We start from the raw sequence: 71,381 nt of genomic DNA on the forward strand, positions 1-71,381 counted from the left end.
TAGTAAAAATTGTGGACAGCATTATTTCTTGATATATTAAATAAATAAATAAAAATAATAATAAATAAATAAAAAAAAATTGGGGGAATATTATTTGCCTTTCGGATAGCTACGCCCCTACTCCCAGGCAAGTATGGACAGAACTGTCAATAGATCTACCAATATAAAATGAAAAAAACTTAACAGATAGAAGAAGCTTAGAATTACTTTAAAGCTAATTTTAAAAAAGAAATAAAATGGAATCTCAGACCGTTTCTCAGCTGTTTTTGGTCAGAGATTCCAGAGATGGCTGAAAAGAGAGGCTGAAGAGAAGGTGAAAATATTCATTATACTTGTAGATTAAGCACAAAACCCGAAAAGACGATTTAGGTATTATTTACATTTCTCAAAAAAGGACACATTGTTGGAATCAATAACCACTTGCTTCGTATTCCACAAATAATAGTTTCAAAATGGTTAACATACTTTTTAGATATCCAATTTGATTTAGGGAAACAAAAAGAAACTCTAATACCGAAACATATCCATTTTAAGAGCATTTAAATGTTAATTTTACACCTTGTACCCGTTCGTCTCTCTGAATGCAGGCCTTGATTTCGGATTAGAAAGTCATCTAAAAACTAAGAATTCGAATATAGTATTAGTTTCACTCTTTTTAGTTATCTTTTGTGCTAAAAAACATCAGAAAAAAGCTTTTTTTTTAAATCATGCCAACTAAAGTGAGACATTCGTGAATATTGGCAAATTTTAAAAACTATATACATGCCTAACAGTTGTTGTCCTGCTTGTAAAGCAATGGTCGCAATTATTTGGTAACTGATTACAATTACACATATGTTATGTAGTATAATTATTGTAGTATAATTATAATGCACTTTGAAGTCAGTTAAATCAATGAATGGACTTAAATGTAATTAGACTTAGTCATTTTACTTCAACTCGCATTTCAAAAGTCGCGTTTATAAGCTGAAAAGGTGTTTTTTGTAATAATTTCATTGTAATTTTTTGCACGCACATACATCGTACATACAAATACATATAAAACGGTTTTTAAATTTTTAAATGCGTATCTATTCAAAATATTAGTACTTGTAGTTGAGCATCATTCCATAGCCCGTAAAAGTTTGTCTGGCTCTTTGATGCATTTCAGTGCTTTCGAAAGCTATGCCGGCTCAACTCTGCCACTCTTCCGACACACCAACACCAACACACACACACACACACACACACACACACACACACACACACACTGTTTATGTAAAATGTGTTCACATGCAGATCTGTGTGTGTAGGTGGTTGATAAGGTTTACAAGGCACACCATGCACCATTTTGTTTTTGCGGCTTCGTTAATTGGAATAAATTTGAGCTTTTTGTTGTGCTTTGTCTGTTTTGTTTTGTTTTGTTATATTTTATTTCGTTTTGTTTTATTGTGCTTTATTCTATTGCAAATTCGTACAGCAAATTGTTTAATTAAGTTTTTTTATGTTTTTCCTAAAATGTAGTTCCTACTCCAAGCACTGAAGCACTTGTTTTAGCAGCTGTTGGGCTTCTTCGAAGATATACATAACTCCCTTCACAAACTCCATGTTACTGGCCGCTGCCAAAACAATCGACTTCCTTGAGACTTTATTCATTTGCCTAAGCATTAAGCTGCCTGCGGATAAGCACAGTGTAGAGAGAGAAGTAGAAGAGTAACTGGCAAATGTTTTATTAGGTATTAGAAAATATTGGAAATGCTCAAATGGATCCGCAATATTATTGCACAGAGGCACACATTATTTTTGTAACTTAGCTTTTTATTCAAATACCAAAATGTATATGTAGGCTTTTTTTATTTGATGTCGCTGTAATTATACTCTTTAGATTCAATATATGAGACAGACGTAAGTTAAGTAATAAAATTAGCGTATATTGTTTGATATGAACAATTCTTTGATAGCAAAAGTACTTATCTAAAAAAAAGTGTTAGCTAAAACAAACTTTAACACAAATCTCAAATTAATTAATTTTGTTCACCGACAATGAATTAAGCAGAAACTCAGGAAAAACCTCATTAAAGTATGCGTTTTTTAAATAATTGCTTTAACTGAGTTTATCCTTTGAATTGAATTTAAAAATGCTTTAAATCTGGCCAAGCGCTACATCTTGTCTTGTCTCAACTTGAACATATGTCTTATTGCAATTTAAGGCTGACTATTTGCGATATATACGCTGGAAACTGAGAGATCAGTGTAGCACTCATATGGCCTTTAACTGATAAAGAGAACATTCAACTAAGAGAGACATAGGGGGAAGAGTAACTCCTTCATACTCCCTTGGTCAGAGGCATTAACACAAACGATTTTAGAGCAGAAGCCCACTTGAAAAAGCATGTGGTTTGCAGACATTTAATTTCTATGTCATGCAAAAATCATAAAATACACCTTATTCTAGACCCACAAGAAATATCCGGCCTCTACATCTTGAGCGCTGCACAAATTTTGCACTTCACCCTCCCTTTCGGGTTCTGTGTTCGAATTATAATGAACTCGTATAATCAATCCGCTAGTACTTTAAATACAGTACTTTAAAATACACCTTTGCTTGCTTATGATTTTCTAATAAATAAATTAGTTCTTGTGATGCGCGGGTGAATAAAATTTGTATTCGTAGGGTATAGAAACAAATAAGTATATTAAAGAATGGCAAAAAAAGAGAGATTAGAGACGAGGCAAGACGAGACGAGAGGAGAGTTCGCTTTCATTTTCAGTGCACTGCATTTGAGTTAAATTCAAATTGCTCCACTTTGACTCAGTCTAGTCTTTATTGTCTGCCCAAGCACTATTCTATAGTAGCAACAAGTAAGGAAGCTAAAGTCGGATGTCCCAACTATTCTGTACATATGTGTAGAATAATAAAATAGAATAATAAAAAAATAAAACAAACTTTTACAGCGTGCACACATAAGGCATCTTTGTGCAAAGTTTGGTGTCTCTAGCTCTTATAGTCTCTGAGATCCAGGTGTTCATACGGACGGACAGACGGACAGACAGACAGGGCTAGATCGACTCGTCTTATCATGCTGATCAAGAATATATACTTTGTGGGGTCTGCCACGCCTTTTTCAGCTAATATACTCTTGTACATTTCATTTACAGAGTATAATAATAACAACAACAGCAGCTGTAGGAAGAACCGGGACACACGAATTGCGTTGGCACGATTGTCGTTGGCCGGGGCTGGGAAGTTGAGGTTGCCTGGTTGAGCTGCTAAAACATTACGTTAAACCACTGTGAGAAGAAAGTTTTATTTGCATTTTTTTGGCATTTCGCTGCTACTTTTGTTTGTTTTGCAACAACAGCAAAAACAAAACAAAAAACAAAAACGAAAAACAACAAGCCGAGAGCAACAACAACAATGCGGAAAGTGAAGTCAAAGCTGCAGGTATATATGGCCAAATCCCTGGTGGCGTCTCACCCCGCGCGGACCCTGGCAACAACAGCAACAACAGCAACAACAACAACAACAGCACAAGCAGCGCCTTGTGAAACTTGTTTCATCTTAAAAAGCGCAATTTTACAAAACAGACGCACACACCCACACCCACACAAACACTACTAAGACACAGGCACATAAACAATTGAAATGAATTTGTATCCTGTAGATGTTCTGACAGCGACACACGAATACACGCACACACACACGCACACGCACACAGAGGCAACAAAAAAACTTTGCCGACAAACTTTGACTTTGGTTATTGTTACAGTTTAACTTTGTTGCCATACCATGTGCTCCGCTTTGCTTGGCGCCTATCGTTGCTTTGGCTTTTTAGCCTTTTTTCTAGACTCTTGTTTTTGTCGTTTTGTTGTTGTTGCTGCTGCTGCTGCTGCTGCTGCTACTTCTGCTGTTGACAGTGCAACACGGCTGCGGGCCAACCCATCACGGAGCAGAACCAAACAAAACAAGAAACCTAAACTTTTCAAATAAAATGATTTCTTATTTAAGCTGACGACAATTTGGGCCAATGTTTCACTTACCTATCGATGGCATTTCATTCTGTGGAACATCTGCTTTTGCATTAAATGGCCATTTGTACTCCACTACCCTCACCGAACTGGAAGCGCTCTGTCTACACACAAGGTAAGGTAGCCAGATTCCATTGATTGATTTTATCCATCGTTTTAATAGCTTTTCATTTTTATAATCGTGTTTGGAAAAAACAATCTCAAATTTTGTTAAATATATTAAATAAAGTGCTTAATATTTAACCACCTCCTCGCAGAGGCCAACTCTTTAAATATAAAATCAATTGTTAAGCTTATCTCCAATTTAAATTTAAGCATAAAGGGCCTTCTTGCTGTGGTTATAAAGTAATTTTGCGATTTGATATTAGCTCTAACTAATAATAATGTAAATAAATCAATTATATTAGGAAGGTTAATGAAAAAATCACTCAATAATAATAAACAAATAAATTACTTTCTTATAAACAAAACAAATCAAATCAAACCACCTCCTCGCAGAGGCCAACTCTTTAAATATAAAATCAATTGTTAAGCTTATCTCCAATTTAAATTTAAGCGTTTAAGCAAGAAGGCCCTTGCTGTGACTATAAAGTAACTTTGCGATTTGATATTAGCTCTAACTAATAATAATGTAAATAAATCAATTATATAAGGAAGGTTAATGAAAAAATCACTCAATAATAATAAACAAATAAATTACTTTCTTATAAACAAAACAAATCAAACCACCTCCTCGCAGAGGCCAACTCTTTAAATATAAAATCAATTGTTAAGCTTATCTCCAATTTAAATTTAAGCGTTTAAGCAAGAAGGCCCTTGCTGTGACTATAAAGTAACTTTGCGATTTGATATTAGCTCTAACTAATAATAATGTAAATAAATCAATTATATAAGGAAGGTTAATGAAAAAATCACTCAATAATAATAAACAAATAAATTACTTTCTTATAAACAAAACAAATCAAACCACCTCCTCGCAGAGGCCAACTCTTTAAATATAAAATCAATTGTTAAGCTTATCTCCAATTTAAATTTAAGCGTTAAGGGCCTTCTTGCTGTGACTATAAAGTAACTTTGCGATTTGATATTAGCTCTAACTAATAATAATGTAAATAAATCAATTATATTAGGAAGGTTCATGAAAAAATCACTCAATAATAATAAACAAATAAATTACTAAACAAATCAAATATTTCATATGTCAGTGTACAATCGAACTTCAAATAACATTGATCAACGATCCAAAAACATAACACCACCATAGACAGCTCAAAGAAGGAGGAGCTCAAGGAATCAATAAGTTGCCTTACTTTGTAGCATCCTCCAGGCGGAAGTATTCGCCATTAGCAAAGCAGTGGAAGAGGCTCTAAGGCTTCCAAATACGAACGGGTACATTAAGCCAGGCAGCTTTTCTATTGTCCATTAACTGACAAAAGAAGGTGCATCGTCGGTGGTTTGAAACGCTCACCAATTGAATAACCTTTGACTACAGACTACAATATTCTTTAATATTCTTTCTATACATGATGTTTCTTCTTCTGCTTACTAGCAGTAAGCAAAAAGGAGCAAAGCAACACAAAAATTGTCCTAAAAAGAAAGCTACACTGATAAAAAAGTCGCATAGTACAGATCAATTTAATGTTCTATTATTTCATATTCAAATCAAATATAAACATCGTAAGTTTTACTAAAAACATATTTAATTAGTGGTTTTAATATGAATAATATTCAAAAAAAAAAAAACAAAGTGTAAAACTGTATACAGAGTCTGCAATAGAGAGTGTTCTCTTTTTTTTCGAATTGTCTTCAGGGCTTTGGGGTAAGCCCCGTCTAATCAGCACCTGCCTTTATCTTGACCTAAATGGAATTGAGTGTGGAAGGTGCATTTGATTGAAAGTTTGCATTGGGTAGAAACATCATTTAGATACCTGGCCTGTCCAACCCATGTACTATATGTATGTATGTACAAGTACTCGTATGTATGAAAATAATTGAAAATTTAGCCGGTATGCAACATTTTACGCTTGCTTGTTTACTATTTAATTTTATTTGCTCAATTTCCGACAAACAACATGTTAAGTTGTTCGGGCTATGCATACGCACACCAGCCCGTCCCCTGCCACTCCCCTGCCACGTATACGGGCAAAAATGGGCGCCCATTGCTGTTGCGGCTAAATGAAACGCCAGCAACAGCAGCGGCAGCGGCAACGGCAATGGCAACAGCAACAGCAAGGACAACAACAGCAAAGGCTTAGAGGTATTAAAAGTTATAAAACAACAAGATTATGGTTTTAGCAATACAAACAAATATACAAACGCACACACACACAGCCAGACACAGAGGACAGATAAACGGACAAACACATGCACGTGTGTGTGGCTGTGTGTGTGTGTCTGTGTTGCCTGCTCATTTTGACCAAAGCTTGTGATGATATTGACCAAGACCAACAGCAGAAACTTGCAGCCGCAACGACGGGCGCTTGTTGCTGATTCGTCTGAACGAAATTGGAGAATGAGTGGCTGGGAAAGAGGATGGTGGGGATGGGGTGGGGTGGGGTGGACTGGGCTGGGCTGGGATGGGATAGGATAGGATGCTTAAAGGAGCACAGGAAGGATGCTGAGCCGGCGGCTGGTTAATTATTTTGTTCCTTGCTGTTGTCGTTCTCGTTGTTGTTGTTGTTGTTGTTGTTGGTGTTGTTGCAGCGAAAAGGCAAGATTAGCAAAATTAGGCACATTAAATCTATTATCAGACATGTTTATCTCCAGTTAAGTGTCAATTTGGCTGACTTTGGACTTTGGCCCCCACAAACTTTGACTTTCCGTGAACGGAACGGAACGGAAGGGAAGGGCACGGCACGGACGGTCGGCTTCCCGAGATCGACGGAAGCAAGAAACAAGTTTCGGAAGTATTGGGTTTGTTTTAATTTCCAGCACAACTAATTGTTCGAATCGATTAAATCAAGTGCGGTTTCTATTTAAAGCAAATTGAATTAGCACGTAAAACAAATATTTCCTAATACAACTTAATTAAATTTTACACTCAAACGCAAATCAACTTTAACAATTAATATTGATAATGTTTTTCTAGCGATCCAGATTTAGTTAAATAACTAATTGTTCGAATCGATTAAATCAAGTGCGGTTTCTATTTAAAGCAAATTGAATTAGCATGTCAAACAAATATTTCCTAATACAACTTAATAAAATTTTACACTCAAACGCAAATCAACTTTAACAATTAATATTGATAATGTTTTTCTAGCGATCCAAGCATAGAATTGAATAGAAGTAATATTAAAGCTGCAAGTCGCCGAATACAGAAACTCTAGCACCCTCCGTTTAGCCCGAGCTTTTTCTATCATTGGCATCAGATCAGATGTTTCCTTGATCGCTTCAATCACAGCAGCGCATTAGTCGACATTAGTAATGGTTTCAATACCTTTAAGGAGGCTATTACAAGTATCAAATTTTAAATGCATTTATATCAATTATTGCTTATGTCAAATAATCGCAAATCAAATGTGGATCAACGAAATAAACTCAAAAAAAAAAAAGGCTGGCCTATGCGCCTAACATAACCCAAAGAAATCTAACAAAATCTAATGTGACGTAACATAACTTTGTGGTAGCTTAACCTACTCTGACCTAATCTAATCCTTATGATCTTAATCTAGCTATCTAATATTATTTAACCTGAAATGAATTACATCAAATAACGTCTATCTGGATGACCGTCTGTCTTTCGGAAACGACTGGGCCCGCATTGGCGGATTATTTCATAATTCCAAATCTACAAGTACATACACAAAATCCAAATTCAAATAGGCAAGTCTTTTATTTCTTCGTCTTATTTTTGCATCTAATAACACAGCTTTGGATAATTTCACGTAGCACTTATTTCATTATGAGCTTTAATTTAATTTTAGTTTTTAAATGTGGCAACCAAAGAGGTAAAAATAAAACACCTTCTAATGTGCGTGCAGGGTATTCATAAGTCGGTCACGCTCTACTCTAGCATTTGGAATTTGTCGAAAGGGCGTTTTGAGAATGCATGTATTTCTACGTTTAAATTATTATGATTTATTTTGTATTGTACGATGCTGAAAACGCCAAACAATAAAAGTTGTAGAGCTTTGATTAACCTTTCAACAATGTTTCCCTTCGTGAATGCATTTCAATGCCCTTTTAATCTAGAACAAACGCAAACTTAATTTGCCACAATATCTTAACTGGAGCTGGCAACGACGACGTCACTTGGCACATAATTTAATTACAAAAACACGTTGGGTGCGAGCGGCAAACGACTTTGGGTGGCTGAGGGGAGGAGGGGAGGCTGTCGAGAGCTGTGGAAATTGTTGCTTTGATGTTCAGCGCCATTCGGCAAGTGGCAGGAGCGGCAGTGGCAGTGGCAGTAGCAGCAGCGGCAGTGGCAACACTCACTCAACTCGAGTGTTGAATGAGCAACAACTTTCGAGTGCAACACGTTCTGAATTGTAATTAGTGTCCGTGTCCGTATCCGTGCCCATGTCCGTGTCCGTGTCCGTATCCCAAGGCCAGACCCAGACCCAGACACAGGCCCAGTACCACTCGTAGACCCTCTGTGAGAGTTGCCAATAGTGTAGCTACATTGCTGAGTCAATTGCCTGCTCGGCCGCCAGTCGCGTTCGGCAACAACAGAAGCAGTAACTGAAGAAGGCGCAGCAGCCAAGAGGGTGAAGGCAGGACAGGAATCCGTTCCACTCCGGCTGGAGCTCGCTTGATTTATCGGTCGCGCATTTGTAATTGTTATTACGTGTAAATGCGATGGCGCCAGTTAGAATTATGATGTAGTTCCCTGCATAAATTCGTTATCGGCGCTAATTGTCTAAACGTCTTCCACGTGATTTAATACGGCCATCCCTTCGAATGGAAAAGAGAGGGCACTCTAATAGTACAAAATATTCGTTTAACCCCCCACATTGTTTGGCTTTCGATTTTACCCAATCATTGGGGGCTCTGATATGTTTATGTTTTAAATATGATTATATATATATATATATATATATATATATATATATATATATATATATATATACAATTATGATTTGATTAGAACTCCTTGAATACAAAAGCACAGATTTTCCGATTTGCTTAAACAGTACTTAGTTTAAACTACACATGAATTGAAAATTAAGCCACGTAAACCCATATTTTCTCGATTCATTCTACTTTTTGTGATCAAATTACTGAACATTTTTAAGGACACAACTTTTAAAAACTAACTGTTCACATATATTTAAATAATAAATAGGTTGAAAATATTTTATAATAATAACGGCCTGTTTTTTCATTCTATCAATTGGCTCTCGAAAGGTGTAAAGTATTCCTTAAGAAATATTTTCTGAAAATAAAAAATTCCTTATCGATAGATAAATACAATAATATTCTCGCGATACACAGATTAATATTTACTAGAAACAATAGACACATTTTGTATAAAATCTAAAATAACTGTTCTGAAAACTAGGCCACAATTTACTTTATATCAGAAACTTTTTCCAAAAATAAGAACATTTCGCTGTATGCAGTGAAATTATTTTCATACATTGCACTTTAACAAAGATTAAAAAGATTAAAATAATATAGTTTTTAATCAAATCTGACATCTCATATTAAGTATAAGACTACAAAATTCAAAAAATTCGGTAAAAAAAAAACACAATGCTGTCGAAAATGGCCAAACATTTTTATTAGGTCAGCAATATGAGAATATTTGAATAGAATAAAACATTTTATAAAGGATTGTTAAAACATAAATGTCTTTATATTTAGCATTAAAAACAATTACACAAGTCAGGTTTACAGCGATAAAATGTTTTTAAACATATGCGGGTTGAGGCAAGTGATCTATTTGCAAAAATTACTGATCCCAATAATAAACTTTTGACATACATATCAGACTTGTCCGTCTGTCCTTCTGTCTGTCTGTATGAACACTGAGTTCTTATGAACCAAAACATCTAATGACACCGAACTTAGTATGTAGACTAGTCTTATACATAAGCAGAGTAAGATTATTAAATACCATATACAGTTCTATGTTTAATATAGCCTGCATAGCTTTAGAATATAAAGCTTAGTACCAACAACTTTTTTGTTTATTATGATATATTCACAAATTGTTTTTATGAGTATTTCAAAGTGCCGCCCCATAATCTGATGTTTTAGCATACTCGATTAATGTGTATTATAAAGTAGTCGTGCGGGGGCTATTTGATTTATTTAGAGCAACATTTTAATAGTTACATCGACTTGACTTTACGATCACAAAAAGCTCTGCACAAGAAAGGCGGAATTGTTTTTAATCGGGCCTCGCACAGTTCCAAAGCTGCGAAAATTGCGAACAAAACAGAATACGCGAAAGTAACGGTAATGCGGCCATGACATTAAAACTGTTTTAAATGCAGCATCGAAAAAATTCCAGTCCGCGCAACTTTGCTAAAACATGCGCATAACAGATAAAAAGTTAAGCTTAAGATCCTGATAGTCATAGCTATTCAAACACTGTTGTTTTAACTTAGAGCTAGCATTAGTAAATAAATAAATCAGATAAAAAGTCATTTGATGGTTATGTAAATGTAATGATTTCTTAAAATTCTCACAAAAAATTAAGGAAGCCAAATGAAACAAGGGACCTCAGCATAAATTATAAGTGCTATATATACATATGTATAGTATTTTTATTTAAAATTTTTAAAGACGTCATATGTTCTGAAGTAAGTGTGAAGGTCATTGGCTGCCATTCCCCAAGTCGGCATTAAATCTGCAATTAACAAATTGTATGGCCATGCCTATGGAAAAATGTAAACGGCTCGGCTGTTTTTTATTGTCCGCAGCTAAAAAGCCGATTGTAAGCAAAATTGCATACTTAGTACACGAGTATGTATGGTAATGCGTATGTTATTGTTTTTGAAAAATAAAAGGAGAAGTGGGAGGCATGTGGCACCTACGGCAGTGAAGCTGGAAAAAAATTCTAAAAATATACGTTAAGGTAAGAACAAACAGGTCGCACTTTAGGAAAACTACCAAGTCGGCAACCAGTCCGGATGGGGTACAATAAAATTTAAAGAGGATCGTGTAAAAATGCAGAATCACGGCTGCCAGTCAACAGCTTTTAGAACCTATAAATGCTAGGGACTCGTGCCAAGACCGAGATAGTAGTGCGCAGGATCTGCATCTGGAAGCACACAAGAGCCCGGCTGCCAGTAGCAGAATTATACAAAATGCAACAAAAGATCTGCAAGTGCCTGCTGGTGGTGCTGCTTATAGGTGAGCGAATAAATAAAAATACAATAATAATTAATGCGTATGGGCTAGCTGCCAATCGTGAACGGAGCAGGCAAGCCATCTTACAGTTACATGCAAAGCAATTAGCTGAAAATTTCTCTTGCACCCGCACCACAGCACACATCAAGTATGCCAGTAGCAGCTATCGAAACCGGTTGGGAGACTGCGAACCGTTTACCATTGAGTTCATCGCAGGACTGATTCAAAAGAAGGCGCGTCAACTACTCGAGCCCTTCGCATCACTTCCGTACAAGCGAATGCTTCGCTTCGAGTTGTACACGCGAAAAAATCCACATGATCACCAGGTTTTGCGAACTGGCGACAGGTCACGGCTAACTGGCTCGAACTTCGATGCTGCCTGGCCGGTACGGTAAGTGGGTGAACTGGTCAGAGCTATTGAAGCGATGCAGGCTCAAATGTTCCAACTGCAGGTTTAGCATTCATGGCTGGAATGGACAGACAAGGACATGCTCCAATGCTGCTATAAAGGATGCCTATCTATACAAAGGAAACTTTAATGTGGTGCTGGTCGACTGGAGCGACTACTCCCTGGACATCAATTACTTTCGGGTCATAGCGGAGCTCTTCGAAATGGCCGACCAGATCAACGATTTCGCCCGCTTCCTGCACACCGAAACGGGTGTGCCGTACTCGAAAATGTACCTGATTGGCCACAGCTTGGGCTGCCACTTGGCTGGGATAGCTGGCAAGCGTCTTCGACCAGATAGATATGGCGCAATCTTCGCCCTAGACAGTGCCGGGCCCATACTCAACCATTTGAATGAGACCTGGCATTTGGCGCCCAGCGACGCCATGTATGTGGAATCCATTCAAACAGACCTGAGCTTCTTCGGCTATAGAGGAGCACATTTGGCACATGCCACATTTTTCCCCAACTGGGGACTAGGGCAGCCCCACTGCCCCAACGCAACCGCCATGGAACCGGACTTTGTGTGTGACCATTTCAGCTCCCTCTACTACTTTGTCGAATCACTGCACGACGATAAGGCTTTTGGCGGCTTCAGGTGCAAGAACTTTAAGAGCATAGTGGAACAGAAATGTAGCTGTGGCCATGAGGAATGCGAAGCGCAGGCCTATATGGGTGGGGAGCCAGCGGTTCCAAAACGTGGCATCTATTATTTGAGTACGCGGCCTAAGCGACCCTTTGGCTATGGAAAAACATTCCGAATGAGGCGAGCGCTCCAACCAACAACAACAAGAACACGCTAAGATCCTATTCATCAATGCAGATGCAACCTTATCAGCTACGGGTACATGCCCCTATAATCGACTATTTATTTAAGTTTATTTATGATCACGATTAGGACGAATAAAATATTTGAAATGAAGATTGATAATAATAAAATAAATAAATAATAAAAAAACTATTTAAAGAACTGATTAGAAGAATTTTTAACATATTTGTGAGGGGCTTTCTTTTAAAGTTTAAATGCACATATAGTCGATTATTTATTTATGTTTATTTATGATCACGATTAGGACAAAATAAAATATTTGAAATGAACATTGATAATAAAAAAAATAAATAAAAAATAAACTATATAAAAAACTGATTAAAAGAAATTTTAACATATTTGTGAGGGGCTTTCTTTTAAAGTTTAAATGCACATATAGTCGATTATTTATTTATGTTTATTTATGATCACGATTAGGACAAAATAAAATATTTGAAATGAACATTGATAATAATAAAATAAATAAATAATGAATAAGCTATTTAAAGAACTGGTTAAAAGAAATTTTAACATATTTCTTTTAAAGTTTAAATGCCCATATAATCGATTAAATATTTATGTATATTTATGATCACGATTAGGACAAAATAAAATATTTGAAATGAACATTGATAATAATAAAATAAATAAAAATAAATAAACTATATAAAGAACTGATTAAAAGAAATTTTAACATATTTGTGAGGGGCTTTCTTTTAAAGTTTAAATGTCCATATAGTCGATTATTTATTTATGTTTATTTATGATCACGATTAGGACAAAATAAAATATTTGAAATGAACATTGATAATAATAAAATAAATAAATAATGAATAAGCTATTTAAAGAACTGTTTAAAAGAAATTTTAACATATTTCTTTTAAAGTTTAAATGCCCATATAATCGATTAAATATTTATGTTTATTTATGATCGCGATTAGGACAAAATAAAATATTTGAAATGAACATTGATAATAATAAAATAAATAAATAATGAATAAGCTATTTAAAGAACTGTTTAAAAGAAATTTTAACATATTTGTGAGGGGCTTTCTTTTAAAGTTTAAATGCCCATATAATCGATTAAATATTTATGTTTATTTATGATCACGATTAGGATAAAATAAAATATTTGAAATGAACATTGATAATAATAAAATAAATAAATAAACATTTAAGGAACTGTTTAAAAGAGATTTGAACATATTTGAGAGGGGCTTTCTTTTAAAGTTTAACCAGGTTAGAAGTATAACCACTTTACGACCTTCCAAAATCTTCTCGAATAAGCGATATTTCTCAAATGACAATTCTAAGTGCTTGTTTTACCCGATTCCCAAATAGATTGTCGGTCTCTATACTTGTAGAACTACCGCACTAGCTACCAGTAGTTACTTGCCTCAGTAATCCATGGTCCCACTTGTTCCGAAAAATGTTCTCGTGTCATAATTACAGCACTCTGGACTCAGTGGCTTGTAACCAAATCAGTCAGCTTTTCTACTCCCATAAAGACATTAAGGTAGCAGTCGAAATTAAGTTGCTATTATATAAATTGCAATTTAAATCAAGAACACAACATGCCTTTATTAAGAAGGAAACCCAAATTAATTGGTGTCCATCTACTACTGTCTTCAAATAGTATTTATTCAAAAATATCTGCATAAAATAGTTTGGGTTTTGTTGACCAAATCCGACAGCATATTAAAGACAACAACAGATACATATATTTTAGGCGCTACTTGGCTGTACTTCCCCTGCGCTTAATCCAAATGAGAGAAGTGGAGCTGCGCGTTCACAAATGGGCAACCAAACGGGCTGCCAGCCGGGCGCAAATTTAATAACGAAAACAACATTTTTAGAACTCAGAATATAAATATACCGTGGTACAAAAAAAGGAAATTAACCATATTTGGTAGAAATTCAATTTCAAATTCCACGCACATCTTGCATTAAAGTCGTTGACGTAATTTTAATTTCAAGTACATCTCCAGGTCCGACTCCAAGGACTTCGAACATCCCTGTGCCGTGTTGGTGCCCCCTTTTGCGGCAGCTGTTGCTGTTGCTGCTGCTGCTGCTGCCTCCGGCGAGCTAACCGCCTGGCAATGGGCAAGACGGCGGCGCTTTAAGCCCAAAAAGTGTGCCAATCAAATTGAAATTTAATTTGCACAACAATGTGGGACCCAAAACTGACTTGACCCTTGCCCCACACAGTCGCCAGGGCTAAGCACACAGCAGAATTATTAACCTCATCATATTGTGAGGCCCACCTATTTGGTTATACTCTTTGTTTTGCAACGATTCGTGGCCTGCCTTTTGCACGAGCGCGGACGCCGTCGGCGCGCACGTGATTCGAGACAGGGCGGTGGGCGGAGGCAGGGCAAAGGACTTGAGTAGCGGCTCAGTAGCGGCAGTCCATAAAATTGTGATTTACTCCTGTTGAGATTTCAATTACTGCCGCTTTATTGGCGATAAATTTTCGAATAAATTAGGAAAACGAAAACTTTGTGTAAACGCTCTTCACAGCTCGTCCATCTGCCCATTGGTCCGTTTGTCCAAACTGCCCACCTGACTGACCGACCAACCGACCTTCGCATACCTTTTTCGGATACGGGCTGCCTTAAGTGGCGGACAAGGAAAGGTTAAACAAACCCATACTGACCGGCACGTAGTCGGAGTCGTTGATTGCGTCAAGTGGTTGGGGTTGTCCGTTTGGTGAGCATTAAAAACTGATTTCTATGCAAATAAACATAGAGCTATAGACACAATATAAAGACTGATTTCTAGATACATATGTACATATGTACATACTTGTACAAGGCTAGTCCCAGCAATATGCCGGGAAGAAGTGAAAACTCTTTTGGCCGGACACTCACGGTCGGCCAATTTTTGTCCGCCCAATGGGAGTGTCCGCTTAAAAGGATACTTAAATACTTTATACACCGTTCGAATGTTTTAGAAAAAGTATCCGCCGAAGAGAGTATGCGGATAAACGAGGTGTCCATTAAGGAGTTTTTACTGTATATACATATATGGCTATAACTTCCTGTTAAATCGGCCTATCATAATGACACTTGGCATACGGGCTCATAATCATTAACTGAAGGTATTTTCTGAAATTCCAAAATGCTCACGATCTGTGTATTCATATAAGGGACTAACATTTGGTGTCCCTAGATCTCATAGGCTCTGAGAGGCGATTATACGAATATATATGTATATTAAATAAATTTAATTAATTAAATTAAGTATAAAATATTCAATACATGCATACACACATTTACATACATCAGAATCGTGTCTATGCGTGTTTGTGTACTTGTACATATGTATGTAAGTGTGCATTACATAATTATGTCAAAGCAGCAACAAAAACAGGGGCGGGCAGAGCTTGGGCAGAGCGTCGGCAGAGAGAATATTTATGGGTATAACTTTCTTCATAACTACCCTATCGTAATGAAACTTGACATACGGACTCGGTATCACTGACTCGAGGTATTTGCCAAATCTAAGTACAAAATTTCAAAAAATGGAGGGAAAAAAACACAAACTCGTCCTTTCTCGGACTTAGGAGAATCTGGATACCAAGTTTGGCTATATATACGCACAAAACTAGTATACCCTTTTACTCTTTGGGTACAGGCTGTATAAAAATTTCTAAGCTGAACGAATACGATTTATAATCAGAACAGTAATAATGGCCAATGTTGCAGGCAAAAGAATATAATGCTTAGATGGGAAAGCTATCCTAGAGTTTTTAAATTAGGTTTTAGTTTCTGTACTTGTATTGATTATTTTACAAATGATTTACTACGCCTATTAGTCAACATTTCACAATGTCCTTGGTATCATTAAAATGTCATAAGTTCATCGCTACTATTTGCTTTATTTAGTTACATTCTTTAAATCACAAATGGCCGCCGTCCTTTGGACGTATAACGATCACAATTTTCATGTTCTGTTGTCCCTTAATTTACAAATACTGCGAATCTGAGTAGTTATCTCTAAATTCGAGAAGATGTTCCAACGCCGTCTCGTACTCCTCACGCTCCAGGCCCGCCTGCGAGTAGCTCTGCAGCTTGGCAAGTTGAACGCGATGTGTCTGCGCGTGAAGTGCGTCGATGTGCTCACCCAATCGGCTGGAACTCTGGAGGGCACCCAACGCGGGTGCACTGGCCACCCGGGTGCCAGCATCACGTTGCGCCTCACCTGGCAGCTTGTACCCATCGATGTTAACGTTTTTGTCAAAGAGTTCGTAGGGAAACGGCAACTGCGTTTTAATAGGTAGCACTGTTGATATGACATTGGACAGGCTGTTATGGTAGGCACACTGATAATAGAGCTGAAGCATCTGGGATATGCTGCCGCAGTTATAGGCGGCCATACGAAGCTGTTCACCTGCCTGTTCGGGAGGGCGCTTAAGACGCGAAACGGGAATTCCGCGCGCCACAACTGACTGAACGACATGTGCTGTACCTGGCTCACATTGGGGCGTTATTTGGGTAAGTAATGGCTTCCCACCACGTTGGTCGAGGCACTCAATGAGATCCTGCTTGTCCAGCATGTCCAAGGGCAAGGCAAACGCAGCTGCTGTCAGCTTGCGACCGGCCACACCTACGCGGTCACAAAAGCGGAGCAGCGTCTCGGGTGTCTGGCGCATGCGATAGCTTAGCGAAATGGTGTCAAGATAGGATCCCAGCACAGCCGACGTTTGATAGAGATTGTCCGCTTGCCAGTGCAGGCCGGGCATGTGACGCGACTTCAGCGTGTTGTTGCGCCAAATGCTCTCCAGTGTGGAAAGTGGAGTAAACATTGTGGCATAGTCGCTCAAATGATTGTAGCTTAGCACGGCGTTGACCACGCGAATGTTGTGGGAGGTGCGGGTATCTGTGGATAGCAGAAGCGTTAGCAGTCAGCTACATTTCAGATTAAACTTGTATTACTGCCATTTACCTGCTTGTGCATAGGATAAGTTGCGGGGATAATGCAATGGCACCACGAAGCTCGCACGGCTATATTCATCGTTCAAGTGCTCCAAGCATTTGGTGGCCAGCCCGCTGAAGCCGTCGTCAATGTCGAAAAGCAGCTGGAAGCCCTGCAGCCCATCACACTCCTCCACGTAAAGACGTATGCGATCACAAAAGTCTTCCTCAAAAGATGAAGACCACAGCTCAGCTCCGGCGGTATGCGTGCCAAGCGCCTGCAAATCCGGATTGCTTGTGTATTGATGCAGCACGTTAAGCGTACGCGGGTGATATCGTGCGTAAAGAAAATCCGCCCAGGTTCGACAGGTTTCGGCCAGTTTGTAATCCCTATCAAGCGTGTTAACCGCGCCCATTAAGAGGTCGCGCTGGTACTCGGACATGGGCGTTGGCGGTTCCTCACGCACTTCCACCTTTCCGCTAGTTGAGAGCTGATTGGCCTCCAGCGCCTTTTTGGTGCTCTCTACCCCATCACCGGACGCGTCCAGCTCGTCCCGCTTGCGCTGAATAAAATCACCATAAAGTTCACCGGCAAGTGGCAAATGAGCTAATGTGCCGGCCAAGTCAACAGACAGAAGGCGGGGTGTATATGTGGATTGGTTCTGATCATTTTGACCCTCTCTGTACAGAATGTCATTATTCGGTAAGCCTTGTTCGTCGACCTCGCCTTGGCCATCGTAAACAAAATTTGCCTCCTAGGGGAACAAACAAGATGAGAACAGATGCATTTCATTGACGGCTTTGAAGCTTACTTGTTGGTTCCAGAAATGGGCACCCACGTAATTCGCATAGGTACCGAATTGAAATGTCAGAATCTCACGTGTATGCGCCATGCCAAATAATTGTGGCAAGGATTACAAGAAAAATACGGCAATTTGCAAATCTCCCGCAGTTTGCAGTGTGTACACTACAAGCTTATACGAAATTGTAATGTGCACGCACTGGCGGTTAAATGCCATTCACTACGCACGAACCGCGCTGTACTTGAAATACAAACTTATTTATGTGTTTTAATAAATCATCAATTGCGAGTTTTTAAGGATGATAAAACTGGAAGTTTTTATTCACTTCAATATTTGGCTTTAACAAAATTTGCCTGTGTCACTGAGGCTAGTTCAGGGTTACTGAATGCCAACGCACACCTTCATGTACACACACCCACGTAAAATTATCAACTAGCAGCTGGTACATACATACAGTGACGAACAAAATTATTGGCACAGTTGGCATGTCTGACTTTCGCACAGTGTTTCTCCATGAAATATGGTAATATTTAAATAAAACAAATTTTATTCATATACATTGATCAATTTCCTACTAAAATTACTTTATTTCATTCATTTATAATTTTCCATTAATTTAAGAAAATTAAAAATATATAAAAACAGCCGTTTTCGCCTGAACAAAATTATTGGCACACTTGGGTAATATTGAACTATATTTTCAAAATTTCAACAATATGGCAAAATTTTTTTTCAAAACCCCGTTATGTTTATATTTGGAATGACATAGTTGTAAATGTTTGAGTTAAAAACCACGCAGTGCCTTTTTATAAGCAAAATCTCTAAGATTTTAACAAAATGAGCGGCAAACAAAAGGAAACCACTGAATCTCAGCGGAAAATAATTTTGTATTTGCATAATCAAGGCAAATCATATGCTGAGATTGGAGAAATTATGGATAGAAGCCGGTTTACCATTCAGAGCATTGTCCAGCGTTTTAAAGGAGCCTTAACATTGGAGAGTGCTAAGAACACTGGTCGACCCAAGGCTTTGACCGACCGGGAACGTACCGAGATCATCAGGAAGGTGAAGGTGAACCCAAAAATCTCTTCAACACAGATTGCAGCTGAGGTTAAAAATGAATTTGGAAAAGATATTCACCCGATTACGGTTCGGAAGACACTGCACAAAGCTAAATACAAGTGCCGTGTTGCTAGAAGAAAACCACTTATTTCAAAAGTCAACCAGAAGAAGCGCTTAGCCTATGCAAACGAATATTTGAGTAAGCCGATGGACTTTTGGAACAATGTCATCTTTTCCGATGAAAGTAAATTCAACATTTTTCAATCTGATGGCCGCCAAACTGTTTGGAGAAAGCCTAATACGGAACTGGAAAAAAAAAAAAACATCGCTTTGTCTGTAAAGCATGGTGGTGGAGGCGTCATTGTGTGGGGCTGCATGTCCGCTGGTGGTGTTGGCGAACTTGAATTTATAGAAGGAACTATGGACAAAAAGTATTATTTAGATATCCTTAAGAGAAATCTTTAAAAAATTGCCGAAAAGTTGAACATACCAGCCACATTCACGGTTCAACACGACAATGACCCAAAGCATACGGCTTATGATGTGCGCATGTGGCTTGCACATCATGTAAAACATACTTTGCCGCATCCGCCCCAATCTCCAGATCTAAACCCCATCGAACATTTGTGGGAAGAATTAGATAGACGTGTAAAAAAACGCGCTATATCTACAAAGGCCGAGCTGAAGGTGGCACTGGTGGAGGAGTGGCGCAATATTGGATCAGAAACCACTCAAAGTTTGGTTTCTTCGATGCCCAGACGCTTGGAAGCAGTCATTAAACATAAGGGCTTAGCCACAAAATATTAATTTATGTTTAAAAACGGTTATTTATGTTAATTTTAAGTATTTTTGGTTAAGTGTGCCAATAATTTTGTTCAGGCGAAAACGGCTGTTTTTTTATATTTTTAATTTTCTTAAATTAATGGAAAATTATAAATGAATGAAATAAAGTAATTTTAGTAGGAAATTGATCAATGTATATGAATAAAATTTGTTTTATTTAAATATCACCATATTTCATGGAGAAACACTGTGCGAAAGTCAGACATGCCAACTGTGCCAATAATTTTGTTCGTCACTGTATGTACACACATATGTATTTGTTCCACGTGCTAGTGCTGATCTGGCTGATGTACCTCTCTAATCCTTGTTGAGTATTAGAGCTAGATAACAATTCCATAGGAGTGCAATACACTGCACAAATATCACCTGGTAGTTCAGGGGCACGAATGTGAAATTGATGATCTGCGATGGCGGCCAGAGCATGTAATTCCGGCTTAAGATGAAGAAATATTTGTCCTTGATGCGTTCAATAATGACATCGGTGTTTTCACCGTTTACGAACGGGACCAAAAACGATAATGCCAGTGTAAAAGGCGGCGCAAAACAAACCTGGTCCCAAAGCATCTTCTTAATACCTCGCATTATAGGCGGCTGATCCTTTTTTACCAACGTCTCTAATGTACCATACCACTTGCGCATTACGGGACCCACCAGCAGCAGCCCCAAAGCACTGAAGCGAATTGTGCGTCCAGCGTCCCACTCACTAATCGATTTCTTCTGTATGCCCATCTGAGCAAGCATATCGCCTGCGCCCATAATGCAGGCCACATTGATTCCCTCGCGTATATAACCACGTAACGCGTTCATGGTTCCTTCTCCGGATTTGGTTTGCCGGATGTCAGCGTCTTGTTTTTTTTTTCTTAGGTCACGTTGTTTGCCAGTCGTCTATTTTGGTAGGCGCGTCCTCAAGTTCTCATATTCGTGGTAGGGTGCCTAAATTAAATGTAATGGCATATTAAACGGAACTAATGTAAGCGACCGAAGCGAATACCATAACATCTGAATTGAATTTTGGTCAAATCGAAACAGTGTTGCCTAACTTAATAAATTAGAGCAAATTCTCAAAACAACATTTATATACACACATTTCAAACTTGAATGTTTGTTATACTATGTACATTTATTTGCTTTGTCTATAAATTACCATTGCAATTTATGATTTGATCTACGATACAGTAATGTAAATAAATAATTTACCAACAAATTCCGATGAAAACCGACTCAATGCAAGCAACTTTAAGCCAATACAAGAACTACTTAAATATAAGGCCTTTTATTATAAAATAAGATTTACATTTCCAGAGTAAACCTTAATTATCTTTTATATCTAATTGCTGTCTATCTACTTCTCAACCCTTTATTGGAATTGATAGCAAACCGCTACTACACTTGCGGTTCCTTATGGGCTGTCAAACTATAACCGCTGATTTTTTTTCGGCCTTGTGTTTTTTAATTTTCTTACTGGGAGGCGAATCGGGCTCATTTTTTACCACAACATCGTCATCGCTGTCACCTATGAGGCTTAAGATATTATCCACGTCTTTCTCCGTCTCATACTCTCCCCCGTTGAAGCTATCATATGTTTGATTAAGATTTGGAGACACACCTGTGACTACCGTTTTTCGAATGGCGATTTCTTTTTGCTTCAGAGTCTTTGTGGTGGTCTGCAGTGCGTTGCGAGTTTTGTAGTAGTTAGCTGTGCGTCTTAATTGTGCCGTACACTTTGCACTTGTTTGGTCTGCTTCGCGTAGAACTTTAGCTATTTTTTTGGGCACCTCAATGCGCTTTTTGTAATCGCGGCCAAATAATGGATGGGAAACGATCACATTGAATGTCGGCGGTTCTCCAGCCTCTGGGAACGTATCTGGCTCCTGCTTTTGTGGTTCTTCCATATCCTGTTGATTACTCAGCACTATAGAACCGGACAAGGGCAATGCGCAGAGTTTGTATTTCTCTTTGGGATTCACATAACCAATTGCTGAGCGTAATGGCTGGGAGTAGATTGCAGAGCGCACCTGAATGTTGTCAAATGTGCGGCGTCCTGGAACTTTGATGCGCTTACCAGCAAGACTACTGGGATCCATTCCTCTTGGAATCTGCACTATCCACGCCTCATGTGTTTGTTCGTCGAAATCATTTAATATCTGGCCACAACATTCTGTAGCAAAGCTCTCTGCCTGCACCGCCATGTCTGAAGCATGCTCCTCCAAAAACCTGTCAATGCTCTCTGACAGAACTTGGCGAGCGCGTTTTTTCTCCTCTCTTTCCATTTAGATTTGAATTAAATACTGCCAAACTTAAACTTGAAAATGTAAATATTAATATCACGAAGCGCAACAACCGCACGTGTTGGATTGCCAGTGTTTGATAGGGCGCATGCGATGTTATACGATGCGTGCCCTTTTGGAAGTGACAGTGTTGGGTAAACACTCAAATTACATATTGGTCGTACAATTCATGATAGTAAACATCGATATGTCGAACATCGACGATGTTTTGACCACTATGCATTGATGTTTTCCGATGGTTTTTTTGCTAACGATGCATCGTCGATCCATCGATGTTTGTCCAAACATCGAACATTATTCATGTTTTGTTGGGCGGTCACATTTCTTTGTGTTATATTTTCCATCAAAAGTCATAAGAATATTGGTTTATTTCTTATTCTCTCAATGTTTCTATAAGGAAATAATTTTGTTCGATTAAAAAATAAAATAATCATTTTTTGCAGTCCCTGCTGTAAACACACTTATGGTCATATGTACATTGAATCACGCATCTTCTTACCTTCTTCATCACGACTCACATTTCGAGAAATTGTAGCTGCGTTTTGCAACACTAAACGACGGCCTTTTTGCTTTAGGGGCGAAAACGCGTGTGTGCGGTTCTTGGTGCCTTTGTAGCACGCAATTATAATTTCATCGCTGATCATGAGCGCAGAAGGCAAACTGTTGCAGTTCCATGAACTGGAATTGGACCCGCGTATTCTTAAGGTAAATAAAGCTCTGTGGGATAAGGAAGAACACAACTAACAGAAATTTATTTTATTTGTTAGGCCATTGCGGACCTCGGATGGAAGGAACCGACGCTTATACAGTCGACGGCAATACCGCTCCTGTTAGAGGGCAAGGATGTCGTAGTGCGTGCGCGCACTGGTTCTGGCAAGACAGGCACATATGCGTTGCCGCTTCTACAGAAAATTCTTAACTCTAAGCTTAATGCCAGCGAGCAATGCGTGAGTGCATTGGTGCTGGCGCCCACCAAGGAGTTGTGCCGACAGTCGCGTATCATCATCGAACAGCTAGCTGAATCTTGTGGCAATGTTATACGAGTTGCAGACATAGCTGGCAGCTCCACAGATGCCGTTACTCAGCGTCATGCACTCGCGGAGCGACCAGACATTGTGGTATCGACGCCAGCCAAAATACTTGCGCATGCAGAAGCCGGCGGCGTTGTTGATCTTAAAAAGATAGAAACGCTAGTGGTAGACGAGGCAGATCTAATATTTGCCTTCGGCTACGAGAAGGACTTCAAACGCCTGATCAAATACCTTCCGCCCATTTACCAGGCAGTACTTGTCTCGGCCACTATCACCGATGATGTTGCGCGCATGAAAGGGCTCTGTTTGCACAATGCCGTCACACTGAAGTTGGAGGAGCCAGAACTGGTGTCGCAAGAGCAATTGACGCATCAGCGCATCTTGGCCGAAGAGAACGACAAGCCAGCCATATTATTCGCGTTGCTGAAGCTGCGTCTCATTCGCGGCAAGAGCATTATATTTGTGAACAATGTGGATCGCTGCTACAAGTGAGTACGGTCCTATAACCCTAGCAAATTTTAAGTTAATAACCAAATTAAAATGCCACATGATGTCAAATGCTTGTTAACGGAGTGCGCAGCTGGCAACAGTTGGCGCACGCATGACCAGTCGACTAATCTTCTCGCTGATGGTTATAACAACAAGCGGCAGCTCTTAATACAATACTTCTTGCTGCTTTCACTAAAGCCTTTTAAATTTATGTTACAGGGTGAGGATTTTTCTGGAGCAGGTCGGCATACGCGCCTGCGTGCTCAACTCTGAACTGCCGGCCAATATACGCATTCATACCATCAGTCAGTTCAACAAGGGCACCTACGACATCATTATTGCCTCTGACGAACAAATGCTTGAGCAACCCGGTCTGAAGAACAAGAAGCACAAGCCCCGCAACGACTTCGAATCGAGCGCCTCGCGTGGCATTGACTTCCAGTGCGTCAATAATGTCATCAACTTTGATTTTCCACCCGATGTCACTTCCTATATACATCGAGCTGGTCGCACGGCGCGTGGCAACAACAAGGGATCCGTACTGTCGCTGGTCAGCATTAAAGAGGCGGCTGTCAACGATGCCGTAGAGGATAAGTTGCGCGAGACTTTCGCTTTGCAGAACGTGCAGGTGATCAAGTGAGTAATTCAACAAAAACTGCACCACTGTCATCAGACTAACCCTGTTATTGGTTTACCCTTTAGGAACTATAAATTTAAAATGGAGGAAGTTGAGGGATTTCGCTATCGTGCTCAAGACTGTTGGCGTGCGGCCTCACGCGTTGCCGTTCACGATACACGTATGCGAGAGATCAAGACCGAGATCCTCAACTGTGAAAAACTGAAGAGTTTCTTCGAGGAGAACAAGCGGGATCTGCAGGCGTTACGACACGATAAGCCCCTGCGCACCGTCAAGGTGCAATCTCATCTCACGCAGGTGCCCGAATACATCGTGCCCAAGGTACTGAAACACTGCGTCAACACAACCGTCACACACGATGCGGCGACGGTCAGCAAGCGGCCACGCATGTCCAGCGCCAAGGCTGCCTTCGAGCGGCAAACCAACGATCCCTTGTTGGTCAGTCAGGTGGACTATGGAAAAAAAGGAAAGCACAGGCGCAAGCAAGCCAAATAGACTTCTAGAGTGTACGATTAGTCTGTAGCGCCTAGATGTATGTACCTATGAGCAGTGATCCAAAGTCGCTTTGGTTCACGGCTTAAAATGCCTTTTAAACCTGTTTGTGTATAGAAAGTGTCACTATTAAAACCTTCTGCTTCATGTTATGAAATTAATGAATGATTGAAAGTATTTTGGAATTTTGGACAGATCTATCATATTATTGGATATAGCTTTACTCTGATTTTACACTATTGTGATCTGACCGACGAGCCCATTTGTTGAATGGACGTGTCTGTTCGTCAATTTCTATGCATCAAGAACAGTCCGATTAAAAGTATATATGGGAGATAATTAAAAATAAAATTTACATTAATTTTGATTTATTTTTTTGGAGGTGTGGTAGAGAGAGAAAGGTTAACAGAGAGCGCAACCACTGCGGATGTTCAGTTGAGACGATGCACGTCCACAGCAGATGTATAAATTACGAGATTATTAGGTCTAATCTTCAGAAACTTTTGACTGATGAGCCAAAGACCTGGAGGATAGCTTCATTCGAATCCAGAGACTTGTTTAAGACATTAAAAAAAATTTATTTTGCGTTTTTTCTTATTAATAAATACAATGATCTGTTCATTTCTCTTCGTGTATACATAGTATTCTCTATATGTATGTTTATGCATCTGCCATATATGTATGTATATATAACTATGTATGTATGTATATCTCATCATTATGCGTAGTGTATATTTAATTACTTATCCAAATATTTGTATTGTTGTGGTTTTGTGTATAACAAATATTATATATAAATATTTTATTGTTTTTCTGGGTTGTTTTCTTCCGTTTTCTCGTTTGCCTGGTTTCTTAAAATATATATTTTGCATCTCCTTTAAAGTTACTGTTTTTGTTTGTTGTGTTTTTGTTTTTTACAAATTCTTCTTTGATTTCTCGACAATGCGCTTTCTACTTTTTTTTGTACGTTTTGCTTCTCGTTTCTTTAAAGCTTACAGTATTAGAGGGGGCGGAAAGACAGAGTGGGAGGCTGGGAAGGTTCTTATGCATGTACAATCGGAGCGATACAGGCATAGGAAGCGAGAGAGAGAGAGAGATAGATGAAGGAGGAAAACAACATGCATAAAATGGCGCGACGAAACAAAACATCTTAATATTATTTGCACTACAAGCTACTGCAAGGAAAAGACGGGAGCACAAGCTCAGATACACACCGCCAGTGTGTGTGTTTGTGTGTGTGCGTATGCTCGCGCTTGTTTCTGGGAATGCTATGGCGTTGCACTGGGGATTCCATTACCCATTAATCAGCCCAGTTTGCGTCGTCGGCCGGTCGGTAATGTTGAAGCGGTGGGCGCCACCACTGGCAGAGCCAAAGCTACAGGCGCACCACGTCCTGGTCCAGCATACTGCAGGTGCTGCACCACCGAGAGCTGCGGCTGTTGTTGCTTTAGTAGCTTGGCAGCCGCATGCGCCTCAGCCGCAACCACTGGATGCACCAAGTCGGGAGCAGCGCTGCTGCTAGCATTGCCGTTCTCGCAATCATCATCGTCTGAGATCAGTGATATGCTTAAGTCGCTCGACAGCTTCAGCGATATGGGAACAGGCGGCGAGGGTACCACCAGAGGCGCCACCTTGGCGCGCATTGCTGGCGATAGTTTTTGCAGCTGCTCGGGCAGCAGGTCCTGCGCGTATTCGGGCACACCGCTGGAGGCGAGACCTTCACGCAGCTTGCTCAGCGACAGCTCATAGATGCGATTTGCAATAACTGTGTGTACGGTGGTCTCGTCCGGCAATGTGGCCGCTATGGCGCTGCCAACGTCCACATCTAAATAGCCATGTGTATGGCCATGACCATGGCCGTTTGCCGTGGACGTCGTGGTTGCTGAGGTCGAGGTTGGCGTGCTGCAGCTATTGGGCTCGCCGTGGAAGGGCGAGTAAAGCGCCTGCTGCCGCCGACGCTGCTGTCGCGCATAACAGTTGGCAGTGGTGGCATTGCGCGGCACCAGCGACACGGTTACCTCCTCTACAGTTTCGGAGAGCGTGAGTGGGGCCAGAGGCGGTGGTGAGCGTAGCAGCGGTCGTTGCAGTTGCGGTGGTCGCTGCCGCATGCCCATCTGAATATCGTTGCTCCCCTGGTCGTCGTCATCGCTGGTCAAGACTATGCTGTCGGCCACTGTGGGCATTGTAGTGGATGTGACATGCTCGTGGCGCTTGCGTGGCTTTGGCGCCTTGCGCTGTCGCTTGACATCAGCCATGCCAATGATGTTGTTGTTGTGGTTGCTACTGCTAGTCGCGGGCATCAGTAGCATTGTGGAGCTCTGCGCTGGCGCCACTTGCACAGGGACCAGCGTAATGTTGGGCACCATAGATAACTGTAAGCTGGCTGGGGCTTGTACATAGAAACTGCCACTGCTTGATGGTGCTGGTGCCTTTACCGGCGGCTGCACTGCTTTTGGATTCAGAGCGCTGGGGCTCTCATCATCCGATAGCAGATCTATAGTTATATCCGCGGGCAGGGCGGCAGCCACGCGTCGGCGGGGCAGCAACTTTTCAGTCTTGGAGGCTAACGCATTGGAGCGCAACTGCGCCATATAGAACTGTTTGCGCGCACGCAGGCGCTCCATCCAGCGGGAGTGCCGTCGCTTGAGACGTTTGTTGTCAAACAGTTTGGGCGAGATGTAGAATGGGTCGGAATGTTTGTGATTCATGGCTGCAAACCAAAAACAATGGAAATATTAAGTGGAACTGTGCATTTTATTGACCAGCTTGTGGTTACTTCGATGTCTACTCACTGTTTTTGTTGTTGCTTCTTTATCGACTTGCGGTTTCAACTGCTAGTCCGACACTTCAGCTTACGGGGCGTTGTTGTGGATGCGGATGTTGTGGTCGTTGTTTGGCAGCAGCTGTTGCAGTTTCTGTCGCAACAGTGCCACCGCCGCCTGCACCACCAACACAATTACAGTTAGTTCTGCTGGTGTTGCTTCTGCGGCGGTTACAACTTGCATAATTACGCCCCAGGCCCCTCGAACTACACTGCAGCACTCCGGCGTCGGCTGCACGGAAACGCGCTGCTCGGTTGGTGGTCGTCCTTGTCTTCAGGCGCACTGTCCGCTCCACTGAAACATTTTGCGCGTGCGTCTTTATCTCTATGCGAATCGCTGTTGCAATTTTGTTTCGTTTTTAGTTTTGCGCACGCCTTTTACTGGCTGGTGTTGCGTTTCTTGTTGTAAATTTTCGTGATTCTGTTTATTTTGGCGTAGGGCTGTATATCGGTAGCGCTGCTGTCGATTTTATGCAGCGACACCTATCGACCGCTATCGACATGCCAGACATGCAGCAATGTGCTTGGGTTGCTGTCTGGGCTAAGCGACAGTACGTTACTTTTTGAAAAAAAAAAAACAATCGTAACAGCCTATGCTGCATATAGTGAAAATATAAAAAATGAAGTACACACTCTATTTTCAAATCAGCAATTATAAAGTGCCATTTAAACCAAACCCGATTCCACTTACCTTATCGCTTGTACTTTTTTTGTTTTAATATATGTTGTACTTGTACGTCATACATGACATAAGGGATGGGAAAGAGTGATAAAAAAAATATGCTAGAAAATTAGCGCCACCCACAAACTGTCGGCTCGTCTTTTTATAGTCGAGCATGCGCCACACATTTGAGTGAAAACAGCGGAAAGCTTTTACTCGCCCAGTCGAGCTTTCACTCCAATTGTGAGCGCGATTGACACAAAATCTGGGGCAGGATCATACCGTTCATGACATTTAAGCCACCGCCACAATTACTTGTATATATTGTAGGCCATGTATTATTTATGTATTCTTCTTAGTAATAATTAGTAAGAATAAGCGAGAACCTGGAGTGTTTTTTAAGTAATAATTAGTAAAAATAAGCCAGAATCTCGAGTTTTTTTTACATTTTAAAAAATATTTTATTTAGTTACATATTTTCTGCACATGTTTATTTAGTTTTTGATTTTATTTATAAATTTTTATCTTTTATTGTTGTTGTTAATATTAAAGTAATTTCTTTGTTCCCATTTGTGATTTAAATTTCTTTTGTTTTAATTAGTAAGCTAAAATGTCAGCCTTTAGTTGATATTAATAGCTCGTTAGATTTATCGTCTATTCTCAGAGATGGTCCTTATTGGAAATTATTAAATTATAAATACGAGGAAGTACAAGATCACTAATCTAGACCCACGAAACAATCCAGTTAGAAGCGAAATCTGGATTAATCGTCAGTGAATGAAAATAATTATAATTCCTTTTTTTCAACAACTTCATAAGTTCGTAGTATTAGCATAGGTTTTCGAAAAACGAAATATAGATCACATAAATAACTTCTAGAGGACTATTCGAGTAATAACCAATATGTATATATTAACTAGAGTTTATTATAGTAGTAGCATAACTAAACAAGAATTAACCAAAAAAAATGAAAAGAATGAAATAAATTAGTACCAAAAACCATAAACCAAAAACCACCTTTACGAAATATAGTATCTATATCGGCTCTGCATGTGGAGACGTACAGTCACGTTGATCGGGGGTTCCCTTGGCCATATCATAAGAGTACCAGAAGAGGAATTTTTATATTAAATATCGACTTTCAAAGTTCTTGTGCATATGTTTTACAAACGAAATAGAATGAAACAAACCTACAAAACATTTTTATGAACAGCAACAACTCATAGAACTTTGAACAGATGGTACATTTTTTATATGGAGGCGGAATCAAATGTTAGCCTCGACTACAAATAATCTTTTTCAGCAACAAAACCCTTAAATTCAAAGCATGGCCAACCTGAATCCTGAATTCGAATACCTTTTAATTAACATATCGATCATCTCAGGTGGCCTAAAACATTGAATTACGAAACAATCAACGAAATCTTCACACATTATATGTGTAATATTGTATTGTGTATTGCATTCTTGTTGCTCGAATTGAAAGATGTTGAAGCTAAAAAAGAAACGAAGATGGTCTTTCAAATAGCTTCCAAAAGCTTCAAAATAATAAATTGTCTTTAAAATAAAGCATACAGTTAAGTTAAAGGTATTGTAGTGATTCCTTAGCTGTGCGATTTGTTTCGTATTTTCTAGATGGCAAAATACATTAAGAAGATGATGACAATTTTAAACCGACATAGCTATATGGCCTAAGGGAGATGAATAACTCTGTATGTTCCTTTATTTTGGCTTATACGAGTAAGCCCAAGTTTTGTCTAATGACCAAATGCTTTGCGCGATTGAAGCTAGTACAAGTAGAAAGGACCCTAATGATAAGTATTCAAGCGATGCGCAGAATGCCGAACCATTTGAATGAAACTTAAACGCGAAAAACTCTCAATAGACAGAGAAATGCCGCGAACGCGGCGCGGGGTGGACAGAGGGGGTCAAAGGTGAAAGCGCACCAGAGATCTGCTTTAAAAATGCATGCAAAATGCTCATTTTACTAACGGAAAGCAAAACTAAGTGGGCTGTCGAGGCTGAGGCAGTAGTTGCCGATGAGCGGGGCTAGGAACGGGGCTAGGGACGGTGGCACCAGTGGAAAATGTGAAGAAACGGCGTAAAGACAATAGACAGGAACCACAACAAAAATTATAGACTCAACTTGGCTTGACTTGACTTGGCGCGATGCGCTTGACTGCCATTACCGTCGTCATTGCACACTGGGATGAAAACTGCAGAACCCAAAGCCAATTCAATTCAAACAGTTTCGAATTATACACATACAGACTTATTTATAGTTTATATCCATAACAGCTATTATTAATTAATTAACACGATTTTAATGTAGCATTTGAAACTATTTATCGCACTCCAGTTAAATTAAACTAAATATTAGTTCATTGAAAATTTCGAACAAGTGGTTTTTAAAGATTTCTCTCACATTAATTGGGAAATGTTTTTTTTTTAACTCAGGACTGATCATTGCGGAGTTTCAGGGTGAATTGAGAATATTTTTATAAATTGCGTTACTAAAATGAAGGTAAGATTTTGAGAAAAATCAATTCTAAATAGTATATAGTATAAAATGATTTGTGTTTGTGATCTCTCTAAATTGACGAAAAATATTTCGTTTAAATAGAAAATCATTTTTATACCCTGTACCCAAAGGGTACAAGGGTATATTAGTTTTGTGCGAGTGCACATGGAACACACAGAAGGAGGCTTGGTAGACCCCACAAAGTATATATATTCTTGATCAGCATGACAAGCCGAGTCGATATAGCCATGTCCGTCTGTCCGTCTGTCTGTCCGTCTGTCCGTCTGACCGTCTGTCTGTCTGTCTGTATGAACGCAAGGATCTCCGAAAGTATAAGAGCTAGAATAACCAAACTTGGTATACAGATTCTCCTGAGACCGAGAAAGGACGAGTTTGTTAATTTTTTCTGATCCGCCCCCCCCACTCCCCCCCTATTACTGATTTTCTATAACTCCCGTAATTCTTGGAATTTTGAGCTAAAATTTGGTAGTCACATTAGGTTAGTAATTATATATCCGTATACCAAGTTTCATTATGATAAAATGATCGGAAAGAAAGTTATAGCCATATAACCAGGCCCAATGCACACATACATACATATGTACAAGTACACAAACACGCATAAGGCACGATTCTGATGTAAATGTAAATGTATGTATGCATGCATGGAATATTTTATATTTAATTAGTTAATATTTAGTTAATTAATTAAATTAATTTAGTTAATTAATTTAATTTAATTAATTAATTAATTAAATTACTTTTTTATGGGGTGGTACAGGGTATTTAAGAGTTGAGCCTGCTCGACTTTAGCATTCCTTTCTTGTTTTTTTCTTAAATATAGAACTTTTTTTTGTAAAGTCATTTGAGACATATTATAAGCTGTGTCTAATTCTAATTTCTTTGTGCTGTCTGACTTGCATTTGTTATTGCTGGTTGATCTTAATATTAAATTACTCGAAGTACTCCTAATGTTCATCTATAGGTACAGGATGAGCACTGAGTCGATTCGTAACTCTAGCGCGTTAATAAGCATACTCCACATTTGAGATCTTATCGAAGTACGGACAGATGATGTAGATGATTAAAATGCTTATTGTGAGGATTTAATAAAATGTTTGAGTATGAACGATAGGAAGCAAATTTTCTTTGCCATATTGGGTGTGCACAGTTGTGTGGGAAATAGGGCATCTGTTTGTAGTAAGAGTGCATCGGATAGCATTTCCAATTACCGTTGACCGCCTATCGAAATTGTTCAGGCCTTAATTGTATGCTTGGATTTAAAATTTGTTTAACATATTGTACTCGTACGACCCACAGTGCATTGTTTTCTTTGTCGACTACGTGGCCGCCCACGGTTTGGCAGACACTCTTTCCGTTGCCCTGTGCTGTTTGCCTGTTCGTCTGTTTGTCTGTTCGTCTGTTCGTCTGTTTGTCTGTTTGTCTGTTTGTGCATTGTGCCTCGGCCGCTTAAATCCACGGTGCATGCTGCACGGTGCTAGGTGCTAGTTGCACGAAGAAGCATTCTGGGTGGCGCATTTAGGCGCAACAGCAGCGCACACAGACGTAACCGTAATCGACTCAAGCTCGGCGAGACGGGGGCGAGACCGGCAAACGTTTCCTGCCTGCCTGCCTGCCTGCCTGCCTGCCTGACTCGCTGTCCCCTACCCTGACGACGACTTGGGCTGCCCTCTGCATTAAAATAAATTTCTTTTGTGTGCGTTTTGCTTCGAGACGTTCCAACTGAAGTCGGGAGGGAGCTGGGCACTGCTGCTAGTCTGGTAGTTGCAGTTGCAGCTCGGGATAAGGCTATAGAAGCAGTCGACTCGAGCCGAGCCGAGCCGAGTCGATTTGAATGAATGCACGTACCAGCAGTATTTGTAGCGGCTCTGCGGGCTCAGACTCAGACTCAGACTCTGACTCTGACTCAGGCACTGGCTCTCCTTAAGCGTCATCACCCTCATCATCATCATAATCATCATCAGCATCGCCAAAGGAGTTGTCTTCGTAGTCGGTGTCCTCGTCGTCGTCGTCGTCATCATCGGCGTGGGCGCCTCGCGTTTTAAGTGTTTGTATTTTTCAGGTGTTGAATTTTCATTGTGCTTGTCTTTGCTTACAACCATTGTTGCTGTTGTTTTTGTTGTTGTGTGGATTTTGGTTTGGCTGGTTGCTTTTTTTTTCTCCCTTTGTATTTGTTGGCATTACGCCAAATGTGCAAAGCCAACAAAATACCAAAAGATTGCACATTGCACCTGTCTTTTGGCTGGCATTTTGGTTTACTGCCTCAGTCTGCCCGGCAGGCATCCTTGGCCTGCTCTGAGGTAATTCCCTGCCTTGCCCTCGTTACTGTTGTTGCCGCCTCTCCACTATTCTTTTTTTCGTTTTTTTTTTTTTTTAGCTTTTTGTTAGCACCACTGCTTAAAGCTGCCATCAGACGGTTACTTAATCGCAGTGGTTTCCCTTGCCGAACCGAGACAGCTCTTTAGGCACAGCTAGTCTCGGTATTACCATCACTTTTCAATTACATTCTCATTTTTAACAACAATTCCGTCATACCAAAGAATTATATGTGTAAATACTGATTTCTGTGTTCCTCATTGTAAAATAATGGTAATTTGTGTATTTTCCAAGTGAAATATTCTTCCATTCAACTCATTTGTGGTTCCGTTATTACTGATAGACCATTATACAAGTATATTCTTGAATTTCATAGAAAATAATTATATGTGCAAAACGACTCAGTTGCCTTCGGTCTGCGTTTAAGTGAACAAATAAATTTAATTTAAATTCAAGTGCAACTATAGTAAAAAAAAGGGAGTAAGCGATTGTGTAAAGCTAAAGAAAACCAAGAGTTTTTTAATATTACTGAAATGCCAGGGGGAACGGAATTGTCCAATTGTCCAACAATGTTTGGTTTTAATGGTTAAACGCCATTTCATTGCACATATAATTATTTTTAGAGGAGTACTTAGATACAATTCTAAATATTTGTACCTTCGCTAAAGATTAATAATCCAATTGCAGAAAACTATGTCCTTGTTTCATAAATGAACGGTTTTATTTTCGAACATTATATTCGATGGCATATAATTTGCCATGACCTGGTAAGAAGGAAGGAAGCCAGCTCGTCAAATCGATAGTACCATAAAGTGTTTGTTAACACTCGTATATTGCTTGAGGAAGAAACAAAATTAAATTAAGAAACTATGCAAAAATTACAACTTACACAAGATTGAAGGGCTACGGTTTTGCGGCGAGAAAGTGATAATTTAATGGAAGAGGCACTTCCCAAAATATAAATTGTCTTAAATCAAGTTAACCAGATTCATTTAATTTAAAAGTATTCAAATTAATGCTACAAGTGCATTTATTAATTATATTAATATAATTAATATGTATATGAAGAAAATAAAAAGATAACATATCCTAAATGGCTGAGACATTCTTCCATACTTGTATTAGTAATATAAGAAACATCGACGCACTCAGAAGAAAATCGAATACGATTGGTGTCAATAGAGATATATTAGCTCTGACATGTCAGATCACTATAACATCTAATATTAGAATATCTACATATTTGTACCGATATGGCAATTAAAATGCATATTAGTGGAGCCCTATAACCATGGCTTGGATCACTCGTGGTTTTCAAAGAAAGTATGAAAACAATAGAAGGGTATACATGTTCGGCTATGCAACTGCAGCGCACAGCATTCATACAATAAAGAAAATCCTTTTGGGAATTCCAGTCCATTTTTGTCTGTATTTTAAATATGCTAAATTATTCAAATTAGATTCTAGTAAGATTAGTATTATAGTTGGAGCACTATTATAAGACTATAAGCATTGAATAATTCCTTTTTATCCCTTGAAAAGGATAAGATTTTAAATGTAAACTGGAAAACGAAAGCGGAACTTTAAAGGTTCAGTTAAGGTGAGGCTTCCAATGATAATGGTACTTTTGTTATTTCGTTTTGTTTAGTTGAAAAGATAATACATAGGTTTGTAGGTTTAATGGGAAAATAATGGTATAACATTTCTGTAGAGATTTGTCATGTCTGCAGCAATTGAAAATATCATAAGAATAATGGCGGATATTCAGGGTATTAAGTGTACTCTAATCAGTACAATACGGGACCATAATTATCAAAATTTGAATATTTTTTCAAAATTTTATTTTGTATTTTATGAATTGTATTTTATGAATTAACTGAATGCTAAATTATTTTTGATAGTTGTTGAAGCGGTTTATTATTTGTTTTGTAGCTGAAGTATTTCTTTTAAAAACTAACTGATTTTTTGAGAAAAGTTAAAATACATGTAGGAAATGTTCTCACACCCATTATTCTGTCCAGGTGTGTATACATACATATATGTAATTGTATTATTTATAACTCATAAATACCAAGATATCTTTCCTATTGTTCCTATCAAGCAACAATGACTATACAAAACTCATAGTTGCCAAATTTGCTTAAGATATCTTTATAAACAAAAAAGTTATCTCGCTACCAGCTCTATAAAATAAAGAAGCTATGTGGAGAAGACAAGCCTACATAGCAAGTTTGGTGCCTTCAGACTTCAGAACTTCAGACGGACAAACACATGAAGAGAGAGGCATTTGAATAATAATTTAGGGACTTCAATTGCTTCAAAAGGAATTAATTCACTTATTTGAGCAAGTGTCCAAAAATAATGCCCTTCTTTTAATTAAATCCTGAATGGTTGTCAATCTTTGGAAACTGTTTGTTATCGTTACTAATATACTTGTAAGTATAATCGAGCTGTGTTGATTGCCATTTGTATAATTCGTATAATCGAGGCAGAATACTAAATGTTTTCCACTCAACTTTCACCTTTAGGCCGGAGCATGTATCTTTAATGAATAGGCATGAGATTTTGAACAATAATCGTTCGAATCCCATTGAGTCCTTCCTGCCGAACATGCGTAATAATTTTCGGCCAACAATTTCACAGGGAAACTAACCAAAGACCTGAACTACCTACACACATACATACATAAATACGACCATGTATGTACATGTATGGAGAAAGAGGCTAATGTGTTAGTAAAGCTGATGCCAAATGCCACAATTGACTGGCAGGGCATCGCAGGACATGCCATGGCATGGTATGGCACGGCATGGCATGGCATGTCGGGCAGCGACAACAATTAGACTCGGCCATTAACATTAATATTATTATCGAGGTATTGCAGGTGGTATACGTGTATGTGCTAGGCGGCAAATCAAAGGCGCTGGAGATGCTTTTGTGTGTGTGTGTGTGTGTGTGTGGAGGAGCAGAGGCCGGTAACGGTAAGTAGAAATTTGCGTCAATAGAATTGTTAAAGAGGCTTAAGTTAAATGGGAAAACTTCCGAATCAATGAACCGCAAATTGCATGCGAAATGCCAAAACGAGAATGTCGCCGGCCAAACAGTCAACCAAACTGTCGACCAAGCAAGCTGAGGTGTGTTCATGTTTGTGTATTTGTGTATGGGAGCATGAGTGTGTGTGTGTGTGTAGGTGTGTGTCTGCTGACTGAAAACGAAACCAAACCGAATCGAACCAAACCAAACCAAACCAAACCAAACCAAACTGAAATCGAAACCAAGCACAACGGCCAGCACCAATATTCCATATCGCCAACACATACCCACATACATACTTGCATAAGTATACTTATGCCCACATATATACTGTACATACATACAAACATACATATGTACATACGTACATTTGTAAGTTTATCAAATTTGTTGGTGTTGCTGTTATTCCTGTTGCAAAGTTGCAGCAACAGACGTGACCACGACATGGACATATTGCAATATAAAATATGGTGTCGGGACACTTGTAAGCGCTTATAAACTGACCCCAATCCCCCCTCCACACCCCCCATCCCCGCCACTAGCAGTACCCTTCCCAGCCATTCACAAGTACGCATATATTTTTTCCCATCCTGGTCCTCCTTTCCTTCTGACTTAATACCAATTTCATTTCCTTCTATAAGTTATCATACATGTTGCGTGGCTTGGCAGCGGCAGCGACAGGAAATTCAATTTTGCGCATTTTCTTAACTTAATCCTTTTTGGCAAGTATATATTTATGTGTGTGTGTGTGTGTGTGAGCAAGTATCAGTTTTGTGTATGCGCTTTGCAATAAAAGTGTCGTTGCATTTTATTTATTTCTCTCTAGCTGAAACGAGGGCAGTCCCAGACAAATTATTCTATAAAATGATTACCTCGGATTTTTTTCATTATATAAAAATAAACACGCAAAATGTTTACAACATTTTCTTAAAGGAGGATTACATAAAAATTTATAATTATAATACAATTATAGTACAAGTATATCAAAAAATAGAAATATAACTTCAACTAGAATTCTCTTCAAACTTTTTCAAAAATTACGATGATATATAATTGACTTCAGGCAGAATTACGCATACATATGTACAAGGTGCATACGAAAGTAACAAGGACTTCTTGAAAGTATCCCTGTCTGCTCTCCAGTTGGGTGCATCTTTGGAGCTTCGAAAGGTGTATTGTTTCTTTCTTCCGCACAAGTTGATTAAATATCAAAAATGTTCCAGAACTCAGTATTCGTAATCACAATAACTTATTATACATTATTGAGGTTGGTAATAAAGTGCAGTGTTTTCCAAACGATCCTTGAAGAAAGCGTCAGTTTGCAAAATAGTTAAAGCCAGATGAGCTAACCGAACCGAAAAAAAGTCGTTTAGCGAAATCAAAAGTGAAGACAATATTGATTTGTTCCGTCGATTCAAATTATTTGTCCGTCTGGCCAAACGGTTTCGCAGGTTTTGGCAGGAATTCTATTTAACGGATTCGCCAAGGAAGCTGGTGCCTGTTGCATGATAATGCGTATTTTGACCGTCAACCAGTCTCCATTGTCGCTCAATTTCTTTTGCGGAAAATTGCATTTTCCTATTATTATTTATTTTTAAAAAGGCTTGTACTAAAGTTCAAGCGGGCTATTTGCCTCAAACAATCATTTGACATGCTTCTTGATGGGGCAAATCATTGAAGTCGGAACGTGAATATATTCAATCAAATAATATGAGAGGCAGTTAAAAATGGTTGAGAATATGTTTAAGCATGCAAATTAAATGCCATTCTAGCCGTTATTTCAAAACACTTTTTCAAGATTCCGATGTGCTCGCATATGCCATTTACATTGTTCAGTCGTTTGTAAGCCGCTCACATTAATAAACGTCTGTGTGCCTTTTTAACTAACACAGTAATTATACTATTCTTTACGTGCATAGTAAGTAATTAAAATTTTATGATTGAATCAATCAGCATATTAGGCAAAGTGTGTAAATACTTACGAAAACAACAAAAAATATATTTATTTATAATATCCATTTTAAATTTAATGAATTGAAATTCAAAATATTAAAGTACAGTTTCAATACTAATCGCTTAGTAAATTAGAATAAAATGATCTATAAGTTTTCTAGATCAGGGACCGCAAATAATGATTTTTTTGTTTGTTTTTTAAACGAAAAAATCATTCACTTATATTAACTTTGGGAAAGAAAAAATTTACTAATATCCTTTTTTAAGGATTATCTATGTATTTTGACCATGTTTTATACATTTTAATTTGATTTGATTAATTTTGAGTTTTACTTTAAAAATTAACAAATAATCATTATTGTTAAGCAAAAAATAAAACTTATAAAATAATGATTATTCTTTGAGTTTTATTTTTTTGATCAAAAAGATGCACTTTATGGTTCAGTTGAATATAATTTTTAATTTATATAATGATATACATGCGTCACAAAATTAATATTTTAAATTAAGTTAATTGATCTAAAATGATGTAATTGAAGTTTTAAGGGCTTGCCTAAATTGAACTCAGATTCTTTAGGACTATTTGTGATCAAGATAAGAAAATAATTCTTAATTTAACTTTAAATATTAGACAAGTATTAAAATATTAAATAGCTTTTTTTATAGAGTCCAAAGTTCGGTTAGTTTGATTAATACTGCAGAGTTTGTATTCAATACCTTCAGTTGCTTTTTAACTTTATCCATATTTTTTGTTCAGCAATAAAATATTTGTACTCATATGTTTCCTTGACTTCAAAGCGCTGTTGTGGCCACATTTTATTCCCTACTAGGGGACTTTCAATTTCTTTTAAACAATTCGCATTCAGCATACTACATACGAGTGTATTTGTGCCGGCAGATTACGCTAATAAGCAGACATAAGAAATAACAACTACATACCATCATATCTATTTGCTATGCATGCCAAGGAAAATATCAGAAAGAATTGCGGAAGGCGGGAGACGAGGTTTTAAGTGCATACGAAATTGAAATTCAAACGCGCGGCTTTCACTCTCTGCCGGCGGATGTGCACAGTGGGTGTGGAAAGTACTTGTATTGAGAAATGTTAACACACTCGTACTGTATACCAAATAATACTCTAAAATATTTTGTTATATATTTTTGAAATGTTTTTTGAAAATATAATAAATATTAATTAGTTACGAACAAATAAAACATCAAATAATCATGAATATAATAGATACGAGTGCTATAGTATGTATACATGCTTCTTTACTGCTTTACCTGTATACTTCTTTAACTATTTTCTTGTTTACTTTTTTACTGCTTTACCTCTATGCTTATCTACTTTCTTAGTTCTTTACTTCTTTAGTTGCTTGGCTCTATACTTCTGTAATTTTTTACATATTTGTTACTTTAGTTTCTAGGTTTCAGTAATTTTTAAAATATTTTTTACTTCTTTACTTCCCTATTTCTTTTTATCTTTACTTCCTTACTATTTTCATTTATTTATCTATTTTAAAGAGATCAGAATATTCAAAAATATATCTCACATCTGGACACCCAATTAGCTTGTGTGAAATGTTTTTAAGAAAAACTATAGATTTTTTAACCACAGTGCACTTATGTTATTGTATTTACATATAGTTGGGCATGTCTCTCTGTGTATCTGCTTGTCTGTCTGTATTATGCTCGATAATGCATGCAAAGATGCTGCAAAGTAGCTTAACACTTTATGCTTGCAATGAAAAGCCTTTTTACGATCGCATTATTCTTGTATGTGCTTCAATTTATACCCTATAAATGCAGGGCGAAAGAGCTTATACGTTTGCTTGCTAAGTGCGCGACAATAAAATTGTTCATGTATACAAATGTAGCTGTTTCCTGGTCAGCAAATGGGTTTCAATATAAGGAATAGTTCGATAGAAATGCCATTCTAATTAATTTATGAATATTTCTAAGAAATAAATACTTTGTAGTTCCTTACTTGCTAACTATTTAATTCAATTAGGTCTCTAACGGCTAGATACACTCAAAGCCTTTAATTTATGGCTTAGCAAGGATGTAGGGTATGTTGCGTACACGCTCGTCTAGAGCTTTCTAGCATATTTGCTGTAATTCCTTGCTTCCATTCGATACAACTTGCAGTCTAACACAAACACCCATGCACATTCGGGCTTGTTTCTGTTTTGGTGGTGCTCGGCTCGCAGCCGTATCGCATTTTACGCCAGTGCGTTATGCGACACCATGGCGTATGAGTGATATCTTGTGCGCATAAACTATGCAATAAATAAGTTTATTATCATGTTCCTCACACACACATACACATGTATTCAATCCCTGCAGCCAAGCGTGTTTGAGAATGTGTGTACTACTACATACTATATGCGTCGCATTGGGATTTCAAATATGTCTATACATATGTACAAGTATATATTTGAACATACGTACTTTTGTACATAGATTTGGGTTTCCAGTTGGACTTTGCAGTTGATATTTATTTTGATTTCATTTATGTGTGTAGTTCCATTTGACCGGACCAAAGTTTTCTTTGCTTTAAAAGATGGCAAAACTGAATTAGAAAACGGCTGTGATATGCAGTCTTAAATTGTTGAGGCTGTAGCTTAATCTGCCTATAAGCTAACGCTTGATTGAGGTTTTAAAATGAAGACCTTTGTCATACATGTGTATCGTAGATGAAAATTAAAAAACAAAAATGTATTCAAATATTCGCACATAATAAGCAAACAGCCCTAATTGCATGTAAGGGGGGAAATAATAATAGTAGAAAATTGAAAGAATATAATCATTTCATTCTTTAAATATACTTTTTCGAATACTTTTGTCATTTACAAGTATATATAAAAATTCAAAACAAAAAAGTATTCAAATATTCACATGATAAACAAACAACACTAAGGAAAAAATAATAAATATAAATAAGGTAATAAATTGAAAAAAATATATACATTTAAATATAAATTTTCGAAAGTTTAATTATCTTTTCTTTTTATATATAGTCCAAGTGGCCAAAAATTGAATTATAATTAGTTTTTGAGCATTTCTCTTAGCTCTAACGTTGTTTATTGTTTTAAAAAAAAGCAGAACTTATAAGAAATTGCGTGTAAATCTTAAGCAACCCATGTGATTAATTTCTTTTTTTCTTTTTGAGTCAAGCACTTAGATATCTACAGAAATGTTATGGCATGGATAAGGATTCCTCAATTTAAGAAAACTTTAGAGCACCGTAAAAGTCAAATCCTATTTAGTTTCAAGCGCTTACGCTTAAAAAAATTTCACCATATGAAGTCGACCACACATTCATTATAATGCTGCATATTTCGCCTTAAAATGGGACTGAGTTGGATTTGTTGAAGTTTTTTATTGATTATATGCATCAATTATTATTTTAACGCATCATCCCTTTGGAAAAAGCTGTGTACGCCCTTGTTCGGTTCTATTAAAAAACACTGCATTCGTTCTTTGCGATCATTTTGCCAAAAACAATGCGCATACAGCGACTGTAATACTACTCCTTTAGGTTTGTGTGACTTCTGGCTCTTCAATATATTAAAATTGACACGATTAAGAAGATTCAAGCCGAACCTAAGAAGGTGCTAAAGCCTATTTAATAAAAAGTACTTTTCAGACTGCTTCGAGGATTGGAAAAACCTTTCGCATTGCATTGGGAGGGCAGTGCTTTGAAGGCGATAAAATAGATTTTATTGATAAGGGTTTTGAAAGGTACAAGTATATAATAAATAGTGCCGGACATATTTGTACATACTTGTATTGTGCATAAACACTTAGGGGTGCACTTACTAAGTTCGTCTGTGAAGTATACTCAAAGTTCCTTCAACAATTTTTTCTACATAAGCGTAATTTTTTTTTTTTTTTGGCCCAATCGGTGCTATGAGCTCATTTCCTAAAACATCTAAAAAGTGCACAAAGGCAAATGGCAGTCTGGTTTTTTGTTCGTGTTTTTGTTTGTTTTGTTTTCTTCGGTGTGGTTTTGCTGCTTGTGTTTTATTTGTAATTATTTCGCTGCCGTTGCCGGCTCTAATTAATACAAATGGTTTGATACACAATAAAGATTTTTTAACTTGGCTCTTTACTGGCGCTGCCACTGCCACTGCCACTGGCACTGGCGCGGCATTGGCTTGGCGCTGGAACTGGAACTGTTGCCCTCTACTGCTTAACTATTGTTGGCTGGTGTTGTTGTTGTTTTTGTTGTTGGTGGTGGTGGTGGTGGTGGTGGAGTCGTTGTTGTGCTTGCTGTTGGCGCTGGAGAAAAAAGTTTTCCCATTTTGAAAACTTTCTTGTTTTGTGTGCTGTTTTCTTCTTTTTCTCGTTGTTGTTGTTGCTGTTGTTGGGCCTGCAGTTGCAGCCCGCACTCCATAGCGTTATCTCTTTTGTTTTTGCGCCTTTTGCGTTTCCACATTCACATTTACATCCCCACTCGCATTGTTGTCGTTGTCGTTTGGCATCGTCTTTTCTATCGTCTACATCAATGTGCATTGTTTTTGTGTAATTTTGCAATAAACAGCAAAACAATTAAAAAAAAAAACACAAACGAGCGGGCCACGATGATGATGTCGACAACAAAGCAAAGCAATGCAAAGAAGAGCAATGGAAGAAGAGCACAGAAAAGTAAGGCAGAGCTAAGGATGTAGCGTTCTGCTAAGTGGACCAAAACCGACCCATCTACCCATCAGCCCAGCGCGCTCGAAAGTAGGCAACAAAAAAGTATTTAAAAGTTGCGCTTGCTCTGTTGGTTGCGTGTCCTGTGCACTTTTTAGAAGAAACCAACTGGGTAGTAAGCCCACCTCTGACATCCAATGCTCGCCATTTGGCAATGCAAACTTTTGACAGAGATGGTTGTTTTTTTTTGTTATTCCTCGTCTCGTAGCAGGCAAATTTTATGCCTTCTTTTAATATGTGGTCATGCTGCTTTGTGTGTGTGTATTATTTTGTTATTGTTAGTAACTGCCGTTTGCCAGTTGCTTTCCTAATTGAAATATATTTGTGAAACTTTGCGTTCAATTTGCATTAAATTTGTTTTAAATATGCACATTTTATGCCTCCTCAGGGGCTACTTAAAAGCAAAGTTTTCTCATGTTGCTGACCCAATTACAAATGTATATGAATGTATTTATATAGTACTATATATGTATATCTCTATAGCCAACAAGTTGCCAAGTTAGCGAGTTTTCAAGTTGCCTAATTGCCACAAACTGCAAAAATGAACTCGCGTCCAAAAAGCCAGTGCCTCGGACTATTAGTACTACTCTGTCTGCTCTGCTTAATGCCCGCTCATTATCGTTAATTGATTTCAATTAAATCACGCCTGCCGCACATTAAGCCAAATTCGACTGATGTAACCACGAAGCAGCATCATCAACAACAGCAACAACAACTTAAACAACAATTACAAAAATAATCGGACAACAACAACAACAATAACAACCGGAAGAAACGCGCAAGCGTTAACGACAAACTCGACAAGCACTGTATAGCTGGGAAAAGGAAATGTCCAGAAATAAAGTAGCAGCAACAGCAGACCCAAACAAACAAAGACGGAAGTAAACGAAAGAACGAATCAGGCGACCAAAGAAAAAACAATAATGGCATACGCAACGTTTTCAAACAAATCTTAAATACCCTGTAATGTTTGTGTAATAGTCCTGCCCACAACTGCGAACACAGCGGGACCGTCCTAAACATGCATATTATTTCCTATTAATGAAAAAAAAAAACTATATATTTTTCGTTTTGATTCGTAAATCCAATCCTTGAAGCAATTCATTAATATTATTATTTCGCCTTATTTTCAAATTTTGTTTTCTTAAGACGTCTGTGCTGGCCATTAAAGCCTGAGCTATAAAAAGAAATAAATTGAAATAGATATATTTGAATAAATTTAAATAAATAAATTTGAATAAATCAAATAAATTTCTCGATTTTTCATAATTGCAAATTATTTATATTTTTTTTGTAACCCGAAAATAATTGAAATACTCAACACAACTGCGGTCTGGAAATTAAATGCCTCGACCTGTTGAAAATTTAAGACCACTGGCCACTGCTTAGACTCTTTTATACTTTTGCTTTTTATAAATTAAAGCAAGAAATAATAATAAATAATCTGCTAGCTTTGTAATGTCCTTTATATTTTATTTTTCAGCCCTTCATATCGTTTAATCTCAGTTGTTGACTGTTACAAGGCAGATGGGAAAGTGTCTACATATCCATCAGGTGAGAGTATTTTGAATTGAGAGGGAAGTGTTTTGAGCGCCTTAAGTGTTTGTTTTGGCACAGGGACAGCCGTGGCAAGAAACTTAACTAACTGCTACCAAATGGCCACGCACAACAGCAAAAGCAAAAGCAAAAGCAACAATACTAGCCCGAGACCATTCACGCCCCACCAAACGACGTCATAAATTAGAGCATCTTGAGCACAACTTGAGCTGCTTAACTTAATAAAAACGCCAACACGTTCAACTGTCCAGAAGCCACCACCAACGCGCCTAAGTGCCATCAGCCCCCGCCCCCCTCAATTCGACCAGCAGCTTAACTGAACGCTCAACTGCCGCAGTAAAAGATTTTCAGATAAAGTTAATTACAACTCATTGGATGTTCGCGGTGGCTGGCAAACTTGCTCTACGCCGAGCTCGTGCTCATGCAATTGCCAATAAACCAACAACAACACTTTTCTAATTGGCTACCAACACTTTAGAAGTTTCGGAGGCGATTATGCGACGCGTCTCCAGGCTTAATTGAGCATTGTGCCATTGCACTGAGCTTTGATTGATTGGCAACCGATGCGAATCCCGCGGCTTGGATACTCTACCAAAGGAAATATTTTCAGAACGCTCGATATGAATTTTTGAGCGCTTGGAATTTTCATAAATGGAATAATGTAAGTAGCAGGTAGAAGTCCCCAAAATGTTAAGAATCGCCCACGATATATGCACCCCTTCAACCTTTTAATATCAATAACCGCCGACTAGAACTAATGATCGGTGATCGCAATCCAATCCCCTTGATATTTTTGTTTGATTGTGTGTCTAAATAATTGTTAGTATTTGTTTCGTTTGTGATTAGATATCACAGTTTTTTCATGTACTTACTGGCAGATGGCGTATAGAATGCGCTTTGTATACCAAATTGATATTTTTTCTTGGTTGTTTTAAACGTTTTTAAAAAATATTGTAAGGAAATAATGGATGATGTAGTCACATATAATGTCTTTAATTTATTTGGATTATTTAGATATCTCAGCTTTCGCTTCGAATAGTAATAGAAAGGCGCTTAAGGAAAAATGTGGGAGTTATTATTATTAATTTTATTGTTTAAAATTAACAACCAGAGTGAAAAATCAATTTCCTTTTACAACCTATTGTGCGTACGGAAAAACAGATTATTCTATGGTTATAATATTTAATTCGTCCTGGTTTCTTTCGGACGCAGTCAAACACTGGAGCACTATGTTATATCCTAAACGATAACGTCCATCGAGATATCGATTGTAAACTCCAGCCGTGAGAGTCGAAATCATGCAACGAAAACTGAAATACTCTTTAAACCTCTAAACGCACTCCAATCCATAACCCAAGTCACTTCTGGAGGGAAACAGTTACGCAGCGCTACGTAGAAATTGAACTCACTCAACTATTATCCACAAAGGAAACAAAAAAGTACCGATAAGCTATATACATATAAAAAAAAAATATGTACAGGTAGATATTTATAAATTGTAGCCGAAGTGGAATTCCAGCGGCTGATTATTTTTTTATTGCCCCCATCTCACCTCCTTTTTCCGCTACTTAATTAACAATAGCGCATTTGACGCTTTGTAAAAAAACAAAAACACATGTAAAGCAACTAAAAATAATGTTGTTTAATTAATCAAATAGCTGAGGTTGCCTGCAATCCCATGTGTGTGTGCGTGTGTGTAGCGTGTACATGAAAATAAACAATTTCCGTGTTCAATTAAAATGCGCTTTTATTTCACTTTTGCCTTTTATGTAGCATATCTATTGGGGCACACACCCAGACAATATAGCGCGAGAAGAGCACACAGGGGGGAAGCCAAATGTATAGGTTTTATTTTTTCTTTTTGGGTTGGTGTTTGTATTTGTATTTGCTGTTTTGTGCTTTCTGCTTTGCACGCTTACATTCTTTGCTCTTTGTTTATTCGTTTTGCAAATCCATTGAACGCAATTGTCTGTGTCATTGATTTCGATCACCTGCCTCGCTAAATTTAGCAAAATGTTGCATTCCCACTTGCTTCTCGGCACTCACGGACGATTGCAGCCATTTTTAGCTGTGGCTTTTAACTTTTTATTTATGGTGACTTTTTCGCAATGCAGACAAATTCAGCACCACTTTTCATAACAATAAGGAAATGGCAACAGTAACAGTAACAGTAAAGCCGGCAAATTAATACAAATAGTCTGCATTGGTCTGGCCATATGGCCATAGATTACAAGTCCAGCAGACACAACAGGGTTCGCTCGATCTGTTGGCTACTGCTCCTAGTTCCTGGCTCCTGGCTGGTGGCTGCTGGCTGCTGGCTTCTGATTTCTTTTCTTTCAAGTAGACTCTCACACTTTATTGTGGCCATCGACACCATCTTAGTGGCACTTCTTGCCACTTCTCGTCCAATGCTCTGTGTACTTTGGCAAGTTCTTAGCCATCTAAGATGCTTTAAGTCTGTGGGATACACTTGTGCTATATATAAATTATTTATTGGCATTTTTGGCTTTTCGATTGAGCGCACCCCCACACAAAAGCACACATACATACACACACACACACCAACTCACGCACATTGAAAGCGAAAAGTGAAAAAGTTTTAATAGAATTTCTTGTTTTCATATCCTTGTGCGCATTGTATTTGTATGCAGTTTGTTCCTTTGAGCTTGCTCTCCCGCATTCCTTTGCACCCACACTAGAAGTGTGGTCCTTGTTGTTTCTATGTACGTTTGTTTGCTATTTGAAGTTAATGTTTTTTTTTATTATTGCCTTGCCAAGTGTTTTGTGTGCTTATGGTTAAATGTTCTGTATGATTTCCTTGCCCTCAACGGCTCTTTTTAAAAAACTCACACAAAACCCATCGACAGAGACTATTCCGGTTAGGCCAAAACAATCTGGCAATGCGAAACTGTTGAGTACATACTGGTTTGAATATGATATTAGTTCCTAAATTATTCAGAAGTTATTTAAAAACATGGAAAAGACCGCTGAGCTTAGCTCTGTTTAAGGCCGACATCAAGGTAAATGACACTGTCTAGTTAACAAATCCATAGTGACCTTATAAACTTGCTGAGATCAGGATTTAACATTAACTGAAGATTAAGGTATTTTGCCGTAATTTAAAGAATAAATAATAATAAAAGAATAGTAATCTAAGTCCGTTAGCTGTTGTAGATCAATGAAATAAATGGACCAAGATTTCAATCAGTTTGGCGACCCTTTTCACCCTTTAATGAAACGGAGAACATCGAAGGCGAACGAGCTGAAAACATTGGCTTTTGCAAAGGAGCATGTGCACTAACCAGAAGAGTTTTGGATAAGCGTTATATTTAAGGGCTGTATTTTTTAGGCCTGGTGCAGTTTCTAAGACAGTAAAATATTGGAGTCTCATGTTTTTTTTGGGCATCCCTTGCGTCCAATAGATCGATGAAATTTTAAAAAGGTGTTGGCGCTAAACTCTAGACTGGTCATTTAAAAATTCTGACTTGTATGGTGCGTTTTCATAAGTAAAAAAAAACTATTTCCGAGTTCCAGAAGTGACCGAGATAAGTGAACGATAACCTTAGAGGCTTTTCAAAATTTTGTGGACTCAGTTGCAGTTCAGACCATAGTTTTTCTTTCATTAATAATCACTTGTCAAAATACTTATGGCAATCCATGAAAATTAGTTTATTTTATCAATTTTAAAGTTCTTGTGGGAAAATTTCCAAAAACTTATGTAAGCACGAATATATATGTACTTGTATGTAAACAGAAGTACAGTACAGGAATTATGTATGTACATACACCCACATCCAAATTCGCTCTAGATGGGGAGCAGCTAAAGCGTTTGAAAGCGCCATTCAATTATATAATTAGAGAAAGTGTTCTGTCAATTAATATTGCAGGTGTGTGCGTGTGTGTGTGTGTGTGTGTGAAAATTTGATTGCTGTTTATGATAAACAAAATCCACTGACGCTTCTTTATGCATAACATATGCATGGGTAGTAAATTTTTACAATTTAACAATTTGTTTGTTCAACAATAGTTGTTGTTGCTGTTGCTTTCTGTGGATTTTGATTTGATTCGCTTAAAAATCGTTACAAATGTACACAAAACGAAACGCATAAGTGTGTGTACAAATGGAAAGCCGAAATATGGCGTTATAATAATTTTCATTGCAAAATTTACACATGCATAATTAATTAGTATCAAAAATTTAATACTCACACTTTGTATCTGCTTAAATATTTACACTTCGTGCCAAATTTGTATGCAAATCGCTTTGCTTCAGACTGACAATAACACACACATACACTCGCACAGACACAAATACACGCACACTGTTTGCCAATTAAAAAAACGCCACAGTCTCTGTCATATGTATGGACACATCTTGCGTGTCTCAATTTTTGAGCTTTTTCTAAGTGAAAAATTACTAGACACCAAAGACAGTGCATTCAAAAGTAATTTAAAACTATTACAATCACAAATAGTTTACATTTCATGGAATTTATTCATTCATGAGTTTTTAAATCCGTTTCAAGCAATCCCGACATAGTTCTAAATTAAACGAAAGCACTGGAAACCGTAAGTGCAAATTTTTTCGTGTAAGGAGCATGTAAAAAACCGGCTTCAGTTGTCCGTTTTTTAATAATACTTACTTTTTATAATTATTTCATATATTACAAGACATGATGTGACCTAAAAATGCCGGGGCTATAATGAAAACCTTAAGCAACAAAAAAAATTTCGCAGAAAATCGCAAAAACTCTTTTAACTTGAAATAAAATACGTTTTTAAACATACAGTTAGTGATATTGTTTAAGTGTTAGATTTACTTTTTATTTAATAGACGGAATGTATGCTATATGTAAGTATAGGATTTATTTAAATGTTTTACAACAAAATAGTATTTTAATATTTTTTTACTTTCTCAGCATTTATTTAAAAGCATTTAATATTTATTTTATTTATTTTTATTTCAGATATATCTACATATTATCCGCCATAGCGGATAGTAATATTTTGATAGAGCTGCAAAAGAATCATCGTTTTTTTTTTTTAGATTTTGTCAAAAATAAAATCAATTAATTAACACTACATTTCATTGTCATTTTTGATGAGATCGTTTTTCATCAGCGACCCTTTCAGGTACTGATGCGCTAATTCAAGTATGCATTCGACTTTTTAAAATTAATCGATTCCAATATAGAAACGATTCGTACAATACGTTAATGTAGGCTGGAGGTCTGTGGAAGGCGGATGGGTACAGGGTATTACATATATATAATTAATTTAAATTTATTTATTAATTAATTTATTTATTTATAAGCCTTATCCTAGCGTTACAAGTATTAGATTACTTTTTAATTATTACGCTAGTCATCATCAAATTGAATTATATTGAGCTTATTATTAGGTTATTTTCTTATTATTAATTTTATTGTTTTTTTTTTAATTGTGCATAACAGTTGGTGCTAGTTGGGATCTAGCCTTTTGGCGCGCACTGTGCGCTGTCAACGTCAGAGCAAACAAAATCGAAAACGGGTTGAACGCCGTTGGCGTTGCCTGATGGCTGTGCTATGTATATGTGTGTGTGTGTGTGTGGGTGTGTGCGTCTGTATGTGTAAGTGCCGGTGATGGAGCGGGGGAGGCACGGCTGGGCAAGGCATTTGTAGTGCCCACTGTTATTTTTGTTGGCCGCTTGCTCGACACTTTGCTGGTTGGTGCTGTTGGCGTTGATTGTTGTTTTTGAAAATCCTTTTGGTGTTTGCATTTAACGAACAGCGCCACAACGGCAATACGAGTAACAGCAACAACAACAACAGCAACAACAGCAACAGAACCAGCAGTAACATGGACGGCATTAACAAGCGTGCCGGTCGCTGGGGCTAATAAAAGGCTCGTTACAATGAAAACAAATCAAACCGGCACCCAAGCAAGCCATCATCAAAACGAAGCCAAAACCCAACCTCAACCCAATCCACAATATCGAAAATGAAATAGGAGGGCTAACGAATGCGAATACGAATACGAATACAAACAGCAGCACTAGCAGTTGAAATCAGGAAGTAGTTTAAATTTCCGGTGTCACTCGATGGTCCACACGAAACAACAGCAACAACAGCAACAACAACGACAGCGTTTGCGACGGCAAATTTCCAAATTGATTACGACGTGGGTTGCTGGGTGGCGGGGGACGGTGGACGGGTGGCGGGAGGCGGGAGGCGTGAAGGGTTGAGGGTAAGCTTGGGCTTCAGTTTGAAATGCCATTAAAATGTATTTACAAACGCAAATTGATAGCGATTTTGGTTTGGGTCTGGATTCGAGTCTGGAGCGGTTGGGTGCATCTGCATCTGCATGTGCATGCCCGTGTGTGTGTGTGTGCGTGTGTGTGTGTGTGGCGACCCGTGTGTGTTGACGTTGCAGCTTAGCCAGCGATTTTGTCAGCATGCGTGAGTCGTGTGTCGTGCGTCGTGCCACGTGTGTCGAGCCGAGCGTCGTGCGCCATGCTTTTGGCGGCTGCTTATGCTGCATGTATGTGGTACTACATATGTATGTACTTGTATGTATGTGTGTATGTGCAGATATGAGGTTGTGTGGGTGGGAAATGCATTTTTACCGCCCAACAGCACCAACAACAAAAGTAAAGTTCATCCCCATGACCAGACTCTGCGCTTTGTTCCTATTATTGTCTCTGCCGGAGGATGCGCGTGTTTGTGTTCATTCTCTGTTTGTGTGTCCTGAGGTGTATAAATTGTAACTTTAGCACTTAACACGCTGCCATGTTGGCGATTAGCTGCCACAATGTGCCCATAGTTAGTAACCTGATGTTGTAAGTTGGTTAGTTGGTTGGCTGGCTGGTTGGCTGGTTGGTTGGTTGGTTAGATGGCCGTTGTTGGTCATTTCATCACTTGGCTGCAGAGCTGAAAGCTGCGAGCTGTAGTTTTTATCGTGTACGGTTTCTAATTGGCAGTCAGCGCCCCGAAGTTGTGTTCTTGTTGTCGTATGTAATTTGTTTCATTTTCTAAAAGCCAAACTGTCATTTGCATATTTACGATTGTCCGCCTCACATTGCTTGACAATGCCACAATGTTGCAATTACACAGTAGCGCTGGTATCTGGTTCCAATGCAACTGTACGTTTTCATGACAATGTTCAATGTTCTGCAAGCCGTGCAAGCATACATATCAGATAAAATTCACAAATTTGTCTTTTTAATAACAACTATTGGGAAATAGATCTGGGTAACCAATATTGTCATGATTACATCGACATTTGGTCATCACTTGTGTGCTATTATCAAGCTACAGTCGACATTAGTAATTAAACAAATGGTGTAACGGAATATTTAGATAATTATTTTCTAACCTGGTTCACTTTTTTGCTGTTGACATGTTTAATAATATCGCGTAACAAAATATTTAGGCAATTAGTTTCTGTTGTTCACTATTTTTCTGTTAACATCTAATTTGTGTAGAACAATATCAATTATTTATTCAAATAACCATAAACTTGTTTATGCTTACAAATATTTTAAAATCTGCTTTTGTTAAAATCAAGTATTTAAACACATTCAACACTAGAGTGCGAACCTTTCCTGATAATGGGAATAATAGATGCCTAGACTGGCTAAGTAGGAACCTTTCCTGATAATGGGAATAATAGATGCCTAGACTGGCTAAGTACGAGTTCTTACATTCTCGACCCATTTATGCATTTGTGGCCACACTGATAAAAAAAACCCACGTAAATTTAAATATTTACACGTAGATTTAAATGTGTTCACCATTGACTTCGCACCATGTGTTTAATATTTAAAATATTACATTCAAAGTGTAACGATATTAAATCACAAGTGATGGTGTGGGCTCTTTTGGTTTATTTTTTTAATTTGTAATATATTTTTCCCACTTTTTTGTCTATTCTACTGAATTTAACTCTTTTCAGTAATGACATTTCCCCCATAATGCAATGCAACCTTTTATATATTATATATTCAAATTCGTTTGTTGTTATTACAATTAATAATGTTGACGTTGTTTATGCCTTTTATATAGATTAGATCAATATTAATATTAATAGTGGAGGAAAGCTGAGAGAATACACTTACTTTTCACATTCCTAACGACCATATAAGTATGTATGTATTGTATTTACACCACATAACCGCTGACAATTCTAATCAATGTTGGTTTTTTTTAATATTTAATAATTAAAATAGTTAAACATTTTAAATTAAGCCTGACACACTTTAATGACAAAGATTTACACTTGAACACTTTGAACATTATTCATATTTAAACCAGCAATTGAATAAGTTTTTAGTTAAATTTATCTTGTTTGTATTTGATTTGAATATGAAATAGAAGAATATTAAATTGGTTTTGAAAATATTCATTCAACTTTTTCATTTGTTTATGCAACTTTTTGTTTGAGTGTAGTCGTTTGAAATGAATGAGCTCCTCTATGCTATTATCTACAAGTACAGCACACCAAACTCCCTGAATGACTTACTCTGCTTCGATTGCCAAAATGCTGTATTTCACAAACAAGGACAAGCAACTTAAACTGCAATTATTTTCAAATGAAGTTCATTTGAAATGCAATTTCAAGCATGCCCCTAATATATGCAAACAATTTCCTATGCCAGCAGCAGCGGAGCAGCAAAAAAAGGACAAATCAAGCCAAGGCAATACACACACACACACACACACACACACACACACACACACACACAAACAATATGGGTGTGTATGTCTGTGTGCTGTCAGAAAGGGCGGCGGCAATAACAACAATGATAAATCAATATGCAAAAAGAAACGAGAACGAGCCGAGTTGCCAAACAAGAAGCGTGACAAAATGATAAAGTGTCGACCTCGGTGCGGCGTCGACAACGCTGGAGATGATGGCGACGACAAAACAACTTGTCTGAATGTTACACACGCACACATGCCTACATATGTATGTATATATGTATGTATGTACATACTCCCCTAGAGAAGGCGACACCAACAACAGCAGCAAAGTGAGCAATAAACATACGCGATTAAGTTCATTATGAACACTTGAATAGGAGACAATGCGAAATGGCAGACTGAGACGTGTGTGTGTGTGGGTGTGTGTGTGTGTGTCACAGTTGTCCTCAACTTCCCATACCCCTATTAATTTGACGTTGTTCTGTCGCCTCGTCCTGGCCCTGGGACTGTTCTTACGCTCTCTGCCAGCAACTCTGCGTGATTTGTGTTACAAAATGAAGCAGGACCTTTTCCTCATGTTGCCTTTTCTAATTGTCTATGTGATTGCTTGAGGATGTGTGCGTGTGTGCGTGTGTGTTTAAGTGTGCGTGCCTACTACTATTTGCATTTCAAATAGTAAATCAACTGGCTTCCGTACTGATTTCCATCACTCCAAATGAAACAAATGAAGTCAACTAACAAACATTGCCTGAACATTCCATGCTGCTCATTCAACCTTGGGGCAGGACGAGAAGTAATGCATGGCATTAAAAAATGATCCATGTGCGCTTTTAATTTATGTATCATTGTCCTCATGCCGAGCACAAATTTAACATCAATCCTACCGAGGCTAATTGCGGATCAAAGCACAGCAATAAGGGCAGCAGACTATATAGTACATTCTTTTTTGTTTGGACACCCAGAAACTACAAGAAAGTCTTTTAACTTCAAAAATACCAATTTAAAGTTCGAATCCCCACACTTAACATACTTAAGTAGATCCAAGTAAGAGAAGATACACAAATACTGTAATATGTTAAGTATAAATGTGATTAATTGAGGTCTAGTTGAATATTTCTTAGATTTGTGGTTCCTTTTTCATCAAACTCCCAATGCACGAGATCTGTTCAAAGGGAAAGGTGCATTGTGAATTTTTGCGGGCTGTGTACATTTGATTATCGAAATTTGTTTGTTTGTTATGTCAAAGAATATGTATTAAGTTTTGCGTCAAAAATGGAATGAGGTGCTCTAAAGCACTTGAAATGTTGACTTTGTCTAAAAAAAGGGTTTATGACTGGTACAAGCGCTTTACAGAAGGCCGAGAAGCTGCTGATGACAATAAGTGTCCTGGAGTTGAAATCACGTCAGCAAGCAAAGAAAACATCGAAACGGTGAAAAACATTTTTTGGGAAAGTTGCAGAGCATGTTGGCATATCAATCGGCTCATGCGATGCAATTATCTCGAAATGGATATTGATGAATAAATAAATACTTTTCAAAAAGAAATCGAAATTCACCTTTCCCTTTGAACAGACTTCGTCTTTGTTATATTATCTTGTGGTGGCGAAATTAAGTTTTTGATTCGTCTCAACAGATATAGGAATCTTTCTGAGCCAAGCCATATCAGTCAAGTCGGAAGGGGTGGGGATCAAGTGAATAATTTCAATTTGGCTGGGGCGCTGACTGCAGTTTTGTGTCAGCCGGGCAGTTGGGGCCGGCATTGCGTGTCGGTTTGGCTGGACTCGGTTAGCGATAATAGCTGTCAGAAACAGCTAGCCATGCGTTGGCAGCAACCTCAAAAACCATAAACCAGCATGCAAATCTGAGCAACTGTGTGCATGTATGTGCATGCATATGTGTGTGAGCACTCGCTGCTGTCCACCGCAGCTTGTCGGATGCCTTGCCTACCCAGAGGCGTCGGCTGTCAGGGCCGTGAGCGCGCCTCGGTTTCGAGTCAATTTCGGCTTTGTCTGTCGCTTGCAGCGCACCTGTTGATGGGGAATGAGGGTAATGGAATGATTAAAACAAATATGGACTGCGGTGCCTCAAAAAACATATATTGCCAGCGGTAAGATCAGCGGCAGATGGAACAGAATAGATTTGTATTCTCTGCTGTCGGCCGTAGCGGCATTCTCGGCTATCCATTCCCGAAAATGGTACACATCAGTATAAACGCCAGCTGAGTCCGGTTCGCCGCATCCAAAGCCATATGAGACTATGCCCACGACTTTATCGTTGCATATTAGGGGGCCACCCGAGTCACCTTGACAGCTGTCCACCTCATGATCATTTGAGTCGGAGGCACAGATCATGCCCTTGGTGAAGCCCTCGAGCCGTTTGCAGTAGGACGTGGGATTGATAGCCATGTCGCCGTTGACAGCCTCATCGGGCGTGGGGCCAAACTGCGTAGCATGGAAATAGGATGGGGTAGATAGGGATGACAGTTAACTAACCTCATACTAACCTGTATGACCGTGCCCCAACCGCAGACTGTGCATTGGAGACCCGCTTCTGGCGGAGAGTCGGCTAAGGATATGATTTCTGTGAATTTTTTTTCTATCTTCAGTTCATCTTTGAGCTTGATGATGCCAATGTCGTTGGTGAGGCGGCGCGCCGAGTACTTCGGATGAGGACGGACCTTGTCCACCACAGCCACCTGTGTGTGCGCAGTTCGGACTAGGCGTCGTGGCGTCCCAGACACAATTTTTATTTTGCTGGGTCGTAACTTTGTGGCCCTGCAAAGACACGCATGAGCTGAAGCTTCTGACAACGATCAATGCACATTAAGCACCCCACATAGAGACAATGAGCGGCTGTAAGGATGGCCTTGGTTGAGATAATTGCGCCGCCGCAAAAATGATTGTCGCCAAAGAATTTTCGCTCCTTGGCTGTGCGAATCGAGACCACATATTTGACCAGTTGGTTGACAGTTGGTCGATAGCCGCCGGTGACCAGAAAATGAAACTCATCGTCTTCGTAGTCGGTGCGAGGCTTTATTGTCGGTTTCTTGCGCTTGGTCGTGTGTTTGGCCCTCGCAGCCCGGTTGGAGCGCAAATTATCCAGATACGTTGTATTTTTCCCCACCTGGGTAGCAGTATAGTATGTGCGGCTCGTGGTCGATGTAGAGCTAAAAAAATTCAGATGGGTGTTATTATCTTCTCTCTGGGCCACACCAGAACCATTAAGAGGATGCTGTGCCTGACGGTTGACCATCTGGGCATCTATTAAGTAAAGTTCAAAGACAAAAACAATGTAAACCAGAAATTTGGACAGAAACATTTTGAAGATAGCACATTTTATGAAAATTGACTGAAAACACCCGAAATCCTACAAAATCTCGGCGATAAAAGCCACACCGCTAGCAACAATGGAAAACGGCAATTCGATCTCGGATAACAACAGCAGTGGTTGCTGCATTCAACGAGGGGTTACGAATCCTAGAATCCTATTAGCACCATAGATTTGAAAGAACTGCTTTAATCTAAGAAAAAACAAGTATATTAAATATATATATATAGCTTTAAGACCTTAAATAATTTGTAAAGTAAAGATAAACAGCAATTACAATTGGCAATTAGCGGGGGCTGTTTAATAAACTATTTTGGGAGAAATTCGATCTGATTTGACTCATAAATGTAGGGCCTACCTGGGTTACCTACAGAAGTGAAGGTGATTGAATATAATAACTGGAAATTGATAATAATTAAAAAAACAATAATATTAAACTGCTCTTTAAAGAAGTTGTATTGTACCGGGCCATGAAGGAATTGTAATAGCAGCTGTTATTCGAGAGAATAAACTGCAGTCAGTGGAGTTTCTCAGGAATTTACATTTAAATACGAGTTTTATCATTAAGTAAATAAATCACTTATAATTCCATTCCCACATTAACTTAACGAGTTCGATGGAATGCTGATCAAGAATATCCAATATAGAATATATATTTATCTGCAACATTTCCATTCTCTCATTATTTGGTAACCAATTGTATTTTTCAGACTTTCATCTTTTAATTTCATACTATTTGGGCGGGTATTAACTTGCTTATACTTATCACGTTGAGTGTAAAGTAAAACCTGACACTTTTGACCTAAAAGTTGGAAAAGGTAGCAATTGACGAGTTTTACGGAAGCAAATTCTGTAAATGGTCCAAAGCCGCAAATCAAAAACGTTAATGCATACATTTTCCAGTCACTCTTAATTTTGTTTTTGCTTTAAACGAATTTTTTATATTTTGAACTGAAATTTTTTAGAGGAAATAAATATTATTAAGGCAGATGAAAGCTGGATTCAAATAATACAAGGAGCGTTCCAAAGTAAACAGGACTTTTTGAATCTAGCGCCCCCTGGTGGCTGGTGCGTTAGAATTTCCTATCTTTATCGATTGTCCAGTGAGAATTTCATGACGTTTCATCGATTGGAAGTGAAGTTAATGCGTTTTAAGTGCCAGTATGTTTGTGTTATCGGTGCGAAAATGAGCTTCGAACAAAGAGCCAACATTAAATTTTGTTTTAAAATTGGTAAAACTTTTACCGAAACGTTTCAATTGATGGAACAAGTTTAGGGCGATGATTGCCTATCCCGTAGCAGAGTGCACGAGTGGTTTCAACGTTTTCAAAGTGGTCGTGAGGACATTAATGACGATCAACACCGAAACCGAAAATTCCATCGAAGCTGTGCGTGAATTCATCAAAAATCAGCCGAAATCATCATTGAAATTGATGGAAATGGAATTGAACATCTCCAAAACATCGATTTATCGCATTTTGACCGAACATTTGGGCTTACGAAAGGTGTGTGCACGGTTTGTTCCGCACAAATTGACTGACGACCAAAAATTGCTCAGAATCGATCGACGCTTGTGACCGATTATTTGACCAAAAATCACATTTTAACCAATAACCACTCGCCGTATTCACCTGATATGGCACCGTGCGACTTCTACCTTTTCGGAAAAATGCATTTGCCCATGAAAGGAAAGCGTTATGCAGACGTAGAGGCCATTCAAAAGGCTTGCACCGGCATGCTGGCAGCCATACCGGCCAACGAGCTAAAAAAAAGCAAAAAGCTGTATTGAAGCAGAAGGAGACTATTTTGAATAAAATAAATCGATTTTGCCGAAAAAGCCATTTGTTCTGTTTTTTTTTTAAAGTCCTGTTTACTTTGGAACACACCTTGTACTATAACTTTAAATGGAACTTGCTTGTGCTTAGTCTGAGGAAGAGTTATGAAGTATTTGTCTTGACCTACTAAACAGTTGACATTTATAGGATTATACTTATAATTATCTTTATTTATATTAAATTTAGATCTCTACGTCGCCTAACAAACGAGTGAAAGGATTGCAACTGGATAGATAATCTGCTTAGTTATGCATATTTCTCGTTTATTTGTCATTCCAAAAATGGTTGAACTTAATATATATACTATATATATATATATGGTTGGTTTCAGATTTCAAGCCCTAATCACTTAACTTTTTGGATGCTGATATCCTTTGCTGCCACTGCTTCCAACTGTTTGCATTAATATTGCATTATTTTATGAAAATACAAAAGGGTGTTTTTTTTTTAAATATTGTTTTGCACATAACAAATAAGAGAAGTTTGCGACTAGATAATTTAGAATTTTCATTAAATTGCAAGGATACGCTTTGAAGTTGATATCCTCGATGGGTTCCGTTCTGGAACCAAGCCCTTGGGTGCTGCCAGCGGACAATGCAAACATGTTTTTTTTCCATAACTTCTGAAGCAATCCGATAAGCGTATGACAAAGTTCTGGCAATAAATAACACACACTAACATGCACACATGTCTGCGAGTGGGCGTGTGAAATGTGACTGTGTGTGTGTGTGTATGGATGTGTGTGTGTGTGTGTGTGTGTGCTGCAGGCACAACAACTACTTGTCAAGGCTTTGTTGTTTCCGCTTGGCCACTTTTGGTTCGTCGCTCGCTCGCTCAAAATGCGTTGCACACACAAATTGTCGAGTGCATTTAGACACAATGACACATACACCAACACATATAGACACACACACACGCACACATACACACATACTTTCGCCACTTCTTTCTGCGCACAAATTTTTCTCGCCGCTCCCCGATCCCCGCTCCTGCCATTATAAAGTTGACGCTGTTGCCGTAGTCCTACTTAGTTGTTTCATGTCACTTAAGTCCTTGCTACAAAGTATTCCCTTTCCGGTTCATGTGTGTGTGTGTGTGTGTGTGCATGTAACAACACTTTTCCCGTGGCCTGGTGTGTATGTCCTGTGAGCCGCTGCTGTCGTTATCATTAATTTGCAGGCGGCTTTTTGCAATAATTTACAAAGGTTTTTCTTCATTTTTTTCATGGCTTTTCATGTCGCCTTTTGCCGACTATTTGAAAAGCTAAGTTGCCATTTTGTCAGTTTGCAAAGACAAATTTTGTCTTGCCGGCAAAGTAGCAAAAATAAAGTCTGGTGTTTATTTATATTTTCCACTTTTCCTGCGCTGAGCAATGACTACAGTAAAAAATTCATTGATTTCGCGCCCGGTTATGTTCAAGCTTACATAGTTATAGAAATGAGGTTTGTTTCATAAATTTTAGCAACAAGTGATTATTTGGTAATTTGATAGTCCGCTTGTATAAGCGGAACGGGATCCGGAAGCAGGACAATTTTGTGTATTTTTTTCATACAAATTTAGCAAAACTGTGTCCTTAAGTCAAGCTTCAAAATGCTATGAAATGCAATTGGAAAAGTATATCAATAATGCATATACTTGTACATTTCATTTTAATTGAATAAACTCTTAATAATAATGTGGATGCAATTCAAGCTGTACATGCTGGTTATATTAAAACAAGATAGAACGCTACAGTCGAGCAAGCCCGACAGTAAAATAGCCTGTACTCTCCACAAAAGGAAAAATTAAAAAAAAAAAAATTAAAAAAAAATTAAATTATTAAAAAAAATGAATGAATGAATTAATTAAAATAATTAATTTAATTAAATTAGAATACATGTTTATGTTCAGTTTAAACAGCATACATTTACATCACGTACCTATGCGTGTTCATATGCGTGTATGTATGCAGCACAAAGTTGAACAAAAGCAGCAACAAGAACAACAGCTGCGGGCAGCGCTGCCGACAGAGCTGCAGGCAGCGCATGAGCAGCGATTTTACTTATGGCTATAACTTTCTTCAGAATTGACCTATCATGACATTAGTACTAACTGGATGTACCTACCAAAAGTGATTTTTAAATTCCGAGAATTACGGAAGTTATAGGAAAAAATACGAATTGCGGGGGAGTGGGGGGGTGTATCAGAAAAAATAAACAAACTCGTTCTGCCTAGGGCTTATAGGAACCTTGATACCAATTTTGGTTATCCTAGCTCTTGTACTTACTGAGATCCTTGCGCTCATACAGACAGACGGACAGACGGTCAGACGGACAGACGGACAGACGGACATGGCTATATCGACTCGTCTTCTCATCCTGATCAAGAATATATATACTTTGTGGGGTCTGCCACGCCTCCTTCTGTGTGTTACATACATGCGCACAAAACTAGTATAGCCTTTCACCGTTTGGGTACAGGCTATAAAAAGAAAACTTAAACTTACCAAAAGTGGTTAAAAGTGGTTGGTGCTTATATTATAATTTTTTGTATTGTGGAAAAATGTCAAACATTTTTGAGATTGCCATTTTTCTCGATACATAAAATCTCGTCAAATTTTCCTTTCCTCTACTTTTGAAATAAATTCGAGACTATTCTGCACTCGAGCCAGCTGATAATAAGGATATCATGAACTGAATTCGTTATGCAGTAATTCAGTGATTTTCGTAATCGTTTTATTTGAGGCGTGAGAGGCGGTCGCTTGCTCCTACAACCTACTAACAAACATATACATATGCATATAAATGCATAAGTACTATTGGCGATTTTAGTAGATAGCATTGCAAATGCGACTTAGGCATAAATAAGTACAAATGCAAGTGCAGGTATGTGTGTGTGTGTGTGTGTTTGTGCATATTTTACTCTTCATAAGCTGCAATGGCATTTCTGTTATGAGCTTGTCTCTGTGTCTGTGTTCAACAATTAACAATTAAAACAAACTGAACTGGCGTGCCTTTGTTATATACACATACACACATATGTACTGTGCTTTATATGCATGTGGGCATGTACGTGTACTTGTATGTGTGCAAAGAAAATTCCAAAATACCTGCGGTAAGCCAACCAAAGACACCTGTAAAATTTCCCGGACGAATGCGTGTGTGCAAAGGAAAACGTCACAGGACTAACAATTATGGCACCCGGCAGCCTGACGCAAAGAGATAGCACAAATAGATGGACGGACGGACGGGCGGACGGACGGACGGGGGGAAGGGCAGACAGACAGACTGCAGCACTTGACCATGGACATGGGCAGACAAATTACTTATCGGCAAAAGACGATGCTAGAACATTGATTATTGTTGCCGTTGTCATTTCGCAATTTTAACTAAAATGCATTTAGTGCCGACTGGGGAAGTGGACAGGCAGGCTGGCGGTTACATGGTTATGCTCGTAAGTATGCACCCACTGCTAGTCCTGCTGTCCTGTTGTGTTATTTTCGATGCTTCCTCTGCTGCTCCTTGAACTCCATCCGCTCCATCCGCTCCGTCCACTCCTTCCACTCCTTCCACTGCTGTTGTTTACATACATTGATTGAATTTGTTCACGCCATTAAATTTGCAAATTGCTATCGGCAACTTTGCATAAACTGTGCACTGCAAAATTTTACAGCACAACTTGAAATGGAACGGCCACAGCTGCCGACCCAGCTGTGCATTGTTAATGCTTATGACTGCTCCAGCTTCCAGTTGCTAGCTCTAGCTCTCACTTCCCAGCTGCAGCCACAGTCCACCTGCCTTCGACTGCGCTCTATTTCTGCCGCCGCACACTGGTCCAGATTGCCAAAAAATGTTCCTTATAATTAATCGATTTGTTTACCCTTCACTGAAAGGTGTAAGTGCTGTTGGTGTGTACTATATGTTTGTAACATCCAGAAAGCACTTTATAGCTACATACTATATAGTATGATCGTCCGTCCGTCCGTCTGTCTACTGCCATCCCTAATCCTCATTCTGTTTTAGAGCCTATTGAGGCTGCTTTTTGACAGACACAATTAATATGCCAACCAAGCCAGATCACTATATCAGACGACTTACTTGTACGAAGAGTTTTTGTATGGAAAAAATTTCCTTTACAAAGATATTGAAACCAAATGGAATATTTATATGTCATTGGCGGTCTATTCCCGTGGAGGCATTACAAGTAAGTTCATGTTGTTTGGCACAGTAGTACATACAAGTATTCTCTTAAAGTTTGTAGTTCAGATATAAAACCATTAAAGCGCTCACTACGGGGGCACTTCATTCATACTTCTTTAGACACAGTTCTTTAAAACTCTAAAAAAAAACCTAAAAATAGCAAATCTGGAAATTGTGTTAATCATCTTTGTTAAACACTGTAAGTAATTCTTTTAATTCTTTAATTATTATTATAATTAATACGTTTTTGATTTAAATTTGAGCTTTAATAATTTTAAAATGTTTAGGGCGTTGTTAAATTGCTGAACAAGTATTTTTTGAAATCAGCAGCATACCTCTTCAAGCACTTAGTTTAGGTTTTGGTTAGGCATTGGCAAAGTTTTATGTTTAAGTTGGTTTTACTTTTCATATAATTTTGTCATCCAATTTTTCCATTTTTTTATAGCATATTTTTTTTTATTTGAAGAAATTTGAACAGTTTCATTTTACGCCACAGTGTGCACAGTGTCCCCAGCCCGACTGCTGCGTCATAATCTTGAGCTGCAGCTAAATGCAGTTGCCCCAAATGCCAACCATGTGAGAAGACGCCTGTCTGCCTATCTAACTGGAGGATGCTGCCAGGGCCTGGTGCATGTTTCATGAAATATTCATAGGTGCTGATCGCAAAAGAGCTGCTCTTCCACACCTCACGTCCAATAGCCCCCCCAAAAGGGTGAACTGCTGGTTGTCGTCCAGCTTATGCTGACACTTCCGATTTCCGGCATCAGTGTGCAAGTGGCCGGCTAATTGCCGTCGCCACAGCCGACAATGGGGCCGACATTTATTTAAGAGTCACTTTAAAGGTAAGCCCAAGCATAATAGGCTGCCGCATTATGCCAACCGACAGTCATCTGATCCGCATTTAACAGGCATAAACACTGCTTAAGCCTTCACGGCTTGTTACGCACGCCATGCCGCGCGAGCTCGAAAGGGAAAGCATGAGAGAAAAATCGCTGAAAAATTGAAATTATTTGTCCCATGGGAGGGGGTGAGAGCTTCGCATTTGTTTCGACACGGTGGGCAGGGCGCAGGGGGCAGGGGGGCGGGTCTGTGTTCGGGCCACTTTGGCTTCGGCTTTGTATCTATGCTCCTTGTGGAGCTTTTGGGACTGCGCTGACAGCCAAAAATATTTGCACAAATTAAACAACAATGGAAACAGAGTGCAAACAATTTAAATTATACGAGCTTGCACGCCAAGTTCATTGTCTCGTGCTATTGAACTGGCGAGTGTGCCGACGAAGGGGGTGTCCCCTCCTTGCTTGGTGGCTCCGCAATATTTTTATATTACCCACTCGATATTTATGAAAAAAGTTATGGGCGCCAACAAGCATACATTTCGTTTATATACAAGTATACACACGAGTATGTATGTTGGGATTGCTGCCATTTCCATTACCATTTCGATTTCAATTTGAGTCTGGGTCGGGCCCAATGCTGTGACCTTATACCTGCAGTCCAGAGCGATGTCCGCCAGCATGGCGGCAGCTTGAAGGTCATTGGTAATGTGCTCTTCCGCTCTGGTCACGCCCATTGACTTAAATTATGAAAAAGTTGAAGAAAACTTTTGAAATGGGCCCAAACTTTGCCCGAAAGCATAACTGTTAATGATGAATGGGTGGCAGAGTAGCAGTTTCCAGTTATGGCCAGAACGTAGTTAAAGGAAACAGAAACTTGACAAGCAAAGATCTCGGGACAAAAAACCGTGAAGGCCATCCAATAACAGAAATAAAAATAGATGATATATGGTAATCAGCTTTGAAGGCTTATCCACGCTGACTAGCTAGTAGATTTAATTTCTTTCTATTCTTGTATTAGGCAGCCAGTGCTGCTATCCTGTTGTTTGTGGCACAAGTTGTTATTCCATAATACTTGTAGACATTGCTGCCATAATGTTCGATAGTTAATGCCATAATTTAAATACAAAATCATTTCTCATGAAATAAGTAGTACGTCAGAAAAATCTCCGTTTATCTCTTTCTTTGGAAAGATCAATAGTGATCCTGTCTGTCTCTTTAATCAGCATAGCAATCTATAATATGTTATTTCCATGGAATAAATTGTTATTACTACAAGCCCAAAAATGTGTGTATAAAAACCAAGGACCGCACAAATAATAATTGTTTTGTTTTTTCTTAAAGCAAAAAAATCACCCATAGTAGCTGTGAGAAAACGAGGATTATACAAATATCATTATTTTAGGATTATCTAAGCATATTCACCATGATTTAAATATTTTAATTTTTATTCATTATCTTACAGTGCAATAAATTTGGAGCTATAATATAGAACTCAACCAATAATCATAATTTTTAGGCAAATAAAACTAATAAAATAATGATTATTTCTAAAGTTTTATTTTTTTGATCAAAAATAACGCGCAAGTTGTAATTGTCCTTGCCTTTTTCATAGAGAATAAGGACAAAATTTATATATATCTTTAAACAATAACCTAACTATAGTACAGTTTTGGTCTAAAAAAAATCCTTAAAAATATTTTTAGGCAAAATACCGAATAATCTATATATATTAATATGTATATAATATGTGTGTATGTATGTAAGATGAAAATAGCGATGAACGCGAATAACGTTTGCCAGATTTTCGCAAAAGGGCATCTACGCCTAGAGCCATAGAAACGGAACAAGAATGGGACCCGCGGCTTCGGAAAATGCGCGAAAGCGTCTTCACACTTAGAGCCATGGAAATATATACGAATCAAGAACAGGAGTTGCGGTTTTGGCAAATGCGCGGAAGGGCATCCACATCTGATCCAAGAAACACAAACAATATAGACGAAGAATGGGTGACGTCGATGGGTTCTCAACAATAATCAAGGAAATAATAGAAGCCATAAAAAGCTAGAGAGGTATTGAGAAAGTCATGGAAACAATTAAAATGTAATCATTATTTTGTAATTTTTATAATAAGACTTATAATGAGTAAAGTCCTTGATAAAATCTTGTACTGTTATAAACTTGGAGGGCAGTCCATGTCAGGTAGTCCAGTCAGGTAGTCCAGTCAGTCATAGTACTTTCAGAAATTTAATTCAGATTTCATTAAAGTTGGAAACAGGTTTGCTCAGAAAAGGGCAATTCGTAATTACAGTTAAGTCAACTCTCTCTTTTTGTTAATAATTTTGCATTTATTCACGCGTTCCTAGGCACTTACAACTTTCATGTCGATTCACCACAGAACCGGCAATACGTTTTAAATATTAAAGTCTGGCGGGCATATAACCACATGTACGATAATCATGGCATGTATACGTATAGTATATCGGTTATTTTTACCAATATTTCATACCTGTGCTTTGTAAATGCTGTAAAGCTGGCCAGAATGTTTTTGTATCAAATCGTAGTTCTGCATCACCAACCTGCAGCCCAATTGCAGACAAAGCTGCCCCAGCCGCATTATACTTACTCGCATGTACTTAGTATAAGCTCATATGGCATTTGTTTTTCTCGTCCATCCCATGAGCAGCTCCATTATCAGGATTAGCAACTGGGTTGCAGTTCTATTTTCCCTTGCCCATCCACTTCGAGTGAGGCGTAGTTTTTGCAACGTTTTGTGACAAATTGCCTTCGCTCCGTCTTTGAACGTAGAAAATTACTTTTCCACTTGGCATAGTAACATAGATGGGCAGGATAATTATAACAATTATTATTATTTATATCGGCTGTGTTGTTGTGGCGGTCCGCTGTCATTGCTGCACCATTTATGTCCTTCTGCTGCCTTCTTTGTCTCTCTAATTACATTTTGCAGCCTTGCCACAGCCAGCCAGGTGGGGATGCATTCAAGTGGTTGTGGGAGGTATATGGAGTATATGGAGGAATTTTTGCACAGCTGATTGCATTTTCGAAATCTTATCGACTGCCCGGGACGCAATTGGCGGAGCGGACAAATTACTTTAGTGGCCGTGCTCTGTGCGTTTTATCTCATTAAGTGCTGACATTCTCGTAGCTGACGCAGTCAGGGAATTAACGAGTGGCCTTGTTTTATGGTTTGCAGCATACAGGACTTAAGCAGCATACAGGACTTAAGCAGCATACAGGACTTATGGAGCATACAGGACGTTATAGAAGAGCCTTTTTGCTTGCTCTGCTCAACCAATTGCCGGTAACGTCCCAACCTACGTTTTACATATTTCCATATTATAAATATATTTAATATTATTCTCTATTTTCGTTTTAAATTTGGTAACTTTAGATTAAAATTTGCAAATATTTTTTAGTGCATTTCTATAACTTTGTTTATTGTCTTCATTCAGCTTAGGTGGTTTAGTTCCTTCAAAGTATTTATTTAAAACTCAATTGGCTATGAATACTAGAAAATCGCATTTCAATATATCTTAAGGTACTCTTAACGGCCGCGACCAATTGCTTTGCCAAATTTAAAATAAAATTCACATTCACGAAACTTTAATACGGTCACTTTTTAGTTTTGAATATTTTCGATCCAATAAATAGAGAAGTGAAAAGGAGCTGAAATCTAAATGTAAGAAATGTTGTTAGACATTAAGAAAATTACAGTTTGGAACTCAATAAATGTTTTCTAGACTCGTGTATATTGATAAGTGGTTGAAATTAAAAGCAGTTTTCTATGAATTTGTTTTTGTTAAAAAAGTTCGTTCTATTAATTAAGCTTTAAAAACGAAATACAAATGGCCAAAGCTTGTTTGCTAACTTTTTGAAGTAAACATTTGTCAATGATAGTTGCACAGCTCGCAAAGAAAATGCTTCTAAATGGTAGAGAATCCATTTGAAAATAAGAGCAGAACGGCAATGAAATCTATTTTTAGAAAATAAAGACAAAACTCCAAACCCGAAACATATCAAAAGTTCAAAAAGGCCAAGCAATGTGGTATAGAAACTGTCGACTTAGGCGATCATGTCAATACGTAATTAATTTCAGCATACGTAATTAATTAAAAATTCTCTACTTAGTTTCGGATCGGTTATTTCTAAAATAAGTCATATAACGGAGAAAGTTTATTTAACTACAGAATATGCCTTTGTGGGGCTTGCTCAACTAAAGCATTCTTTTTTATTTATTTATAGAGTACTGAGAACCTATCTGAAGCAAAAGACAGTCTTAATTCTACATGCCAGTTATTGCAAAGTTTCGATCTATGTACATACACATATACGAGTACTATATATAAATATATATGTATATACGTGTATATTGATAGAAATACAGAGGCACTAGCTTTACTTAACTACAGGATATGTCCTAGTCGGGCTTGCTGAACTGAAGCATTCTTTTTTTTTATTTATTTATGGGGTACTTATTTCTATCAACTATTTTAGCTGAGAACCTATCTGAAGCAAAAGACAGTCTTAATTCTACATGCCAGTTATTGCAAAGTTTCGATCTATGTACATACACACATACGAGTACTATGTATAAATATATATGTATATAAGTGTAGTGTATATGTACAGGATATGTCCTAGTCGGGCTTGCTGAACTGAAGCATTCTTTTTTTTTATTTATTTATGGGGTACTTATTTCTATCAACTATTTTAGCTGAGAACCTATCTGAAGCAAAAGACAGTCTCAATTCTACATGCCAGTTATTGCAAAGTTTCGATCTATGTACATACACACATACGAGTACTATATATAAATATATATCTATATACGTGTATATTGATAGAAATAAAGAGGCACTAGCTTTATTTAACTACAGGATATGTCCTAGTCGGGCTTGCTGAACTGAAGCATTCTTTTTTTTTATTTATTTATGGGGTACTTATTTCTATCAACTATTTTAGCTGAGAACCTATCTGAAGCAAAAGACAGTCTTAATTCTACATGCCAGTTATTGCAAAGTTTCGATCTATGTACATACACACATACGAGTACTATGTATAAATATATATGTATATAAGTGTAGTGTATATGTACAGGATATGTCCTAGTCGGGCTTGCTGAACTGAAGCATTCTTTTTTTTTATTTATTTATGGGGTACTTATTTCTATCAACTATTTTAGCTGAGAACCTATCTGAAGCAAAAGACAGTCTCAATTCTACATGCCAGTTATTGCAAAGTTTCGACATACGTACATACGAGTACTATATATAAATATATATGTATATACGTGTATATTGATAGAAATAAAGAGGCACTAGCTTACATGTAAAGCGGTGCTCAAAATTTAGCAGCAGACATGTCAATGAAACTTTTTGAATGAAATGAGGTGACAGTTAGAGCAAAAAGTCCATAAACGTGAGCCGAGCACACATACATAAATCAGAAACTTGCTGCCAACATGTTGGGGTACATTTTTGGAAATGTGTTTATTCCCGTCCACGTCTAGTGGCCCCGGCTTCCTGTCCTGACTGACTTCAGCCACTGTATTAAACGCCACAAAGTGGCTTATTATAATTTCCTAAATAAACTAACGGCACGGGCTGGAGCTGTCGCTTTCCTCTGCATCTGCCTCTGCCTCTGCCCCTGCCTTTGTTTTGTTCTGTTTGAATTTGTTTGGTTTCGCTCAGAATATGGAATGGTCGGGCCTGGTCCGGTCTGGTTTGGTTTGGTTTGGTTTTGTCGACGCTCGTCTGGTCTGGCACTGTGCTGTCTGTCTAAAAGTGAAAATAATATTGTAGTTGAAATATAAACATTGATGGGGTCTGGGTTGTGTGTTTGTTTGTGTGTGTGTGTGTGTGTGTGTGTGTCTGTGTGCGTCTGTGTGTGTTTGTTAGTGTGTGTGCAGGCCATGCGGAAAAGGGTTCAATATGATGTCTGGCGCCCATCGCACTTGTCGTAAGCATATTAGGCGTGTGTGCGGGCGTGTGTTCACACTAAAACGTGATGTTGAATCCAATGTGATGCTCAAGCGTGTGAAAATACCAGAAAGACGTGTTACCATCAAATGGCTTCAATGGCGGTCGCGTCCCGACCCAATCGTTGTGTCATGGCGCGTGTGTTGTTCCCGGCAGCGCGTATTTATGGCATAAGTTAACAGACAGCGGAAGTGATACATCAAGGACACGCACGCCCTAGTCGCCAATAGGCGGCGACGTCAGCATCGTCCTCTATGTGTGTATAAACATACATATGTGTGTATGAGAACATTTCCTTTTTACACGTTTTGAATTAACTTTAAATCAGACCCTCCCCATCCCCCATTGAAGCCGTCCGCCTCTTCGAGCCAAGCTCGTCATCATGCAATGCAACAACATGGCGGATGAAAAGCACGCGCGGCATTTCAAAAACCCACACATGTCTGTGCGCATGTAAATGTATATGTGACGCATATGTACCCTGAAGTTCGCCGATCCTTGCTATCCACAAGTTAACCACTTGGTGCAGAAAACAAATAAGCTAATTAGAGTGTACATTCAAAATTTGGTCACTGTGGGCTCAGCTTTTTCTAAATTCGGAGTTCTTTCCTACGTACCGTCGATTACGCTGATTAAAAATATATATCATACAGATAAAAAAAACTAAAGCCCTCTGAATTGTCCCACTGTTTGTACCGTCTTTGTTAAAACTTATTTTGCTGTTTGCATAGATATAATTGAATTTAATGTTGTGGCATGATTTAGTTAACTGACTAACTGAGGAAAAATGCTATTATATTTAAAAAAAATTCGAATAATGAACGCACTTTGAGTCTACTTAATACATGCATTGTTTTTTGATCACTTTCAAATAAATTGCTGAACATTTTTTATTACACTTGTTGCCTTTTTACAGTCCCTTACCACAAATATATAAAGGGACTAGAGAAGGACTGTCATCACCAATAGAACCACAGGGTAAGCCAAAATCACTTGGAGTCATATGTATGTGGACGAATGCATGCATGTATGTGCACGTACATATGTGTGCTAGTGTAAGCGGCCCTTGCGGCTATATTATTTTAAAATGCAGTCCATTGTCGGAACAGCCGGCTCGTAAATATTTATAAAATATATTTTTAAAGCATTTTTTAATTGAGTAGCCGTGCAAAGGCCCCTACAGACATACTTCTAAATGTATCAGTATATATGTACATATACAAGTATAGCAGTTATATAGGTGTGAGCATGCACATGTGTCTCTGTCGTTCATCAATATGTATGCTAATACCAAGGCATCGCTCATGGTCAAATGGGCAAGTGCATTCGAATGGCTAGTCCGCATAATTAGTTGGCATTGAATATTCTTATGGCAAGCGAACCTAGTGTGTAGGGTGCAAAAGGTTCTTCAGGTTGAATGGCCCATTGTATGCTTTTTTTGTAATTTATATTAGGTTGGGCTGGCATACATCTCTGCTTGGGCTAATATCACGCCTATCACATTTTTTATATAAATAAAGAAATTCAAAGAAGAGAAGAATAGCAATTTTATTTCTTCTATTATTCATATTATAGTTAAATTTTCTTTCTCCCCCTCCTTCTTCTATATCTGCGAAAAAAAACAACCATATTGAAATACAATTTTGTCAATTGAACTACTTTGACATTCTAAAAGAAACTTCATCACCATAATAAATTATCTTCATTTATTTATTAAAAGGCTTAATGCTCTTATTATTTCATTCTTTTAAACAACAGCATTTTCTCTACAAACTAACAGTTCTATATTCTTGGAATACCATCAACTACTAGCA

The 71,381-nt window shown here is 38.2% G+C and overlaps 7 protein-coding genes and 1 non-coding gene across 8 annotated transcripts; 3 read left to right on the forward strand and 5 right to left on the reverse strand.

The window, feature by feature from the left end:
- Window positions 1-11,270: 11,270 nt before the first annotated feature.
- LOC115626972 (pancreatic triacylglycerol lipase-like) lies at window positions 11,271-12,564 on the forward strand. The gene is made up of 3 exons (XM_030522487.1): window positions 11,271-11,316; window positions 11,452-11,704; window positions 11,766-12,564. Exons 1-3 carry the CDS (start codon window positions 11,271-11,273, stop codon window positions 12,562-12,564), a joined length of 1,098 nt encoding a protein of 365 aa, XP_030378347.1.
- A 3,865-nt stretch (window positions 12,565-16,429) lies between these two features.
- Window positions 16,430-18,644, reverse strand: LOC115626801 (protein misato). The gene is made up of 3 exons (XM_030522269.1): window positions 18,298-18,644; window positions 17,517-18,240; window positions 16,430-17,450 (listed from the first exon to the last, which is right to left on the reverse strand). Exons 1-3 carry the CDS (start codon window positions 18,376-18,378, stop codon window positions 16,537-16,539), a joined length of 1,719 nt encoding a protein of 572 aa, XP_030378129.1. The 5' UTR covers window positions 18,379-18,644; the 3' UTR covers window positions 16,430-16,536.
- A 1,660-nt stretch (window positions 18,645-20,304) lies between these two features.
- LOC115626883 (mpv17-like protein) lies at window positions 20,305-21,132 on the reverse strand. The gene has a single exon (XM_030522393.1). It carries the CDS (start codon window positions 20,998-21,000, stop codon window positions 20,491-20,493), a length of 510 nt encoding a protein of 169 aa, XP_030378253.1. The 5' UTR covers window positions 21,001-21,132; the 3' UTR covers window positions 20,305-20,490.
- A 315-nt stretch (window positions 21,133-21,447) lies between these two features.
- On the reverse strand, window positions 21,448-22,527 carry LOC115626839. Its single transcript, XM_030522324.1, has one exon. It carries the CDS (start codon window positions 22,461-22,463, stop codon window positions 21,603-21,605), a length of 861 nt encoding a protein of 286 aa, XP_030378184.1. The 5' UTR covers window positions 22,464-22,527; the 3' UTR covers window positions 21,448-21,602.
- A 518-nt stretch (window positions 22,528-23,045) lies between these two features.
- Window positions 23,046-25,291, forward strand: LOC115626718 (probable ATP-dependent RNA helicase DDX56). The gene is made up of 4 exons (XM_030522162.1): window positions 23,046-23,186; window positions 23,249-24,000; window positions 24,221-24,637; window positions 24,704-25,291. Exons 1-4 carry the CDS (start codon window positions 23,124-23,126, stop codon window positions 25,131-25,133), a joined length of 1,662 nt encoding a protein of 553 aa, XP_030378022.1. The 5' UTR covers window positions 23,046-23,123; the 3' UTR covers window positions 25,134-25,291.
- Window positions 24,055-24,145, forward strand: LOC115627044. Its single transcript, XR_003995642.1, has one exon. It is a non-coding gene; the product is annotated as a small nucleolar RNA Z30a (small nucleolar RNA).
- Window positions 25,292-25,732: 441 nt separating the features above from the next.
- On the reverse strand, window positions 25,733-28,357 carry LOC115626799 (protein a6). Its single transcript, XM_030522268.1, has 2 exons — window positions 27,923-28,357; window positions 25,733-27,840 (listed from the first exon to the last, which is right to left on the reverse strand). The coding sequence occupies exon 2, from the start codon at window positions 27,836-27,838 to the stop codon at window positions 26,435-26,437; it is 1,404 nt and encodes a 467-aa protein (XP_030378128.1). The 5' UTR covers window positions 27,839-27,840; window positions 27,923-28,357; the 3' UTR covers window positions 25,733-26,434.
- Window positions 28,358-55,470: 27,113 nt separating this feature from the next.
- Window positions 55,471-56,722, reverse strand: LOC115626902 (trypsin epsilon). The gene is made up of 3 exons (XM_030522412.1): window positions 56,226-56,722; window positions 55,899-56,169; window positions 55,471-55,836 (listed from the first exon to the last, which is right to left on the reverse strand). The coding sequence occupies exons 1-3, from the start codon at window positions 56,711-56,713 to the stop codon at window positions 55,480-55,482; spliced, it is 1,116 nt and encodes a 371-aa protein (XP_030378272.1). The 5' UTR covers window positions 56,714-56,722; the 3' UTR covers window positions 55,471-55,479.
- Window positions 56,723-71,381: the final 14,659 nt, after the last annotated feature.

The sequence above is a fragment of the Scaptodrosophila lebanonensis genome, unplaced genomic scaffold (assembly GCF_003285725.1).
Source record: "Scaptodrosophila lebanonensis strain 11010-0011.00,11010-0021.00 unplaced genomic scaffold, SlebRS2 tig00000089-arrow-pilon, whole genome shotgun sequence".
Classification (NCBI taxonomy): domain Eukaryota; kingdom Metazoa; phylum Arthropoda; class Insecta; order Diptera; family Drosophilidae; genus Scaptodrosophila; species Scaptodrosophila lebanonensis.

Bases quoted from the DNA above. Each gene is read 5' to 3' on its own strand.
- LOC115626883 (XM_030522393.1), bottom strand. From the start codon at position 21,000: ATGAACGCGTTACGTGGTTATATACGCGAGGGAATCAATGTGGCCTGC.
- LOC115626972 (XM_030522487.1), top strand. From the start codon at position 11,271: ATGCAACAAAAGATCTGCAAGTGCCTGCTGGTGGTGCTGCTTATAG. The intron at 11,317-11,451 runs GTGAGCGAATAA...CCCGCACCACAG, and splicing joins GCTGGTGGTGCTGCTTATAG to CACACATCAAGTATGCCAGT. The intron at 11,705-11,765 runs GTAAGTGGGTGA...TTCCAACTGCAG, and splicing joins GATGCTGCCTGGCCGGTACG to GTTTAGCATTCATGGCTGGA.
- LOC115626718 (XM_030522162.1), top strand. From the start codon at position 23,124: ATGAGCGCAGAAGGCAAACTGTTGCAGTTCCATGAACTGGAATTGGAC. The intron at 23,187-23,248 runs GTAAATAAAGCT...TTTATTTGTTAG, and splicing joins TGGACCCGCGTATTCTTAAG to GCCATTGCGGACCTCGGATG. The intron at 24,638-24,703 runs GTGAGTAATTCA...TTTACCCTTTAG, and splicing joins CAGAACGTGCAGGTGATCAA to GAACTATAAATTTAAAATGG.
- LOC115626902 (XM_030522412.1), bottom strand. From the start codon at position 56,713: ATGTTTCTGTCCAAATTTCTGGTTTACATTGTTTTTGTCTTTGAACTT. The intron at 56,170-56,225 runs GTGCTTAATGTG...GTGTCTTTGCAG, and splicing joins GCTCATTGTCTCTATGTGGG to GGCCACAAAGTTACGACCCA. The intron at 55,837-55,898 runs GTTAGTATGAGG...CATGCTACGCAG, and splicing joins GTTGGGGCACGGTCATACAG to TTTGGCCCCACGCCCGATGA.
- LOC115626839 (XM_030522324.1), bottom strand. From the start codon at position 22,463: ATGGAAAGAGAGGAGAAAAAACGCGCTCGCCAAGTTCTGTCAGAGAGC.
- LOC115626799 (XM_030522268.1), bottom strand. From the start codon at position 27,838: ATGAATCACAAACATTCCGACCCATTCTACATCTCGCCCAAACTGTTT.
- LOC115626801 (XM_030522269.1), bottom strand. From the start codon at position 18,378: ATGGCGCATACACGTGAGATTCTGACATTTCAATTCGGTACCTATGCG. The intron at 18,241-18,297 runs GTAAGCTTCAAA...TTGTTCCCCTAG, and splicing joins CCCATTTCTGGAACCAACAA to GAGGCAAATTTTGTTTACGA. The intron at 17,451-17,516 runs GTAAATGGCAGT...TGCTATCCACAG, and splicing joins CTTATCCTATGCACAAGCAG to ATACCCGCACCTCCCACAAC.